Here is a 69,752-nt window from a genome sequence, read left to right on the forward strand (position 1 = left end):
TGATTTATATCATTTCATAAGCTTATTATGTGATATTTTATATGCTTTTGAGTTTTTTGAAATGAAAATGCTACATTTTCATATTGTAGAAACACAATATGTTGTGTTTCTACAAAAATGTTTGATTTTAAGTTGGGTTGACTTTTTTTTAATAAGACTTGAGAGAGAGAGAGAGCAGTGGTGGTTTTTAAAGGTAATGAAGTAGTACAAATTTGAAATGAAGTTCCTTTTTTGAAGTTTCTCCAACCATATACATGAATCACATCAGAGATGAAGTTTCATTAAGTAACACCAAGAAGCTTGACCATGGTGATTGAAGATAGTGAGATGAAAACACAGTGTTGAGGGTCTACGATAAATTTATGTCTTTATTTGATTCAATAGCTTGAAAGCAATTTGACTACGATGGGAAAGTTTCTTACTTCCCCATGCTAAATGTCACCACTGGCAATGGCATAATAAAGTTAAAATTCTCACTTCCTATATTTTTTTTAATGATTCATAGAACGAAAACGTTTTGTTATATATATAGATATAGATATAGATATAGAGAGGGGAGAGAGATAATCAAGTCAACTCATAAACCAAATCTGTTAAATTATAGTATGTAGCTTAAGTTTAACTCAATTCAATTAATTAACGAAATTAATTTTTAGCTCAAGTTCAGCTTGTTTGGTTCATGAATCAAGTTCAACGAATCAATCATTGAGTCAAATTTCAAACTTTATTCGAGTTGGTTTGGTTGATTGTCAGCCCTATTATTACGTGCATTTAATGTTTTACTATATTTGATTATTAATCTCGGAAATGATCAAGGACTTTGTATGTTCTCATCTGGCTACTTGCACAACCCTATGTATAAGTAAATGATGAGATGTTAACACTTGAATAGGAGATCGAAGTTGAAGAAGATGAGAGATCAACATGCTACTAGCACAATAAATTTAGATTTAATTTATGTTGTTAATAAGTTAGTAATTGCTTATACGAATAAAAATTTTGTTTATATTTAGAGTCATCTCTATACAATGTGACAAACTATTGGGGTTGTACTCTTTGATTTTTAATTAACAATATGTTTGCAAGTTGATTTATATCATTTCATAAGCTTATTATGTGATATTTTATATGCTTTTGAGTTTTTTGAAATGAAAATGCTACATTTTCATATTGTAGAAACACAATATGTTGTGTTTCTAAAAAATGTTTGATTTTAAGTTGGGTTGACTTTTTTTTAATAAGACTTGAGAGAGAGAGAGAGAGAGAGAGAGAGGAGAGAGAGAGAGAGAGAGAGAGAGAGAGAGAGAGAGAGAGAGAGAGAGAGAGAGAGAGGAGAGAGAGAGAGAGAGAGAGGAGAGAGAGAGAGAGAGAGAGGAGAGAGAGAGAGAGAGAGAGAGAGAGAGAGAGAGAGAGAGAGAGAGAGAGAGAGAGAGAGAGAGAGAGAGAGAGAGAGAGAGAGAGAGAGAGAGAGAGAGAGAGAGAGAGAGAGAGGAGAGAGAGAGAGAGAGAGAGAGAGAGAGAGAGAGAGAGAGAGAGGAGAGAGAGAGAGAGAGAGAGAGAGAGAGAGAGAGAAGAGAGAGAGAGAGAGAGAGAGAGAGAGAGAGAGAGAGAGAGAGAGAGAGAGAGAGCAGTGGTGGTTTTTAAAGGTAATGAAGTAGTACAAATTTGAAATGAAGTTCCTTTTTTGAAATTTCTCCAACCATATACTTGAATCACATCAGAGATGAAGTTTCATTAAGTAACACCAAGAAGCTTGACCATGGTGATTGAAGATAGTGAGATGAAAACACAGTGTTGAGGGTCTACGATAAATTTATGTCTTTATTTGATTCAATAGCTTGAAAGCAATTTGACTACGATGGGAAAGTTTCTTACTTCCCCATGCTAAATGTCACCACTGGCAATGGCATAATAAAGTTAAAATTCTCACTTCCTATATTTTTTTTAATGATTCATAGAACGAAAACGTTTTGTTATATATATAGATATAGATATAGATATAGAGAGGGGAGAGAGATAATCAAGTCAACTCATAAACCAAATCTGTTAAATTATAGTATGTAGCTCAAGTTTAACTCAATTCAATTAATTAACGAAATTAATTTTTAGCTCAAGTTCAGCTTGTTTGGTTCATGAATCAAGTTCAACGAATCAATCATTGAGTCAAATTTCAAACTTTATTCGAGTTGGTTTGGTTGATTGTCAGCCCTATTATTACGTGCATTTAATGTTTTACTATATTTGATTATTAATCTCGGGAATGATCAAGGACTTTGTATGTTCTCATCTGGCTACTTGCACAACCCTATGTATAAGTAAATGATGAGATGTTAACACTTGAATAGGAGATCGAAGTTGAAGAAGATGAGAGATCAACATGCTACTAGCACAATAAATTTAGATTTACTTTATGTTGTTAATAAGTTAGTAATTGCTTATACGAATAAAATTTTTGTTTATATTTAGAGTCATCTCTATACAATGTGACAAACTATTGGGGTTGTACTCTTTGATTTTTAATTAACAATATGTTTGCAAGTTGATTTATATCATTTCATAAGCTATTATGTGATATTTTATATGCTTTTGAGTTTTTTGAAATGAAAATGCTACATTTTCATATTGTAGAAACACAATATGTTGTGTTTCTACAAAAATGTTTGATTTTAAGTTGGGTTGACTTTTTTTTAATAAGACTTGAGAGAGAGAGCAGTGGTGGTTTTTAAAGGTAATGAAGTAGTACAAATTTGAAATGAAGTTCCTTTTTTGAAGTTTCTCCAACCATATACTTGAATCACATCAGAGATGAAGTTTCATTAAGTAACACCAAGAAGCTTGACCATGGTGATTGAAGATAGTGAGATGAAAACACAGTGTTGAGGGTCTACGATAAATTTATGTCTTTATTTGATTTAATAGCTTGAAAGCAATTTGACTACGATGGGAAAGTTTCTTACTTCCCCATGCTAAATGTCACCACTGGCAATGGCATAATAAAGTTAAAATTCCCACTTCCTATTTTTTTTTTACTGATTCATAGAACGAAAACGTTTTGTTATATATATAGATATAGATATAGATATAGAGAGGGGAGAGAGATAATCAAGTCAACTCATAAACCAAATCAGTTAAATTATAGTATGTAGCTCAAGTTTAACTCAATTCAATTAATTAACGAATTTAATTTTTAGCTCAAGTTCAGCTTGTTTGGTTCATGAATCAAGTTCAACGAATCAATCATTGAGTCAAATTTCAAACTTTATTCGAGTTGGTTTGATTGATTGTCAGCCCTATTATTACGTGCATTTAATGTTTTACTATATTTGATTATTAATCTCGGAAATGATCAAGGACTTTGTATGCTCTCATCTGGCTAGTTGCACAACCCTATGTATAGGTAGATGATGAGATGTGAACACTTGAATAGGAGATCGAAGTTGAAGAAGATGAGAGATCCACATGCTACTAGCACAATAAATTTAGATTTACTTTATGTTGTTAATAAGTTAGTAATTGCTTATGCGAATGAAATTTTTGTTTATATTTAGAGTCATCTCTATACAATGTGACAAACTATTGGGGTTGTACTCTTTGATTTTTAATTAACAATATGTTTGCAAGTTGATTTATATCATTTCATAAGCTTATTATGTGATATTTTATATGCTTTTGAGTTTTTTGAAATGAAAATGATACATTTAAACACTTTCAATGTAGAGGATGTCACAAGACGTATATACTTTAGGGTATTTTATTTCCTTAAAAAATTAACCAAATTAACCTAGTGATGAAGAACAGATTGTTTGGTGATGTCGTAAATCCGCAAGTGCACGGTTTACCGAAGTAGTAATAAAAATATATTGATCCGACAGGGAGTTATTAAACTTCACATTTTGGTCCTTCTATTAATACTTGTTATTCTATTAGAAAAACGGTGAATTAGATTAGAAAATAGATTTACATAAGATTAGGGTTCGAGGCTTGGATTGATAGGGATTAGGTCATTAGACTCATCCAACAATCCCAAGACAAAGAAGTCTACTCACTCATATTCATCGTAGATATAGAGAAGAAGAAGAAGAAGAAGATGAAAAAAGATGAACTTTTATTCAAAGAAACAATTGCACTTATAATTTCCAAGAACAAAAGATGAGAATATATGTTTGTTAGCTGCTCTATTTATAGCCTAAAACTAACTTAAGCCCCAAGAAATACATCAATAGAATGTTCCACAAGAAACCATGGGCTTTTAGGTCAAAATTACACTAAAAAGACAGTTGGATCAGGAAGCAAAAGGAAAGCTGCCAGTCGCGCACCGCCGTGTGGCTGGAGGCACGGGTCGTGTGCTCCTTTCTGGTTGTTGTCCTTCTTTGAAACTTTACAGGCACAGGTTGTGTCACTACAGGCACAGTTGTGCCTGATATTTTTACACAAGATCTTCATATTTTTGGCCTCAATCAGCTCCAAATCTCCTTTTTTTTTTTTTTTTTTTTGCTCTAAGACTCAATCTTTCATATATTTGTTCCTGAAATTAAGAAACAAGCAATTGTAGTAAAATAGGTCTAGAAAGTAAATAAAAACACATAAAATTCAAATAAAATAAACTCAAATAGCCACTTAAAAACACTAATTATTGACTCATCATTTGGTCATTATGCACGGATTTTGGAGGATTTGGATTTGTCAAAGGATATTTTTTATGAAGTTCTTATTGAACGGGAGGGCTTTGCATTCCCAATTGCAATAGAATATGAGGGGCTACAAAATTTTTGAACACACTGTCAGAGCATTTGACACAATGTCATGTCTTGTCGTTGGCTTCATCCGAGGATAGCTGAGAATAATGAGCATCAGACTGACAAAGGGAAAAAACCGGTTAACTTACAGAGACCTAAGCAAGGGTGGAAACCATAGGACAATCCGGAGGGTATTGGCTCCTCCAAGGCATTTGAAATTCCGGCACTCATTCCACAATCATATGCACGTGCAGAAACACTACAGGTGGCCACATCTCAGCAGGAGAATGTGGAGGACATTCCCACTCCGGTTATGCATACAGTAGCACTAGAACTTGCTGTTCCGATTGATAATGATGAGGCATAATTAGATAGGTAGCCACCAGTTACGCATATAGTAGCACAAGAAATTGATGTTCCGCTTGATAATGTTGAGGAACATTTAGATAGGCAGCCAGGTGTGACGTCCCCTATCAGGTCTAGCGCCACTTTTAGTATGTCGTTGCAAAACGTGACTGATGAAATAGTTCGACCACAGATTATTGTTAATGAGGTTCAGCCCCTTCTCACTCTGGTCTCTGATTTACCAAACATTCAAAAGATTATTGCTGATCTGGATGCTCTGGTGGATCCGGTTTTACAAAAGGAAATGGATTCGATGAAAGATTTATTACTAAACGGTGCCACAACGTCTATCCATGATGATACGGAGGTGCGGATTGGTGAAGGACCAACATATTGAGGCAGTTCAGATTAGTTCAACACTTCATCAGCATCAAGAGGTTCACAGTAACAAGAACATGATTTGGATTTATGGGCAAGAATTCGAGAATATGATCAAAGAACTGCATACGAGGGATTTGCACAAGTCTTAACCAAGAAACATAAGTAAACGATGAAAAAACCTGTCTTGGAAAAGTCGCCTTGTAAAACCTGTGAAAGGGGTGATCCTCCTCCATCTGCCCAATGAATTTATAATATTGGAATGTTATAGGTATTGGCAATTCGGATACAAGAATTGCATTGAAAAAATTATTTTTGTCACATAAGTCGTTGTTAGTTTTTATAAGTTCGCCTAATTGCAGATTTCCTTAGTCTGTTGTTGTTTGCTATCGCATTTTTTCTGTTTGTTTTTTTCATTGAGGGTTTTGGTCTAATGTCCCCTCTTCTTGTATATATTTTCCCCTTTTTTTGATAAAATTTTAGAGTTTGACGGCATAGGATGGAGGTTTCACAGGATGCCAACCTAGTTGGGATGTCGGTATTTTCTCCTGATGTTTGTCCTTAAAAAAAATATGACAATATATTTGTGAGACATACTCCCTCTGTCTTTAAATATAAGCAAAATTGATTTTTTAGGTTCATTCATTTAATGATATATGTGATTCATAATATAAATCACATACATCATTAAATGAATGAAACCTAAAAAGCCAATTTTGCTTATATTTAAAAACGGAGGGAGTAGTAGTATGTAGATAAAGTCAACTTCTTAAATGAAGATTAATTATGTCGACAATTAATATCTGCACTTACACTTACAATTACACGTTTACCTCACCTTTTTTGTATGAAAAAAACACCCCATTTCAACGATTTAGTTTCAGTTCAATGAACCCTTTCGTTTTCATACTTTGAGCCTAGCCATTTTTAAGAGTCGTCAACTCTTACAAGTTGAATAAAGAACTAAAGTCAAAATCCAAAATTAAAAGTTTGATTTTGATGCACAGCGTGTGTGATACGAGATTCCACTAGACACATTTGTTTTTTTATTAGATATTGGAAACAAAAGAATAAAAGCATAATCGCTTAAATTGGAACACGTAAGAGAAAACTAAAATAAAAACAAGACCATGTTGCTTGAAGGAATATATAGTGGTAGACAAAAAACAATGCTTTTTAGAGTCATATTTTTTCAAATAGTGCTTCATCCACATCAAATTGAAAAAGGAAAACATAAATTTCTTGATCTTGGAAGAATTTTTATTCGAATATGTTATTTCATTTTGAAATTGAAAAGATGCTTATGCACTGATGACTTGCTCTATCATTTGCCAACCAGAATTGCAGAAAGTGGTGTAGGTTGCTAGTGCTTGTGGCACAATGAAAAGATTTTTAAGGAATGGGTTTTTTTATTACAAAATCACAATTTTTGTGAGTTATAATAATAAACAAAATCAAGGGTTTACAACTTTACAATCCTCACTATCCACTGATTTACATAATTACTCCTCCTAATTTAAATATAAACAAAAAGTTACATGTATTTAGCTCGAATTTATATCAAATACATGCATATTTTTGCTTATATTTAAGTTCGGTTTGAGTAATTTACTCGACACTCGTGAATAGTGAGGGGGTAAGAACAAAAAGGATGCGCGACCCTTCGGCAGCATATATCTCATATCTTCTTTTTTATATATACTATGATGATGATATAAATATAAGGTTGGTTTTTTCATTATACTTAAACACATGATCTCCATATCCTTCCTTCCAAAGAAATAACAATGATGGAAACATCGTCGTGGTAACGCCGCCTATCACCTTGTGGAATTTCGAGCAATTCGTGAAAGTCCAAACCTGATTAAGAAGAATAAAAAGAAAGTTAAGTAAAATCATTAGAGTAATCAATTTCTAAGATGCAATTGTGAAAGTTTAAAATGGAATTGTTAGTACCAGCTTTCTTTGCAGCGCGAAACAAGACTTCTTCGACCAAATGTTGAGCAGGGTCTCCTTCAGGTTGTAATGTGATGAAAAGCTCAACTTCAGCTACTGCTTCTTCGTTTGATAAGTATTGATAGAGTCCGTCGGAGCATAGAATCAAAAATTTGTCTTTTTGGCCTAATCTGTGGTGTTTAAGATATGGTTGGCAAGTGATGTATGGAGAATTGCCTACGTAGTCTATTCTAAACATCTCCAGAAGTGCATTGTTCCACTTCGGCTGCAAACATTGACATTTGTATTTAGAGTTAGGATTAGGATTTAAAGGGAGCAAGCAAGATATACGAATGAAAAACGAAATAAGAGACATTGCCAAGTATGAAACATTCAGCCTTCTCTGGTTTCTTTTCTTAGCAAGAAACTTGATTAAAAATGTTGTATTTAGAAAACAATGCTTAGCATTAATATGACATTTTTTTTAAATCCGTTAAAAGAGTAAGGTGTCAATGATCCATTTTTTGTGAAAGGAAAGAACTTAATAAGATACTAATTTGTGATTATTATGCGCGACCCTTTGTGACAAGAGAAACAAATGTGGAATAGAGAAATCTTGTTATAGCATGTGTAAATCATTCAATTATTCTATATATATCCTATCCTTTCGGATTTGGACTCGCTGCAGTCACAATTTCATGCATTCACAAAGTCAGCCTCGTGTTAACTGTGTGGGATTGTGACCGCAAGCAATCTAAATCCATCCTACCGTTGAGTTTCTTAAAATTAATGGTAAAGATGACTGTAAAGTTACTGATTAGTACATTTAGATACGAACCTGTTTGAGAAATCCGGCACCAAATGCTCGAGTAACCTTGAGAGATCCCTTAACACGATCATTGACCACGGCACAAGGATCATCCGGGTGCTCTTTTATAATTCTGATTACTTCCTGAAATTATAATCAAACACGTTTCAATCAAGATGAACAGATAAACAAAAGACCAAAACAGAAGTCTAAAAGAGGCAAAGATTTACCTCTTCAACATTAGTACTATGATCCTTGGTGAGCTGAAAAGCACTTAAACTAGGAACAACATTTGATTTATCAGCATCATCCCATGATTCAAGATCATGCATTGTCTCTTCATTAATCCTCTCCAAATCCTGTCTAATTTTCCCGATCCAATAATCAGGTTCAGCTTTTTGTGCCAAAACAGCTCTACTATCACCCACATTCATCACATAAACATCTTCCCCTTTCATCAACATTACAAGAACACAAGAACCCATTAAAGCAAGTTCCGGATTCTCCATCACCATTTTATCCGCGACATCAAGATAAGACTCCTCGGTTTTCCTCAAAGCTCGCGAAAGAGCTTCCAAAACATCTGAATGATTAACAGAATTATCGTCACCACCACTTAATTGCTCCTTCAATCTTCTATCAAGCTCTAATCTCTCCCTATCCCATTCACACTTCCACCTCCTTTGATTCTCTTCATGTTTCTTTGCGGCATCTTTGTACTTGTTCTTAGAATTCTTACCTCTCTTTTTTTTCTTCGAAATCGATTCCCCTTTCTCTTGATCAACACATTGAGAACAATCATCAAACAACATATCCTCTTTCACAACAACATCATCATCAACCGAATCACGCGGTTTCAAATTCGAATTATCCGATGAAACCCCATCATCCCAAAGCAATCCTTTAAGCTCCTTATGAACAAAACTATAAAGATTTGATAACAAATAATCAGGTGCATCAGGACCATTAAAACCATCATAAATCCCAACAAAAACCCAACCATGTTCCTCAGAAACAACAACATGAACACGATCTTCCCCTGCTTTCCCTTGAGCCCATTGAAGATTCTGACTTCCCAACGAATCATCATCTTCCAAACTACCTTCACTACTCAAATTCAAACTACTCACAGTCAAATTCTCATTATGCTTCTCACCGGCAAGAATCCACTCCGGTGGCTCCTTCAACGGTACACCTTTGATCGGAGTAACAATAGAACCCTGTCCACGTGACAGAGTCTTCGAAATCGCTCGTTGAAGAACACGAATCCATTTTTCTTTCCTCGATCTTGGTCGAACAGAAAACCCTAATCCACTATGAGAGAAGCTTCTCTGAAACTGATCAACACCGGTGCCGGAGCTATCTTTATCAATCGGACCGGAAAATAAACCACGATCAATTGGACCAGACATAAACCCACGCTCAATCGGACCGGACATAAACCCACGCTCTAACGGACCGGAACTCAGAAACCCACCACCAACACCACCGAAGTTACCGGAAAAAGCCTTCGGAATCGGTTGCAACGGAAGAGAAGCAAAAGAAGTTGAACTTTCAAAAGCTGCAGCTCTATCAAAACAACCGTAGGAGTATAAATCCATGAACGCCGTCGATAACGGCGTTGAAGTGTTGGCGCTGACGGAGGCGCCGGAGATTGTTCGGAAAGTTGTGGTTTCTTCAGAATGAACTTTAGAAGAAGATAAACGGGTCGGGTCGGGTCTAACGTAACAGAAAGAGTGACCAAGTCCTTCATCTAAAGGATCCGTTATTAATATGGATATGTCGTGTTTACGGTTACTGTTGTTGTTTCCGGTGAAACATACCGTTAATTTTCCTATTTTGTTTCCCATAACAAAAACACAACAAATGAAAAAACAAAAGAATCAAATGAATAGAAACCAAGTACTAGGAACAAGAACTATGAAACAAGTTTTAAGGTTGTTAATTGCTATAATAACTCGTTTTTCATGTTCTGGTTTTGTGTTGAAAAATTAGTGGGAACTAGGAAGAAACTATGAGAGAGAGATTGTGAAGTGAATGGTGAAGAAGAACAAGTTGAAGTTGATAAGAGAAGATTATGTGAGAGAGAGAGAGAAAGAGAGTTGACTTTTTGCAATAAAGGTTTATTACAAAATAAGAAAACGCACTCATTTTTTCTCTTTCAATAGTTTATGGAAAAAATAAAAGTTTGAGTTTTATTTTTTTGTTTGAGTGGGGCGTTGACTATGATGAAGATAAAGTTTTGTGTTTGGTTTTAATGTAAGGTTCGATATTCAACCACGCTTTTTGAAAGAGAGTGAGGTGCACGCGTTGGAATAAACGATGAGAGATCTTTTGTGTGAATGGAATGAATGATGTTGAGATTGAGAGAGTTGTTGTGTTTGTTTGTGAGAAAAAAGAAAAAGAAGGTGAAATTTTGAATAAGGTCGTACATATATACATAAATTCTGGTTAAGAAAATAAAAAGTCAACATAGAGGAAAAAGAGGAAAAAAATGAATTTAAAGGAGTAAAAATATTGCATGTTGAAAAGTGTGCCATTGTCACCGTTGGATCAAGAGAAGGGTGTAGAAGAAATCATGTTGACTTACACATGGCAATGTTTGATTGGTTTGTATGATAATTTGTCAACTAGAGGTTTTCCAAACTGAGCTCAACTTGAAGTAAAATAACGAAAATAATTGTCAATAATTTCGGCTTTTAAAATGAAAAAAATGAAATAGGAAGAGAAGATGAGAGAGAAGGTGAGGTTGGCTAAACCTAATATTGAATGTGTTGCTGGTGGGGTAGTTCGAAATTAGTAATGCTGCTGCCATCACTGCACAGCCTGAACATTTAGGTAATTTGACTAACATGTAGCCCCATTAATCCATTGACTTTCTTTTATAGTAGATTCAATTGAATGTTGACATTTCAAGTTTTGCTTGATGATGCTTGGGATGAAAGCCATTCAATTGTTTGTTTAATAAATCAATTTGGTTTATAAATCAATGATGGTTATGCAACATGTGAAGGATACCATTATTTTGAATCGATAAACAATTGTAAATTTTGATTAGATTTAAATATGTAAAAGACCTTGTAAGTTTGCGCGTTTTCTGTTTTTGTCCATTTATCTTTTTTTTCTAAAACAAATCTCGTAAGTTGTTAATTTTTTGGTTTTTGTCTTTTATTATATAAAGCAGATTCATAAAAATGGTGGTGATTTTCTCTTGCGAATGTTTATGTGTCGTGTTATGCTCATGGCAGACAAGATTTATGGGTTCGATTGGGTTCCATTCTTGGTAACAAGAGAGAGCTGAATTGGTGTGTGTGGTGATTTTTATGTTGTTAGGTCTTACACTAAGCGGAAGAGTAGTGTTATTGGCCCAAGTTATGAAGAGGAGATTGTTCTTCTGTGAGCTTTACTTGGTTTAGAGGAGATTGTTCTTCTATGAGTCGTCTTGACAGATTTCTTCTCTCAAAGGAATGGTGTGTTCGGTGGCCTCACATGATTCAACAAGCTTTATTTCGCGGCCTTTCATATCACTTTCCTATTTTATTATTAATTGATGAAGAAAATTGGGTTCCTCGCCTGCATCGTATGTTGAAAGATTGGGCAGATTTACCATGTTACCACCAGTTTGTCAAGGATCAGTGGCAGATGTTTCAAGTCTCAGGTTGGGGCGGGTGTGTATTAAAAGAAAAACTAAAGTTAACTAAAGGGAGTCGGTATGCCAGAGAATCACACTCAAAACCTTGATGGTTGTATCACTAACCTTCTAGAACGCATCTTTTCCCTTGATACAAAAGGGAGGAATGTGATCTTGATTTGGAAGAAGTTGAGGAATTACATTCTCTTTCTCATAGTCTACATTCTTTATCTCTCATCAACACCAACATTCTTTGGCAGAACTCAAGATTACTTTGGTTGAAAGAATGGGATGTAAAGTTCAAATTTTTCCACGGTATCATGTCTTCCAGGCGACGAGCTAATACTGTTGTCACTTTTTCTGTTAATGGTTTTACTGTTGAAGGTGTGGATAGGATTCGGGGTGCGGTTTTATAACCATTTTGCTACGCATTTTTTATCAACTGGTTCATAAAGGCCTAGCATCGAAAATCTCACTTTTCCAACTTAAGTGTGGGTCAGTGTGGGGATTTAACAAAACCTTTTACCGTGGAGGAAGTGAAGCAGACGGTTTGGGATTGTGATAGCTACAAAAGTCCATGATCGGATGGCATCAATTTTGGTTTCATCAAAGAATTTTGGCCGGAAATGAGGGATGATTTCATGCGATTTGTAACGCCCTCTTTGAATTATTTGTTTTATTTGATTATTTTATTGAGTTTAGGGTCTTTTTGAATAATTTATTTGATTTATTTAATTATTTAATTATTTAATTGAGTCTAGAATTTATTAAGAAGAGTTTAGAATATATTTATATGATTATGTGATTTATTAAGTGGCTTATGTTGTTATTTAATAGAATAAAATTTAAAAATAAAATAATATTGAGTTTAGGGGTTGTTTTGAGATTTGAGAGAGTTTTGGGGGAGAAAGAGAAATAAGATAAAATAGAAAAAAGGTTATAAATAGGAGAGACCTAGTTTAGAAAAACAGTACGTACGATCAGTTTTTGGAGAAAAGGAAGAAAAAGCCAAGAGAAGGGAGAAAAACCTAGAGTGCTGCGATTTTGATCCATAAGGTAAGGGTGAGACTAACATTCAATCTTCTTAAGCCTATGATTCTGATAATTAGATTTAACATGTTGGAGGTTTAGTTTGAGAATTGGGAATTAGGTTTTCCATTGTTGAGTTTGATTAGAAAAGTGTAGAAACCATGGTAATTGTGTTAAGAATTGATGTTCAGGTTGTAGAATAATCATAGGTTAAGTTTCCTAACAAATTTGAGAGTTTGTGTTTGAGTCTAGTGAATTAAGAGTGATTCTTAAGTGAAAAACACATTGTTAAACTGATTTTTGAACTGCTGTGAAGCTCAAAATCGGCCACCGAGTTTCCAAAATCGGCCACTGATTTTTGAGCTGATTTTCTAGCTTTGGTTCGACGAAAATCGGCCCCCGATTTTCTGGCAGACAAATCTGGAAAATATTCGTAATTTTCACCCTTTTCTGTTTTGAATTTGCTTTCGATGTAAACATGAAAGTTGTAGATAATTGAGTTAGCTTTCCAATGGCTTTGGTTTCACTTGAAAATGATTTTTAGTTTTTGAGATGTGATGAAAATAGTCCAAGGAGGTCTTAGTGAAACCTTATGAAAATTTAGCATAACCGTTTCTAAGTTAATCCAAAACTTATGGGATAATACCAACCCTCAAAACTAGAAGTACTATGAGTTCAATTAAGGTGTTTAAGAGTATTTAACCCATGTTATGAGTTGATCCTTGGGGTAGGAATGGGGGTTGAATATAATATTACTGATGATCTGTGAAGCTATTATAATATGATTTAATGTTGATAGTAATGTAATATATTTGTATATGCATTATGTGAATTATATAAGATGTTTAAGTTGATGTTGATTATGATTTTATGTTGTTATATTGTGATATAATTATATATGCATTACTTGAATTATATGTGAATAATTTAGACGTTGTTGATTTGCATTTGATATTATTATGTCATGCTGTTTTTGTATACTACTGTGTTGCTGTTGTTATTTAACTAAGCTGCATGAGTCGGTCTAAGTTGATTAAGATGATGAAGTTCCAAATTATTGAATTATACAAGAGTTGTCGATTTAAGATGTTTAAGAAGTCGAGTCCATGCATTAGCATTCTTTGTTGTGGGCTTGATGCTCTGGAGTATAATAATACTTAAATAGCGATTGGGGCTTGATGCCTTGGAGTATATTAATACTTAAATAGCGATAGGGGCTTGATGCTCTGGAGTATATTAATACTCAAATAGTGATAGGGGCTTAATGCTCCGTATTGGTACCACATGCATATAAGATGTCTAAGTTGCATAGTCGAGTTGGAGTCGCATTTGTCGAGTCAAGGATGTTTATGTTGATAAGTTGTGAAGTTGTGATTCTTTATATGAACTATTAAAGATGTGATATATGATATATTATTATCTATGATGAATATTATGATGATTTTAGGTTGTTAAATATAATTGTTGAATTATATGCTTAATATTATTGTTTTGTGAAATCTCACCCCTTCTGCTTGGAAATGTTACTCTTCGTATGAGTAACTTGCAGGTAACCAAGAATAGTTGATGTCGTGTGAGTTTTCTTTCTCGTGTGTCTTAGGTGCTCTGATACGTAACGGGATGGGAACTTCGTTATTGCTTTTCTATTCCTTACGTATTGTTTTTGAAGATTTATGACTATGTTTTTAGATTGGATTTTTATGAGACATTTATGAAGAGGTCTTCGTGCCAAAGACTGTTTTAGTTATTGAATAAATTCCGCTGCGAAGTATTAAAGATCTTGTTATTGAATTTTAAAGGATAAATAGTTATTTATTCAGTTTATGATTTTAAGAAAAGAATGTGACATTCCGTTTATGTGAATACTCTGATTAATTAAATGAAATTTTTATGTTGGAAAAACGGCATGTTACAGGATTTGTCTCTAAATTTCACCTGAATGTAAAGTTGTCAAAAGGTATTAATAGCAATTTCATCGCTCTCATCCCAAAAATTGATAGTCATCAACATCTAAATGATTTTAGAGCTTTTATTCATGGTTGACAAATTTTTTATGGTATTTTGATCGCCAATGAGCTAGTGGAATACGCTAAACGAGTGAAGACATGCTTTTTTTAAGGTGGATTTTGAGAAGACTTTTGATTTAGTCGACTGGAGCTATCTTGAAACGGTCATGAAGAAGATGAATTTTCCTACACTGTGGCGAAAATGGATCATGGAATGTACTGGTACGACTTCAGCTTCAATACTAGTCAATGGCTGCCCTACTGCAGAAGTGTCATTTTTTATTTTTTATTTTTAATTGTTGTTGAAGGCCTAAATGTCATGATGTATGTTTTAATAGAGGCTGGTCTTTTTACTGGTTATAAGGTGGGAACCTCTGATTTCGCTTCTGTTACTCACCTTCAATTTGTTGATGATGCTCTGTAAGTCGGAGTTAGAAGTTGGGCCAATATCAGAGCTCTAAAAGCATTGCTCATCCTTTTTGAAGCATCATTTGGCCTCGAGGTGAACTTCCATAATAGTATGTTGTTTGGTATCAACATTCATGATTCTTGGTTTACTGAGGCACCTTCCGTTCTCCGTTGTAAAATGTTTGTATGCCATTCATTTATTTGGGCTTACCTACTGGTGGAGATCCCCGTAAAATGGTCTTTCTGACGTCCTTTGTTAGATCAGATTAAGTCAAGATTAACTGGTTGGAAGAGTAGAAACCTTTCTTTGGGTGGTCGATTGATTCTCATGAAGTTTGTCTTGTCCTCTTTTCCGGTCTATTTTCTTTCCTTCTTCAAGGCTTCCACATGTATCATTTCTTCTATTGAATCTATTTTTAATAGTTTTTTCTTGGGGGGGGGGGGGGGGGGGGGGGGGGGGGAGTTGAAGAAATTAGGAAAATATCTTGGATTAATTAGAAAACTATTTGTACTAAAAAGGAGAATGAAGGTTTAGGGGTGAGGCTGATTAAGGAATTTAATATGGCGTTACTTGAAAAATGGTGGTGGAGGATGAAGGTAAAGGTTAATTAAGAGTTTATGGTATAGACTATTAGTGGCGAGATATGGGGAAGTTGGTGGTTGTTTAGCGGAGGGGGCATAATGAATTCTGTTTGGTTGAATAATTTGATTGATATTAAATGTGGGGTTGGTGCGGGAGTTGGCCGGTGGTTTGATGATATTTTAGGGAGGGAGGTAGGTAATGGTACTCAAACTTTATTTTGGTGGGATATGTGGATTGATGGTATGATATTGAAGAGTAATTTTAGTCGCCTTTTTCAACTTATTGGTAATAAGATGGAAACAGTGGCTGATATGTATTCTCTTGGGTAGGGGTAGGGTGGTGAAGCTTGGAAATGGCAACGTCGATTATTTGCATGGGAGGAAGAACAAGTTAAGGAATACTGTTAGATTTTATCTAATATTGTTTTGCAGTCCAACATTCCTGATAGGTGGTTTTGACACTTACATTCTTCCAACAATTACAATGTCACTAGTGCTTATAATTATATTTTATCGTCGGTCAACATTGTGGCAGCTGATCATTCAACTGCAATTTGGAATAAGGATGTTCCTCTAAAGATTAATCTCTTTGCCCAACCCCTTCTGCGTGATCTTTTTTAAATTTATAATGTTATTATCATTTGTATTGTGATAGAAACTTTTTTTTGCTAATAAACAACAATTTTCATTATTAGTGATATCAAGGTTGTTTCTGAGATTTTGATGGTCTAGGTTGAACCTACAATTTGGGTCATAACCTAACTAATAAATATATATAAACATCAAGAGAATTGCTCTTCTACTATTTAGAATTGTCAATTCCCATAAAAAAAGTCGAACGTGAGTTAACTCACGTAGGTGTATTTTCAACGTGAGTTAGCATTTTTCAGCGTGAATTAACTCACGTATCACAATAACGAGCAAAAACAAATGGGAAAAAAACAATTCTCAAACATCAATTAAATTATATTTTAGAGCTTAGGATGGTCGCCCTCTTCGCCCTGCCTCAGATACGGTCTCGAGTGATATCGATTAACTTATATTTTTTTATCCCGTAAAAAACTTATATATTTTTTTATAACAAAGCAACGTAAGAAGTCACTTTTTTTACGTGGTGCGTAAAAAAGAATAATAATCACTACACAGTCACATTCATATAATAAACACGAAATCAAACTAATTCTAATATTATCAAATTGAATTTTATTGTTGAACTGATTAAAAGTCAATATAAACTATATAGGATATGCTAGACAAAATGTAAAGAGATGGCTAGAAAACCAAACCAAAATGTTAAAAATGAGATGAAGGAGAAGACGAGGTGAAAAGTCATAATATAATGACATATATATTTTATTATTGAATATTGAATAGAATGCAAGCCATTGAGCATACACACAATCCATGAGATTTGACTATTATAAGTGAATTTATAGGCAGAAGTCACCACCATTGTCATAGTCATTAAGCCTTAAAAGCATGCATGAACATCACATTCGCAGTCTCACGCGTTTTGTCTCATATTTCACTATATGTCATCAAGTATACTTTGACAATAGCATTTGCACCGTGATAGTGTATAAAGTTGAAATATTCAAGTTTAGTTTTCTCGTTGGAATTCAAATTCAGTCAAACATTTATATAAAGTATAAATAAAAATCAAATCAAACAAAACAAATATGATTTCTACTTATTCAATTATCAATTTCACATCATTCAAAATTGATCATTCAAACTACAAACCAAATAATTATATTATATTAAAAAAAATGCTAACAAAAACTTAAAAATCGTGTAGTTATGACTTTGACATGTGTTTGACGTGTCTTTTCAAGATACATTTTGTGTGTGAATTCTTTCAATAATATTCTTAGGGCTTTTGTTAGCAAAGCTTTATATTAACTTATTATTTTTATTTAGCATTATACTTTTTTTAGAAGATTATTTGACATTATACTAGTAGCTTAATATTAAAAATTATGATGTATTTATACGTTTTATTAATTAATATTTATTATTTTACCCATTATAGTTTATATATTTGTTTTGATAGGACAATAAATTTAGAGTATATTGATGACAAATTAAATATTTTTCAAGTTTTTAAAAATAAGTTTCTATATTTTTGTTGAAAAAATCATACTCAATTATTAAAACGTGATGGTGGGATATGACCTATTGAAGTAGGAACTATTTGAAGGTAAGTTGTATTCAACATTGTTATAGAAGGAGTCGGTAAAGATGTGACTAAATATCCCGATGATTTTCAGTTTGGTGTCAGGGGTATCGGATGGGGCAAATGTCATTTTGCATAGTGCCAACAAAGTGTTGAGCCAGCGACATGAAGATGGTTATTTTCTTTGGTTATGCTCACAATAGGTTTCTTGAATGTTTCAACTTGGTAAGCCGGTTAACACTACTGCGTGAGGCGAGAGTGAGATCAATGGCGGATCTTGAATTTTTTTCTTGGGGGTGCCAAAATTTATGGAATATATATTTAGCTGTTTCAAACTATTGTTGAAATTATTAACTGGTCTAGAGGTCAGATTTTGTTTGAATCCAGTGTAGGGCTTTGATTCCCCCTCAAGAATGTTTTTTTTTTTTTTAATAAAATTTAAAATATAATATAATAGAAATATAAAAAGGAGACAAATTAGGACTCGAACACACGACATTCAGTAGAAAATCATACTACCTATCCACTATGATAGAGCGAAACTTGTGTAACTATTATGCAAGATATATATAGAAAAAAAGTTGGGGGATATCATGGGTCTTAGAGAAGATCCGCCACTGAGTGAGATGCCCATATACTTCTTTATGGGTTGTGTTTCTTTATGGTCAGACAACAATAATTAACTCTAGGGACGGACATATCATGTCATCCACTTGAGTGTAACAAGACGACTCGTTGGGGTTGCTCCTTTTTGCTCTTGTGTTACACTCTCTTATTCATTATACTGAAGATAGTTGTGAGCTTCTTCTTCATGTTGGTATCTTGATGATGCGACTATTATAGGGGATTCAAAGGAAGTGGTCATATCGCTTGACATCATTCGGGAGTCCGAGCTAGGATTTGGCTTGAATTGAATATTATTAAGATTGGTATCTTTTGGCCTTCACGTGATGGTAATAAGCATCGTGGGGAGTTGTTCCCTTCAGATATTGGAAGGTTGGCGTTGGGGGTGAATTTGCTTAGAGGGGCTGTTAGTGGATATAGAGGTTTTGTCGAGTGGTTGGCTATGAAGAGAGTTTTTCAAGTTGTTGAGTTAATACATCTTCTTCCACAGTTAAGGGGTCCTCAACGTGAGCTTATTCTACTTCGACCATGCATGAGTATCATCAAACCTTTCTTTGGCCAAAAGACATGCCAACTGATTCACATGGATGATGCTTCTATGTTGTTTGATAAAGAGTTACAAGGGGGCGGCTGGAGACATTCTGGTTGTTAGAGGCTCTTTCTTTGGGGACCATCAATGGAAGGTTGCTTATTTACCTATTAGCGATGGAGGTTCGGGTCTGTACTTGAAAGTAGAAGTTTCCTTGTATGCTTTTGTAGCTTGTAGGGCCCAATCTTGGGTGATAAAGATCATATATTGAGAGACAGTGGAATAAGTGATATGGACTCCGATTTTCACATTGCTTTGGATGGTCTTCGTGGTATGATTTTAAATTTTGACTTTAGTAGTTTTACTAGTAAGGACACCGTCCCTCATAAAGCACAACATATTTTGGTGATTGGTTTTTTTAGTAAAAATGTTCAAGATATGGAAGTGAAATTTGACATGACCATAAGGCAGAAATCAATTTTTGGGTGATGCTTGGGTGTTGCAAGCATCAAATGCTCATGATTTTCTTCTAGTTATCCACAATGATGATTTAGGCAACATATGTCAATAGTAGAGTATTGTACTATCCTCATATATAGCTTCATGATTGAATTGTTTCCTATTGATGAGGTGTGCCATTTTCCCATAAGGCATGGGGAGCATGCAATTCATTACAAGGAGCTTCCTAACTTTAAATATAGGCATGACTTTGTTAGGGATGTCCTTTTGATATAATTAGACAGGTTGGAGTATTTTTTTAAGGCTCTTGTGAACATCTTGTCTGATCCATAAGATGGAAATTCGACACTTAGACCAACAAATGTGTTGGTGTACAGGTGGGTAGGAGAGAAACGTGCATGTGTGGACTTGATTGAGGTTTTTGCACTTGTGGGATTGGGAACTGAGACTTTTATTGAGGGAAAGACCCCTCAAATTTGCTTCAAACAAAGAGGTCAAATATGAGAAATCGTTCCAACAATCAATATTTTTTTATACCATTTTTTATTTGACACTTCTGGCTTCATAGAACTGTAGGTTGTTGACCTTCTACAAAAAATTCAAATAATCACATATATAAATATTGTGTCTCCTGGATCCGTAGATGTTATGTTTAAAATGATTGATTTTGTTATAAAAAACAAAAAAAAGAATCATAATGAATTAGATCATACTTTTCACCACTTCAATTATATTAAGTTCCATAAGTCCTCGTGAGCTTAGCTCAGTTGGTATGGACAAAGCATAATATATGCAAGGTTCAGGGTTCAAACCCCGGCCACCACAGAAAAAAATATTCGAGTTCCATAAAAAAAATATTGTAAGAATTAAATTAAATCAATTTTTTTTATAATGAATCAAATCAAATTGACGACTTTTTTGGTTCAATTTTTTTTCTCTCTTGGAAATCAATCTAAACCGTCCCAATACTAGTTTAGGTCCACTTCTAGTTTAAGTGGGTTTGGATTTTATTTCATTAATGCCCCCCCCCCCCCCCCCCCCGTCAATTCTCAACTCAATGTTATTTGTAATCAAGTAAATTTTTTAGATATAAGTTTGATCCTAAAACCTATGATAAATTTAAATCAAATCGACCTAAAATGTAATCTAAAGGAAATTACATATTGAGAAATACTCATAACCACCCCCCCCCCCCCCCCCCCCCCGCATCCCAAAAGAAGAAAGAAGAAGGTTGTCTCATAAAGTCCAAATTCTTATTCATTGGCATCCTCCCACGACATATTGGGTTAAATTAAATACAGACGACACTAGTTGGAAAGGTTTAGTTACTGGTTCTGGCATGTTGGTTCGGGGATGCGATAGTAATTAGATTTATGGTTTTGCTACATGCATTGGTTCTTGTAATGCTTATGTCTCCGTAGAATGGGGTTGAGTGTTAGAAGGGTTGCATTTGACATACAATAAGGGATACAAGAAAGTTGAGCTAGGTGTTAATTCTTAGATGGTTGTCAAAAGTTTGACCAGTAAAACTATTGGATGTGTTGTGGGGTTGGCGTGTAATTTAGCATATTATTCAGCTATTTGAGTTGATTGAAAGTGAAGATTTTCCATTCGTATTGAAAAACTAACTCTTATGTAGATATTTTCGTAAACATGGGATGCCATCTTAGCGACACTAGTAGTAATATGGGATGCAATTTTCGCTGAGTTCTTTCTTTGGGATGTGTCAATTCAACTATTCTGACCGGAAATTGCTCTTTAGCACCAACACAATTGCTCTTTAATGCAAGTGTCATTAGTTGAGCGGAATTTAAGTATCATTCGTCTATCCGACAACAGTTAAATGTCGTTCAACACTTTTTAGATCGACCCAAATCGTCTGGTTTAACCACTTTAAAAAGTACCACAAACTGAAGTTAACTATCGTTGAAGGTTAATGTGTGATTACGGGATGCCCGAGAACAATTTTAGAAGTATGAATAGAAATCCTCACATGTATGTATCAAGTTTCACGTTGGGCTTGTTTTTAAACAAAAAGTTTTCTATTGGGTTGGGTCTGCTTTTGGAAAATTGCTCATTAGGCCCTCCAATCTGCGCAACTTAACTCACATCGGAAATTAACACTTGTGTGAGTTAACTCACGCTGTAATTAAACTTGCGTGAGTTAACTCACGCTGGAATTAACACTTGCGTGAGTTATCTCACGCAGCGTGAATTAATTTACGCAGGAGTATAATTGTCAATTCAGTTGGACAAGAGCGTTTTGTGTTGGGAGAATAGCAGAATTCTTATGCTTCGATCTATTCGTGGCTTGTACTTTGATCCAATTTTGTGGGTAGGGCTCTAGTGGATAACAAAAAAAACATAAGTTATTTTAATAGTAAAATAGTTCAACAGTTACTATTATAAATGCAGTGGTAACAAAATAAATTTGAAGGATAAGTGCTAACGGTAATAATTTGAAAAGGTAATTGACATTTTGTTTCAAAAAGTGTTTGTGAAACAATAAAAAATAACCAAAGCTATTATGGTTTAGTTTGACATCGATGCAAAAGAAGGATGCCAATTGTTCAGCAAATATTCATGTTTCTCCGACTTACAGTGTGACTGACATGTGGATCAAAAAAGGCAAAAGACGCCATGGATAATTATGTTCTTAGACATCTACTTTCAAACCATTTTAAATACTCTCGCGTTGAGCTTATGCGAAGAGAAATCATTTTAAACATTTTTTATTTGTTTTGTTAATTTCATTTTAAAAAAAAAAAAACCAAGACAAATGACACGTGTATGTTTTAAGTAGCGGCTGGTAGCAGTAGTGTGACCTAGTATATATATCATCTTCTTCCACACTTGAGCTAGGGTTTATCTTTACGGCAGAAAAAAACCCAATCTCAAACCCCTAAATCACTGCGTTTAATCGTTCGATTCAAAATGGACAAAAGCATGATTGCTGATATGGAAAATCTTCCAGAGGCAGATAAACAAAGAATGGCTACCATGATCGATCAGCTCCAAATCCGTGACAGGTGAGGTTCCCAAAATCATTGATTTTTTTTTTTTGTTTTAATTAAAAATAATTAATTTTTCTATTACTTATGTTACCCCCCTCAAAGGAGGTACATTTATTTGATTTCCACATTGTAAAGCTTAGGGTTTTTTGTTTACCAAAAAAAATTAGTTTTTTTTTCCCTGTTGGTTTGTATTAGCATAATGTGTTGAGTTTATTTTGGAATTTGGGGCTTCATGGTAATTTGTAAATAATTAGCAGCACAATAGTTGCAATTTTTTTGTTTGCTTTTTCTGTGAAGCAGAGTGATGTTCTCCTTAAAACCAGTGTGACTATTGAATGTTGCTTCTGGACGTTTTGGGAACTACATTTTTTAACAAGTTTATTTGTCTGTAATTGTTGTTGTGTGAATTACTTGTAGCTGTCATGTTTTTTGGAGAATAGGTTACTTGTAGCTGTTCATGCTGTCTTTTAGTACCTTTGGGATCTGTTTAATGGAAGATTGTTATGACTTAAAGTTCATGAGCCGAGTCTAGCCCATAAACTAGTTCGTTAGATGGGAGATTCTTAATTACTGCATCGACTAGTTAATGGAATATTGTTATGACATAAGTTCATGAGCCGAGTCTAGCCCATAAACTAGTTCGTTAGATGGGAGATTCTTAATTACTACATTGATTTTTCTTGTCTATATCATGGAAGATTTAATGTGGAACTCATAACATTGCCACCTCTATTAGAGCCGATGTCTATAACGGCTTTCCCCGGCGTTATCCCTTTCCCGTTGGTGGCTTCTTTCATCGATCAGTATTCGGTGGTGTAGCTTCATCCAGCCTATAGACAGCGCTTCATCCAGCCTACAGGCAGCCCTTTCTGTATCCTAACTCACAATGATAACTTCAATTGTTATGACTTAGGGTATGTATGGATGGAGGGTTTTGGAGGAGAGGACTTACTTTTCATTGTTAAATTACGGACACTATAAAATGTTTTTGAAAATTAAATAAAGTGTTATTGAAGTACTATATGATCATTTATCGTGTTATTTTTATTTTTTGGAAAATATCATATATTTCAAGATATAGGCTTAGCCATCCAGAACCCTTCAAAAACCTCCTCCAGAAAACACCCTTAAGCTCACCAGGAGAAACCAAATACGAGCCTTATGCCTTAAGTACCGCATTGAGTTTTCTTGTCTACTCGATGTTGGTCTCATAAAATATTAGTGGTGTGTTTGGGTTTCAATTCAAAAAGGTGACTCAAAAGTTATAGATATTACAAAATGAAATCCAAACACACTCTAGACTGTTACCAATAAAGTCTAATAAATTAGGATTTAAACGTGGTAATTAAAAAAGAATAATCTTTCTGTTGCTTAAGTTACACTATGTCTCAAAGTTAGTAAATTTATTTATTTTCCACCTTGCAAATTTTTGAATCTGTTTTCGAATTGAGGGCTTCATGCTAATTTATAAGTTATGGGCAGCACAGTAGTTGCTAATTTTGTGCTTGCTTGTTATGTGAAGCCATAGTTATGTTCTCCTTAAAACCAGTGTGACTTTTCAGTGTTGCTTATGGACGTTTTGGGAACTACAGTTTTAACAAGTTGTGTATTTCTATGTAATCTGTTGTTGTGTGAATTACTTGTTTTTTCTCTAAACACTTGTAGCTGTCATTTTTTTTTTTTTGGATAATAGGCTAGTTTTTAGTTGTGTGCCGTCATTCGGTTCGGTCTCTCAAGATTTTTATGGTGGCTTGAGCTCATGAACTAAGTTTAGCCCAGAGACTAGTTCGTTAAATCGGGAGAGCCTCATGGTTTAATTACCACTTTAATTTTTCTTATCCGTTTAATGATCTATTCAATGTGGAATTCATAAAGTTGTCAACTCTTCAAGAACAGGCATCTACAACGCCTCTCACCCGGTGTTATCCCTTTCCCCTTTGGTGGCTTCATTCGTCTATCACTATTTGGCTGTGTACCTTAATTCAGTCTATAGGTAGAACTTTCTGTAGTCCAACTCAATGAAAACACTAATTGTTATAAGTTATGACTTAAGCCAACGCTTAGCTAACTGCCGGACAAGGATGCAAATCAACTCCTTATGCAAATCAACTCCTTATATAGAATAAGATCGACACATTCAATGAAGCAGCCAGTCCGGCAGACAAGCTACTTTCCGATTCTAGGACTGGCGGATCCTCTATCTATTAGCATACCCGTACCGGCAGTTAGACTAGCACTCTCTCCCCAATCAATCGCAGTAACCAGCCAATATGGAGAGTCTAACCCTAGAGACTTGTTCGTTAGGTGGAAGAGCCTCACGACTTAAGTACCACATTGAGCTTTATTATTTACTCAATTTGGATCTCATAACACACGAGTTAAGTACTACATTGAGCTCTATTTTCTTCCCCAGATTTACGCCTCGAAGTTCGTACATTTATTTGTTTTCCACCGTGCAAATTTTAGGGGTTACTTTTTTCTTTCTTTCTTTTATTGGTTTGTATTAGCATTACAGGTTGAATCTTTTTTAAAATTTGAGGCTTCATGGTATATAAGTCGTTGGCAGCACATTTTGATGTCCTCCTTAATAGTGGCAAATTATGTGCTTGCTTGTTCTGTGAAGCCATATTGATGTTCTCCTTAAAACCAGTGCAACTTTTGAATGTTTCTTCTGGACGTTTTGGGAACTACATTTTCAACAAGTGGTTTATTTCTCTGTAATTTGTTGCTGTGTTTGAATTACTTGTTTTGATACTCACTAGTTCACTAGATGGAGGCTTAATTAGGACATTAATTTGTCTTATCTACTCAAAGTGAGACTTATGATCCTTTAAGACTTTAAGAGCCAACCTATACTACGGCTTTCACCTGCTGGTGGTATTCCTTTCCCCTTTGGCAGGTTCACTCATTTGTCAGTATTCACTATTCAGTTGCGTACCTTATTCTATTCCTTTCTGTAGCCTAACACTCAATGAAAGCACAAACTGTTATGACTTAAGCCCACAAGGAGAGTCCAATACAAAAGACTATTTCATCAAGTCTAAGAACCTCATGTCTTAAAGACCTTGTTTGGATAAACAACTTCATTATCAGTTTATAGCATAAATGCTAATGTTTAAGTTATTTCTATAACAAAAGATAAAATAATGTCAAACTGTTTTCATCTATTTTCGTTATCCTGGACAACTTATGGAAATAAGATGAATACAAATTATCAACATGTCATAAGGTGTTATCCTTAGTTCTCCCAAACTGTCTCACGGGTGTTTCTGCCAATAGATAAGCTCAAATTATTCAATCGCAAAAGACCCTAAGTAAAGTACTTTATTGAGCTTTTTTATCTACTCAATGTGGGTCTCATGATGGATTAGTGGTATGGTAGAATTTCAGTTTTTAAATGTGACTCAAGTTTTAGCTCTTACAAAATGAAATCCAAACACACACTAGTCCGTTATAAGTTCTAATAAATTAATATCCCTCTGTAACTCTTCATTTTGGCTGTTTATTTTACATATGACTGTTAGGGTGATTGGTTATTGCTTCACTACATTAAGGGGTTCTTGTATTTTTGGCGCTGCTCAATTATAATGATTGCTTGCTTAGTTGACATATTGCCAGACACGGTTATCTGATTATGATTTAAATTGCATTGCAGCCTGAGAATGTATAATAACCTGGTGGAGAGATGCTTTCATGATTGTGTGGATACGTTTAAGCATAAATCCCTGCAAAAGCAAGAAGAAACCTGTGTTCGAAGATGTGCAGAGAAATTTCTGAAGCACTCTATGCGTGTTGGCATGAGGTTTGCTGAGCTGAACCAAGGTGCTGCAACTCAAGATTGAAGTCTATTAACATTGGAAAACTGTTTTTTTTTGTTAATCTTGAATACAGTTTTGTTTAATTGTACTTTTGCTATTTTAAAGCGAGGCACTGTAGAACATGTATTTCTTTAGTTGCTAAGATTGCACAAAATTGATGCAGAAATCTAAATAAGTTCGTAAAGATGTGCTGTATTCATTATGCTATAGAACCGTCATTCTTGATTGCCATTATTTAGTAATATTAGTATCACTACTCAATTTCGTTCCTTCTTTGTGAAGATCAGCACTTAGTAATTTTACCCTTATTGGTAAGTCCATCTCAGACAAAATAGCTTCTTTCTGTTTGCAGAAAAGTGCTGAACTGCGGTGCTTGTCGGTTCACCGCCCTTTTTCCATGTCGACCATAGGTCAAATATCTGTTGAGTGTAATTGCCGGCCGACCTTTCCTTCCTAGGATTGTTTGGTTAATAAACAAATGACATTTGTTCTGCATTGGGTGTAAATTGTGATTATGTTGACGTTTTTGCTGGAAGGTCATTGAAATTGAGTGGCAACCTGTGAGAAAAATATACTAGTAATGTAAACCCACTTGTAAGAGCAAAGATCTTTAATACTTTTTTATTCAAAGATTCAAGTTTAGCTCTTATTAAAAGAAAAGGTACTTACCACTTGGACCAACAAGCTGAATTTTTTGTTTATTCAAATTCGAATGTGTATAATTTACTCCAAAGACTGGATAGACATGAAATAAAAATACCATTTTCTATCAATTTTCTTGAAGCATATAATATTACCATGAGAGGTTCATAATTATTTGCTACAATTTAGCAAATATTCAAACGCCACTAGTAAATGATAGAATTGGGAGGCCAGTGGATGCCATGAGGTTCATAATATAATATGGAAGCATACCACTTGCTGGTGGGCCCCGGATTCTTGCACCACATAATTATATGAGATAATCAATCTTGACCGTTTTTGAAATGAAAAGGTTTAGATTACACCGTCAGTCAATTATTTTTAAACAATCTCAACGGTTAATTTGAGATCAGACAGCTGAAATACCTAGCCGCAATCTCTTTATCTTGATAGAGCCTATTTACTACTAGTCCTTGTCTATGCTATAGTAGGACTAAGAGAAGCTAGCTGAAAACAAATGTGGCGATGTCAACAACAAAATTCATGTTTGTTGCAAACCATGGATTTTGTAAAAAGGGGTTTCCATTCCACTTTGCAGCTGCAGAATGGCAAGATTCAATTCCAAACAAAACAAACAAAACGGGGTCCATTACAGTTACACCATGCTTCTATTCCCATAACAAGTCATAAATGAATGTGATGTTATGTTACAACAAATAATCACCATACTCACCTTCCTTCGTCCCATTCACCTTTCCCATATGTCTTTACTGTTGGGTCACTGGGGGAGCCTGGGAACCGTCCACATCGAGGCTAGAACAACCACACTAGCAAGAGAGCTCCCCCTCAAGCGGAAGCTCTTTACTTGTTTGTATCGTTGTTGCTGGTTTCTCCAGAAACAGACCGACACTACTTGTACCGTCGTTGCTGCTTTCTGCGCAAACAGACCGGCTGCCTCGATCGTACCCTTCGTCGAATGGGGCTATGATACCACTGTTGGATCATCGAGGGGAGCTATGGGGGACCGTCCACATCGAGGCTAGAACAACCACACTAGCAAGAGAGACACCACACTCTTACCCAAAACCTTAAGGCAATGAGTTTATGAATCCTCTTACTTATAACATATAACTCACACTTGCACACAACAACATTTACTAATCCATCCAAACTTTTTTAGCTTAACTTTTTAGTCAAGTAGCTCAACCTTTTGAAAACAACTATACTCTTCTTTTGATACAGTCTTGCTCTATGCTGCGACACTAAGGTGTGTAAGGTGTTCGATACATATTGATATACAATGCCAATACAAAACGACACATGTTATTATATTCAATCACTTTCATTTTCTTAAATTATTGTGTGTACACGTGTTAATTCTAATTTCTAATTTCGTGTCTGATGTCCATATCAGTGCTTCATAAATCTTTCTTACGTGGACCACCACACTATGTCCATACAAGTTCCCTACATATAAACATAGTTCTTCACCTCTCCTCCTTGCTTTTTAATCTTTCCTTGAACTTCATTACAAACAGGTTCTTCATATCATTTTCCTTCCTCCATTTTTTTTTAAAACTCCTTTCTTTCTTTCTTTCTTCATAATCATGAATATTTTTTGCAGGACTTGACCTTCCCTTCTATTTTGTTGTGATCTATAGGAAACAAGGCTATGGGAATTAATATTGTTTCTGCCATGGGAGTTTGTTTGGGCAACCAAATCAAAGCCGAAGGCCCGATTAATTCCGGTATTCATATTCTTAAACATCAAGATCACCTTGTTAATTACATATGTATACTAGTAATATGTAATATGCAGTTGATGTAATTTTAGTTTTATTTATCATATACCATTTCAGTTTCAGGGTTGAGTTCAAAGAGTGTAAATGATGATACAGAAAATGTTGGTAGCCCATGTTGCAAGGTTTCTGATGAACTCATTAGCTCAAGTAATGCGGGAGTGATCTTGCAATCGTCCAATTTGAAGAACTTTGCTTTGACAGAAATTCAGGCTGCTACGAGAAATTTCCGTGTAGACAGTGTGTTAGGAGATGGTGATTTTGGATCAGTTTTTAAGGGTTGGATTGATGAACGTTCATCTTCTGCTGCCAAACCTGGCACAGGCATTACTGTTGCTGTCAAAAGACTTAACCAGGATGGCCTCAAAGGTCACAATGAGTTGTTGGTTAGTTTAACTCATCTAATTAAGAAGCAAACAATGCCTTGTTGCATATTTAATTATTATTATTATGGCATCTTTGAGAATATTTTTACATGTTTCATCTTATCCATCTATGATAAGTTAATCATATTAAGAAACTATCTCTATTTGGATATACAGATTAATTTAGCATTTATCATACAAGTGTTTATGTATAAGTTATTTCCATAACAAATATAAAATGTAGTCAAACTGTTTTCATATAAGTTATAACATGTTTTCATAAGCTATCTTGAAGAGCTTATAGAAATAAGATGAAAACAACTTATGGACATGTCATAAGCTGTTTTCTTAAACTCTTCCAAACAGTCTCACAAATTCTGATGTCCCTCAATCAACTCGAACAAGTCAAACATGCTTTAAGAGGGATTTGTTCTGAGTGTTGCATCTAATAGTGTTTTCCATTTCTATTTTAGGCTGATGTGAACTATCTAGGCCAGCTTTCCCATCCTCATCTAGTGAAATTGATTGGTTATTGCCTAGAAGAGGAAAACAAAATTCTGGTCTATGAATTTATGCCTCGTGGCACCTTGGAGAATCACTTGTTCATCAGTGAGTATTCCTGGTTCATCTACTCACAGTCACATTGTTGTACTTGAGAAAGGCATGCCTAATAATATTACCAATAATAATGTAACAGGAGGCTCATATTTTCAACCTCTTTCTTGGAGCCTCCGGTTGAAGGTTGCTGTTGGTGCTGCCAAAGGCCTTGCATTTCTTCACGGTGCTCAAACAAAAGCGATGTACCGTGATTTCAAGACTTCAAATGTCTTGCTAGATTCCGTATGTGTCTTTTTGTACACACACATAAATACATTATGTTTATTTATGCATTGTATCTGAAAATTTCCTTTTTGACTTGATCACAGAATTATAATGCAAAACTTTCTAATTTTGGCCTGGCAAAGGACTTGTCCACGGTTGATAAAAGTCATGTCACCACCAAGCTAACCTACGGATATGCGGCTCCAGAATACTTAGCCACCGGTAATTTAATCAATAACACTATACAAAATCAAATTATCAACAAAATGAAATCACTATCAAATTTTGGTGTCGATAATTCTTAACAACAGATTTACAAACTAATTTCATGTTTTTCTGTCTAAATTACTTTCGGTTGTTTATTTAACCTTTTCTAGTATGTTTCGTCTGTTGAGTTCATTAACTTAATCAATAATCAACTACTAAACATCATTTGGGTTAGTGAGTAATACAAAATGATTTGTTAATGAAGGTAATCACACTGCTAAAAGTGTTGTGTATAGTTTTGGAGTTGTGCTATTGGAAATGTTATCGGGGAGGAGAGTTGTCGACAAGAACAGGCCACAAAGACAACACAATTTGGTGGAATGGGCTAAGCCATATCTATCCAACAAGCGTAAGATTTTGCGCGTGTTGGATAGCCGTCTTGAGGGCCAATATGAATTAGAAGATATTTATAAGGTTGCTACACTCTCCCTAAGGTGCCTTTCTGTAGAAGCCAAGTTGAGACCAAACATGGATGAGGTTGTTACAAATTTGGAGCAGTTGCAGGTTCCTCATGTAAATGAAAGCAACAAGAATCGTTTGCGTAGAAGAAGTGCTGGTGATGTTACCCATGTTAGAACAGCCGCATCAGCTTTTCCCCAACGTTCTTCTTCTATGTTATGTACATGATGACATTGCACATTGCAAATACACTATCCTTGAAAATTAACAAAAGTGAATGTCTCCACATGAGGTCATTCCATGCCATAAACATTTGTTACTCAATAGATTGTACATATCTTACTATAGCTAATGTTTGAGAACTAAACTTCTCTTGGAAATTCTGTTTGATGAGAGTGCCTAAGTCTATGAATAGTTGGAATTTTTTGGTATTTGTAAATTGTAACAGCTAAATAACTGCATTGCTAGTGCTTTTGTATGTTTATCTTGCTAGCTCAGTTTTGTTATGCTGTTTCCTAATACAATATACAACAATGATAGATAAACATACTTTATTTTTCTACGCTCATTCAACATCTCATTTTCTCTCTATCTCTCTTATTCTATCACATCATCAAACTATCGCATCACTCGTGGACTAGTAACACCTGTAGTACCTACAATCAAAACATGACTAAGCTGAGGAGCACAATGGAGTGGCGAAGAGTGTGAGAAAAGTATACTAGTACCAGTAAAATAAACCCACTTAAAAAGTGTTTCTGTTAATACTTTTATTCAAAAACCCAAACTTAGAACTTCATTGAAGGAAATTGAGGTATTCATCACTTGTATTTTTGTTATTCAAATGTGTATGCCAAAACATGTTGGTAAAGATTCAGATCAGATTCCACAATGATCCAAAGCTTGAATCTCGCCATTATTGATGTAAAGACCGCGTTTGTGTCATATTTAAATACATTTGTTAACGTTATCAAGAGATTTGATGTTTTTCGTGACCCAAGTGAGTTTCTGAGGCCAACTTGTCTGTTTTTTTTTTTTTTTTTGCACTAAAATCTAGATAGACATCGTGCCTATGTTAACTTGTTATACATTGTTGGTCCCAGACTAGAGTAAAAGAAGAGGGTTGTATTGTATTAGACCTTGATAACCAACATAAACTTTATCTAATCCCTATGAATAAAATCTAAATAGACATTAAATAAAGATGATAATTTTTTGTCAATTTTCTTGAAGCAAGTTGTATTGCCATGAAGTTTATGATATTTAAGAGTTTAGCAAATAGTACAAGTGAGGATAAAAAAAGTCCAATTATGATTGACCTATACAGACAAGTCATGGAAGCTTCCACTTGCTAGAGCCTTTACTTACAAGTTACAACTAAATCCAATGGACGAGAAAACTTTACAAAACTATTTAGGATTTTGTAGGAAAAGTCATCGAAGCAAGATTCATGAGCCGTGGTGGGTCACTCCAATGACATTGCTGCTATTCCCATAATATGGCGGCATACAGTATACAGTATGTAGCGACACTTTTCACGTTGAAGGTGGGTCACCTATTGAAACGTGTTGACATTTGAAACCAAGACTACATCGACAACGTACGAGATTATATTCCTTTACTTCTTTTTTCTTTAAAGAAATGATATATTGACAACCTTTTGGTTGTACGTATATCTATATCGTATAGATACTATGTCACTTTTTAATTAGTTGTTTCTCTCTCTTATAGTCACATCAATAGTTATAATTGATGTATTTTTATACTAGTTGTTCAAAAGTTGTTGAATTTTAAATGTTCATATAACATTACTCATTTTTAAAAGAGGGGTGTTATTTGAACAACCAATTTGGTGACAACTTATTTGACAACCATATTTTATAAGAAAAAAGTGATATTGGCACGGAAACCAAAACAATAGAGATAAAGTAAAAAATAATATGAATATGAGGGAGAAAGTTGTTGCAAAAGTTGTCATTAAATGAATGTTCAAATATCATTTCTCTTTTTCGAATTAATATGAAACGTCTACACGTCTTATACTTAACACAACAATTTTCCCTTAAATGTGAGTCATCAATTCATTATGGCCACCCTCAAACAGAAACCTTTTCATTGACATACACTTGTACCACCGTTGACCCTCACCGCATCAATGGGTCTGCCTTGAAACTTTTGTCACAAGAAATCAGTCAAATCTTTATCAAACCATCGGCTCTCATACTTAGCACAACAATCTCCATTGGAATGAGTCATCAATCATTATGTCCCCAACTAAAGACTTTTTTATCGACATACACCTGTACAACTATTTTGTTATAAATTTTCTTGACAAATGGTAAATTGCTATGCTAAGTATGTTATTCATGTTCAAATGTGTCTCTAATAAAGTCCAGGTAGACATGAAATATTCAAGATAATAACTGCTACCGGTTTTCGTGAAGCATATTATATTACCATGAGGTTCATAATATATTATTAGATAATTTAGCAAATATTTAAAGAGAAATGATATTTATACAATTATTCTGAGACAACAATCATTTATTTCTTATTATTTTGGGATAAAAACAATAGACAAAAAAAATAAAGAAAGAGAGTAAATGAAAGTATTAGAAAGTTATTCTAAAAATTAATGGTTGTACAAATATCACGAAGTTAATTAATAGTATATTATTAGATAATTTAGCAAATATTGAAATAAGATCGGTGATTATAGGATTGGGAGACCAATGGATAAGAACAAAGGTCCTGTTTTACTCAACTTGCAGACAAGTAATAGAAACTTAAATTACACAATAAATTAATTATTGTTAGGGAATACGTACCTCTAGAACACTCTATAAGTTAGTAACAATTTGGTAGTTAAGACATTAACGACTTAGTAGTCAAGACTCTTGTTGCATGTATACATGTTCATTTCATCTTTTATCCTATGTGACTTTTAAAGACATCAATACTAAACTAACATATGTGATTATTCCATTACTCATTCTTAAATTATTTTCCTTGTTTCATGGCGGTGCTTCATAGATCTTGCACTTGAGGGCTACCAGTACACTCACCCATGTTAGATATCAACAACCTATATAAACTCTCCTTGTTTTTTTTCCCTTTTCTATATCCTTCCTTGAACTTCATCACAAACAGGTTCTTCATGTCACTTTCCTTCCAACATCTTTCTTTTTTCCTTTCTCAGTTTCCATTTGTAATCATGGTTCATTTCTGTTGGATATGACCTTCTCTACTTTGTTGTTGTGATCTATAGGCAACAAAGCTATGGGAATTAGTATTGTTTCAGCTATGGGAGTTTGTTTAGGTGGCCAAGTCAAAGCTGAAGGCCCAAAGAATTCAGGTATTCATATGTGTAGTACTGGTATACTAATATGTAATATGTAGTTTATGTAAGTTTTGTTTTATTGGATCATATGATTTAAGTTTCAGGGTTAAGTTCAAAGAGTGTGATAGTCAATACAGAAGATCATAATATCCTATGTTACAAGGGTTCTGATGATCTCATTAGCTCAAGTAGTGAGGTATCAGCAACTTCGGTGCCACGGACACTCCCATGTGAGGGGGAGATCTTGCAATCATCCAATTTGAAGAGTTTTACTTTGACAGAACTTCAGGCTGCAACTAGAAATTTTCGTGTAGACATTGTGTTAGGAGATGGCGATTTTGGATCAGTTTTTAAGGGCCGGATTGATGAACACTCACTTTCTGCTGCCAAACCTGGCACAGGCATTGCCGTTGCTGTCAAAAGACTTAATCAAGATGGTGTCAAAAGCCACATTGAGTTGATGGTAAGTTCGACTCATAATTAATAAGCAAACAATGTCACTATTGTGATATTGTCAAATAGCGGCTATAGTGGCGCTATAGCTTAGCTGAATTTGAACAAATTGCTATTATTCTACAATACGATATTTAGTATTAAGTGGCACTATAATATTTAGCGTAGCAAAACTTGACCGAACCACTATTTTCTGTGGTTCACAACATTGCTATGTTGCATGTTTAATGACTTGTACTTTTTAGAGAATATTGTTACCAATTTAAAACTTACCTGTGTTTCTTTACTAAGCTAATTTTACCAATGGTTGGGAAACTAAGCCTGTGTTTGGATCCGCATTGGTCAGAAAATTTAACGTCCCAATGTAAGTTAACATGAATCTCATGAAGCTGCAAAGTGAAGCTTTTAGTCAGTCTCGCTGGGTAACCACGATTTCATTAAAATCCAAACACAAGCTAATTAAGAGGGATTCGTTTTGAGTGATGCATTTAATAGTGTTTGTCATTTCTATCTTAGGCTGAAGTCAATTATCTGGGCCAGCTTACACATCCTCATCTAGTGAAATTGATTGGTTATTGTCTTGAAGATGAAAATAGCCTTTTGGTCTATGAATTTATGCCACGTGGCAGCTTGGAGAATCACTTGTTCATGAGTAAGTTCTTCCAAGTTCATCATTTCACATTGTTGTTCTTGAGAAGGCATGCCTAACATTACCAATAATAATGTTGTAACGCAGGAGGCTCATATTTTCAACCTCTTTCTTGGAGCCTACGTTTGAAGGTTGCTCTTGGTGCTGCCAAATGTCTTGCATTCCTTCACAGTGCCGAAACAAAATCGATTTACCAAAATTTGAAGACTTCAAATATCTTGCTGGATTCGGTATGTGTCCATTTGTACAGCCACATGAGTAAATTATGTTTATTTAAGTAACATGTTTGAAAGTTTCCGCTGATTTGATGACAGAATTATAATGCGAAACTCTTTAATTTTGGGCTGGCAAAGGATGGGTCCACAGGTGATCGAAGCCGTGTCTACACCGGGCAAATCTACGGATATGCAGCTCCAGAATACCTGGCCACCGGTACTATAACCATTAGACAAAATCAAATAATCGTCTAAAGTAGAGAGGGAAAAATGAGTTTCTTATCCAATTTTGACGTATATAATATTTAACGACAGAATTATAATCAAATTTCATGTATTTTGGTTATAACTTTGCTCATTTATTCAATTTCGTAGTATGTTTTGGTTGTGACTAAAATAAAATACTTTGTTGATGAAGGTAATCACACTTCTAAGAGTGATGTCTATAGTTTCGGAGTTGTCATGTTGGAAATACTATCAGGTAGGAGAATTGTTGACAAGAATAGGCCACTAAGACAACATAATTTGGTGGAATGGGCTAAGCCTTGTCTATCCAACAAGCGTAAGATTTTGCACGTGTTTGATAATCGCCTTGAAGGCCAATATGAAATAGAAGACGCCTATAAGGTTGCTATACTTTCCCTACGGTGCCTTTCAATAGAAGCCAAGTTGAGACCAAACATGGATGAGGTTGTTACAAATTTGGAGCAGTTGCAAATTCCTCAAGTAAACGGATGCAACCATAATCATTTGCGTAGAAGAAGTGCTGATGATGTTACCCATGTTAGAACAGTCACAGTAAATCCACAACGTTCTGCTTCTGTGTTCTGTACATGACATTGCTCATTGCAAATACAATGTAATGAGCAATGTCCCCACATGAGGTGCTTTCATGCCATAAACATTTGTGTTACTGAGAATATTGTATATCTTACTATAGCTAATCTTTGAGAAATAATTGGATTATTTGGTGTTTGTAACAGCCAAATAACTTGCTTTTATTGGTTTATCTGGTTAACTCAATTATTTGATAATGTATATGTTGTGTAGTTTCCTAATTTAACATACATGAAAAGAAGATAATATTTGTTACAAATTTTCTTGAAGCATATTATATTGCCACGAGGTTTATGTTATTCAGATGAGTATAATTTTATCTAAATTCCAGATAGGATAAGACAAACGGGGACCTTGACCATCTCTTGCGTAAATGGTCATCTTGTTAAAGACTAGTGGTCTAGTGGATAAGGCCAAAAATGTCCAATTATATGGTCAAAATGCATACATGTCACGGAAGCTTCCCACTTGTTGAATTTTAGATTAGATGCAATCATTGTTGCATACACTCACCACATTTAAATCAACTTGTTAAGATTGGACGGTTCAAATTTAAAGAAATTTTGTATTTTGTTTAAGAATGTTATCAGATAGATTAAATGGTCACAAACTTGTTTAATGTATTCATTGATTCGTGACTGCACTCAAACCTGATCCGACTTGCTAGAGGGACATGTATTTCCAAAAATTATCACACGGTTTCAAACATTAATAAATATCAGTAATTGATTTAAGATTGGACGATTCAAATTACATAGTTAGGAAATTAAATGTACAAATTTTGACCGTTGATTTAAGATCGGAAAGCCTACTTAGTACTTACTACCGTCCGATGTCTCTAGTGAGAGCAACTAGCTAAAAACAAATGTAGGATGCAACAAGAAAATCCAGTGGACTAGAAAGTTTTGCAAACCATATTAAGGAGTTTGTAGAAAAAAGTTTCCCTTTCCAAACAAAACAAAAAAAGGGGTCCCTTACAGTTACACCATGCTTCTGTTCCCATAACATGCACTACAATACAATGAATGTGATGTTACATGCATGAATCACCATACTCACTTTCCTTCGTTCTCAGCATCTTTCTCATATGTCTTTACTAATCCATCCAAACTTTTATAGCTTAAGCTTTTAGTCTAGTTGCTCAACTTTTTTCGTACTGTTATACTTTTCTTATGACACTCTATCTTGCTATATATAGCGACACTTTTCGCAATAATGGCATGTCAAGTGTTTGAACGTGTTAATGTCTAAACCAATACTACACTGACATACGTAATTACATTCGATTCAATCACTTGCATTTTATTAAATTGTTGTGTATACACGCATTAGTGCTATTTCGTGTCTGTGTTAGTGCTTCATCGATCTTGCTTTTGTGGGCCACCACAGTATATTCACCCATATTAGTTCCCTACATATAAACCACCTTTTTCAGCTCTCCTCCTTGCTTTTTCTCTTGTCTATATCCTTCCTTGAACTTCATTACTAACAGGTTCTTCATGTCATTTTCCTTCCTCCATCTTTCCTTTTCTTAATTCCTTCTTTCTTTCTTTTTTTCTTCTCTGAGTTTCAATTCACAATCATGAGTCATTTCTTTTGGAGTTGACCTTCTCTGCTTTGTTGTTGTGATCTACAGGCAACAAAGTTATGGGAATTAGTATTGTTTCAGCCATGGGAGTGTGTTTAGGCGGCAAGGTCAAAGCTGAAAGCCCAATTAATTCAGGTATTCATATTCTTAAACATTAAGATCAACTTGTTAGTTAATTACCATGGTCAATGTTAATTGTATATGTTTAGTACTAGTATACTAATACATAATATGTAGTTTGTATAAGCTTTGTTTTGTTGATCATATCATGTCAATTTCAGGGTTAAGTTCGAAGGGTGTGATTGTCAATACAGAAGATCACAGTATCCCATGTTGCAAGATTTCTCATGATATCATTAGCTCAAGTAGTGAGGTATCAGCCGCTTCGGTATCGGTGCCACAGACTCTTCCGCGTGTGGGGGAGATGTTGCAATCATCCAATTTGAAGAGCTTCACTTTGACAGAACTTCAGAATGCAACTAGAAATTTTCGTGTGGACAGTGTGTTAGGAGATGGTGATTTTGGATCAGTTTTTAAGGGTTGGATTGATGAACATTCATCTTCTGCTGCAAAACCTGGCACAGGCATTGCTGTTGCTGTCAAAAGACTTCATCAAGATTGTTTCAAAGGTCACAACAAGTTCATGGTAAGTTTAACTCTTATAACTAAGAAGAAAATAGTGTAACTGTTGCGCTGTTGTCAAATAGATGCTATAGCGGCGCAATAGCATAGCTGAATTTGAATAAATCGCTATTATTATGTGATACACTATTTAGTACAAAGTGGTGCTATAACATTTAGTGTAACAAAATTTGACTAAACCGCTATTTTCCGCAGTATGCAATTATTATTACACATTAAGCGTTTATAGCATAAACACTTACGCTTCATGTTTGAGAATATTTTTACTAGTTTAATCTTATCAATGTTTCTCAACTAAGCTAATTTCATTAGTGGTTGGGAAACAAGCCTGTGTTTGGATCCACATTGGGTTAGCAAATCTCGCGTCCCAATGTAAGTTGACCGTGAGTCGGCTCATGAAGCTGCAAAGCAAAGCTTTTACGCAGCCTCGCGGTGTAACAGCAATTTCATTAAATTCCAAACGCATACTAATTACCATGGTCAATCTAATAGTGTTTGCCATTTCTATCTTAGGCTGAAGTCAATTATCTGGGCCAGCTTTCACATCCTCATCTAGTGAAATTGATTGGTTATTGTCTTGAAGATGAAAACAGCCTTCTGATTTATGAATTTATGCCACGTGGCAGCTTGGAGAATCACTTGTTCATCAGTGAGTGCTTCCCAGTTCATCTTTTCTCACTTGTACTTGTACTGGAGAAGGCATGCCTAATAACATTACCATTAATGATGTAACAGGAGGCTCATATTTTCAACCTCTTTCTTGGAGCCTACGTTTGAAGGTTGCTCTTGGTGCTGCTAAAGGCCTTACATTTCTTCGCAACGCTGAAACAAAAGGAAAATACCGCGATTTCAATACCTCAAATGTCTTGCTAGATTCAGTATGTGTCCTTTTCTACACACAAAAACACATTAATATATTATATTTATTTATGTATCATATCTGAAAATTTCCTTGCTGGTTTGATCGCAGAATTATAATGCAAAACTTTCTAATTTTGGGCATTCAAAGGGCGGGTCCATGGTTGATAAAAGTCATGTCTCCACCAAGCTAACATACGGATATGCAGCTCCAGAATACCTCGCCTCCGGTATAATAACTACTAGACAGATTTTATGTCTTTCTGTATATGAATTTCCGTTGTTTAATCAACTTTTTTAGTATCTTTTGTCTGTTGAGTTCATTAACTTGCTCAAGGATCAATTGTATCATTTTGATTAGTGACTAGTATAAACTGATTTGTTGATAAAGGTAATCACACTGCTAAAAGTGATGTATATAGTTTTGGAGTTGTGCTATTGGAAATATTATCAGGGAGGAGAGTTGTTGACAAGAATAGACCACCAAGTCAACACAATTTGGTGGAATGGGCTAAGCCTTATCTAACCAACAAGCGTAAAATTTTGCGCGTGTTGGATAGCCGTCTTGAAGGCCAATATGAGTTAGAAGATGCCTATAAAGTTGCTACACTATCCCTAAGGTGCCTTTCAATAGAAGCCAAGTTGAGACCAAACATGGATGAGGTTGTTACGGATTTGGAGAAGTTGCAGGTTCAAGATGTAAATGGCTGCAATCAGAATCGTTCGCGTAGAAGAAGTGCTGATTATGTTACCCATTCCAGAACAACCGCAGCTTATCCACAACGCTCGGCTTCTATGTTCTGTACATGACACTGCACACTGCAAATACACTATCCTTGGAAGTTGACAAAACTGAATGTCCCCACATGAGGTGATTCCACGTCGTAAACATTTGTGTTACTTAATAAATTGTAGATATCTTACTATAGTTAATGTATGAGAACTAAATTTTTCTTGGACATTCTGCTTGTTGATAGTGCATATGTCAAAGAATAATTGGATTTTTTGGTGTTTTAACAGCACAAATAACTAGCATTGCTAGTGCTTTTGCATGTTTATCTTGTTAACTCAATTATTATAGTTAATTTTGATACATTGTTTCCTAATGTTGGAACCCTTACCATAACTGTCAAGCTTTATCTTTTAGTTGCTAACTTTTTTTCATGAGAATGAAAACAAAATAAACAAGAACAACAAAGAAAAGCAAACTGCATTCGCGGATGAGCAACGCCTATAGCATCAACAGTCAAAACACGACTAAGCTGACGAGCACAACAGAGTGGTGAAGTGTCTGAGAAAAATATACTAGTACTAGTAAAATGAACCCACTTAAAAGAGACAACTCTATTAACAATTTTATTCGAAGACCTACATTTTGAACTTTATTGAAGGAAATTAAGATATTTATCACTTGGACTAACAAGTTAGTTTAGTATTTTTTTTATATTCAAATGCGTACGTAAATTCAAGTTGGTTCAGTTGATAAAGATTTAACTCATGACCCATGTTTGAATTCTACTGCTGATGTGAGAACATTGTTGGTAGATAATATATAAGTACCTTACTACTTTCTCAACCTTGGTGACTTTTCTTGACCCTAGCGAGCTCCCGAGGCCCAACTAGCTTTTCTTTGTCTAAAAATAAATAAATTCATGTGCATGATTTCTACTAAAGTCAAGATAGATATTAAATTTAGATAATATCTTAGCCAATAGTAGAATTGGGAGTGAGGATAAAAAAAGAGGGACCGGTGTTCACCCATCACTTGCATAAGTCATCATGTTAAAGGCCAAAAAAGGTTCAATTATGCTCCACTTGCTTACAAGTCATGGAAGCTTACCACTTGCTAGAGCCAACTTATAGTACGAGAAGCTATCTGAAACCAAATGTCGGGATGTTAACAGTAAAATCTAATGGACTAGAAAACTTTGCAAAAAAATATTAAGGATTTTGTCCAATCAAAACAAAACAAAAGGGGGTCCATTACAGTTAAACCAGTTCCCACAACATGTCATACAATGAATGTCATGCATGAATCACCATACTCACCTTCCTTCGTCCCCTTTACCTTTCATACACGTCTTTACTAATACATCCAAACTTATAGTCAAGTTGCTCAACTCTTTTAACACTGTTATACTCTTCTGACATAATATCTTGCTTCATGTAGTGACACTTTACATTGAAGACGTGTCAGGTGTCCAACACATGTTGATGTTCGATATGGATACATGTGATTATATTCCATGTCTTCAATTTTCTTAAATTATTATTAGTGTGTAGGTGTTAGTCCCAATTTTGTGTCTGTGTCAGCGCTTCATAGATATCGCCCCTCTGGGCCACCACAGAAGACTCATCCATATTAGTTCTCTACATATCAACACTCTTCTTCACCTCTCCTCCTTCCTGTTTTTCTTCTTTATATTCTTCCTTGAACTTCATTACAAACAGGTTTGTCGTGTCGTTTTTCTTAAACTCCTCTTTCTTTCTTTTTTCCTCTCACAGTTTAAATTCACAATCATGGTTAATTTATGTTGGACTTGACCTTATCTTCTTTTTTTGTTATCTATTTGAAACAAAGCTATGGGAATTAATATTGTCTCTGCCATGGGAGTTTGTTTGGGCGGCCAAATCAAAGCTGAAGGTCCAACTAATTCAGGTATTCATATTCTTAAACATTAAGATCAGCTTGTTAATTATCTTGGTCAATGTTAATTACATATGTATACTAATATGTAATATCTAGTTTATATTAGTTTTATTGATCATATCATTTCAGTTTCAGGGTTAAGTTCAAAGAGTGTGAATGTCAACACAGAAGATCTTAGTATTCCATGTAGCAAGGTTTCTGGCGATCTCAGTAGCTCAAGTAATACTGAGGTACCAACAGTATCGGTGCCTCAGACTGCTCGGGGTGTGGAGGAGATCTTACAATCAACCAATTTGAAGAGCTTTACTTCTACTGAACTTCAGGTTGCAACAAGAAATTTCCGTGTAGACAGTGTCTTGGGACATAGTGTTTTCAAGGGTTGGATTGATGAACACTCATCTTCTGCTGCCAAACCCGGCAAAGGCATTGCTGCTGCTGTCAAAAGACTTTATCAGGATGGCTTCAAAGGTCACAAGGAGTTGTTTGTAAGTTTAACTTATCTTATTAACAAGCAAGCACTGACTATGTTGCAGTGTTTTCAAATAGCGGAGCTATAGCATAGCATAAATTGAGCAAATCACCGTTATTCCGTGATAAGCTATTTAGTATAGACTTTTGTCAAATAGCAGCTATAGTGGCGTTATAGTGTTGTAACGTAGCAGAATTTCACCAAACCGTTATTTTCCGTGATCTGCAATTGACAACACTATTGTGTTACATGTTCGAGAATGTTTTTACATGTTTAATCTTATTTATATTTCTCTGTAAAGCTAATTTTATTAGTGGTTGGGAAACTAGGGGTTTCTTTTGAGTGTTACATCAATTAATGTTTTCCATTTCTATTTTAGGCTGAAGTGAACTCTTTAGGCCAGCTTTCTCATCCTCATCTAATCAAATTGATTGGTTATTGCCTTGAAGATGACAACAGTCTTCTTGTCTTTGAATTCATGCCTCGTGGCAACTTGGAGAATCACTTGTTCATCAGTGAGTTTTCCTGGTTCATCTACTCACATAGTCACATTATAGCACTTGAGAAACGCGTCCCTAATAATATTATCAATTATGATTTAACAGGAGGCTCATATTTTCAACCTCTTTCTTGGAGCCTACGTTTGAAGGTTGCTCTTGGTGCTGCCAAAGGCCTTGCATTTCTTCACAGTACTCAAACAAAAGCAATGTACCGCGATTTCCAGACTTCAAATGTCTTGCTAGATTCCGTATGTCTTTTTGTACACACATGAATATATTACGTTTATTTATGTATTGTATCTGAAAATTTCCTTGTTGACTTGATCACAGAATTATAATGCAAAACTTTCAAATTTTGGCCTGGCAAAGAACTTGTCCCTGGTTGATAAAAGTCATGTACCTACCAAGCTAACCTCTGGATATACGGCTCCGGAATACCTAGCCACAGGTATTATATGACCACTAGAAAAAGAAAAAAAAATAAATTGATGTTTTATTCTATTTTTTCTAGTATGTTTTGTCTTTTGAATGCATTAACTTACTCAAGAATAGGCTACTAAATATCATTTTTGTTAGTAACTAAAGTAAAATAACTATTTTTGATGAAGGTAACCACACTGCTAAGAGTGATGTCTATAGTTTTGGAGTTGTACTACTAGAAATATTATCTGGGAGGAGAGTTGTTGACAAGAACAGACCAACAAGACAACACAATTTGGTGGAATGGGCAAAGCCTTATCTATCCAACAAGCATAAGATTTTGCGCGTGTTGGATAGTCGCCTTGAAGGCCAATACGAATTAGAAGATGTTTTTAAGGTTGCTATACTCTCCCTACGGTGCCTTTCAGTAGAAGCCAAGTTGAGACCAAACATGGATGAGGTTGTTACAAATTTGGAGCAGTTGCAGGTTCCTCATGTAAATGGATGCAACCAGAATCGTTTGCGTAGAAGAAGTGCTGATGATGTTGCCCGCGTTAGAACATCCACAACTTATCCCCAACGCTCTGCGTCTATACCCTGTACATGACATTGCACATTGCAGAATGCAAGATACAGCACCCTTGAAAGTTAACAAAGCTGAATTTCTCAAATGCAGTGATCTTAAACCATGACTACATATTACCGAATAATTTGTACATATCTTAATCTTAATATAGCTAATGTTTCAGAACCAAACTTCTCTTGGACATTCTGCTTGTTGAGACTCGAGAGCGCCGATGTCTACAGATAATTGGATCTTTTTAGTCTTTTGTATGTTTATCTGGTTAGTTAATTTTTATTGTAATCTATGGATGGAGTATATAGTTTCCTAATTTATGAAACTATAGTTTACTTTGATGCATGTATATTTGTTGAATGAACCTTAATTGTATGTTAGCTCCCTATCATCCAAGTTTGACTCCGTCCTTGATTGGCTGCTATTGTTGATATCTAGCAAAGTAGGCGGTTGGTAATTGTTAAACAAACCACGTAATCATAGAAGACTTGAAAATTGGAATATAACTCAATTGCATAGAACTGAAGTCAGAGTCTTACAATTCAAGTCTTTCAATGAATTGTAGTTCTATATATACACATAATTCATTCAATATCTAAACCTTGCTTTCATGACTAAATTTGTAGTTAGCAACTTAGTATCAAGAAGGTCAAATTACTGAATATTATATAGCTTTGCTAAAAAAATCATCCTGTACACGGAATTATTATTAATTGATACAAAATTTACCATGATCGGTATGTTAACCAAGTGCCTAACAATGCCGATCTCTCTGACTGAAACTAAGTGATCACCAAACATATCGATGAGTAGGCAATTGCAGACGAAGATTTTGATTTCCAAGATATGAATGAAGATCACTTATCACCATGTTCTTACAAGCCCAGGAGCCCAACTTTTCCAATCAAATCTTCCAATGGATTTATTTCTTAAACTCACCTTGTCTCTGAATTCAAAAACCTTCTTCAGATAATTATTCCCCTGTTTAGCTGGTTCAGGTTCAGCATTCTCTACAGATAAATTTACTTCATTTGCTTCTCCTGTTTCTGCAACGGCTTCGGAAATGCATTCATCCATAGGAACGGACTCGTCAATAATGTTCCCAAGAATCTCAACCACCTCACTCATTTTTGGGCGAGACTTTGGCTGCTTCATGAGACACTTGTTTGCTAGGACTGCAAGTTTATGAGCTGATTTGATGCAATCTTGTGCCTCAAGTCGAGGATCGACAATATGATGGAACTTCTTTGGATCAGATACATAAGGTCTTACCCAATCCAGAAGTTTTTGTTCGTTTTTTGGTAGGTTTCTTTCTACGGCTCTCCTCCCAGTGATAAGCTCATAAAGAACTACACCAAAGCTCCACACATCACTCTTAGCAGTCAGCTTTCCGGTATGAACATATTCTGGTGCAGCATATCCTATGGTGCCAACAACCTTCGTGAAGAGGAAATAAGTCATTCATTTCGCATGTCAGTAGAATATCTGGATTACAGTTTAAGGTTTAGAGTTCAAAGTTTAGACCAACATTATGAACTCATGAAATAGTTTCCTTTAGATATGAATAAGGTTCAAAATATATATAATCTATTCCAGATAAGCTTCCCAAATCCCAATATGTTATCGTAATCATCTAATGTTACCATGCAATAATGTCAAATTTCTACCATTATGGTATGTTATAATGAATTTTCTACAAAATTTAGACATTTTCTTACCGCTGTAGAAACATAGCCAAAGCCTTCTGCAGGTCCTTGCCTAGCGAGTCCAAAATCAGAAAGCTTTGCATTGAAGTCCTCATCCAGCAAGATGTTGGATGTTTTGAAATCTCGAAATATTAGCTGCACCAGATAGAATGGGAATCATAAATGTATTACTAAAAAAGTTAAAACCATGCATAAACAAGACATCCAAAGAAGAAACCATACATAAACATTAAAAAGAATTAAGTTATGGTGAAAGCACCCAGATTCGCACGTAGACGCATTGAATGTTTGCTTCACTTACAAAAAGTTCACAGATAGTGTTTAAAATTCCTTTAAATGCAAGTCCTGATCAGTGATTTTCAGCATGATTAGGTGTGCATTTGGCAGTACACCTAAAAACAACTTAACCCTTTTAAAAGGGATTTTGCTCTAGACTCTAATGTCATTTGGCTTCACCTTAAAACCAATTTCAAAATCTGATTCTCTGCCCAAACCTATATTTGGTCTACAGCAAGTTAACCTTCAGTTTGATAATTCTTACCTAAAAATTCTGCACTAACTATCATCTTTCATGAAAACTTTGAAAGTTAAATCAGCTCACTTTATATTCACTTTTAGCTTACAAATAACATCGCACAATCAAAGATCATCATTCATCACGCAAACATTCACTGAAACATCCACTTTATCAACACATAAAGTAAAGATCAATGTCATTATCAAAAACATAAATGAACATAAACATAAAAAAACTAAATCAATTGCTTGCATGATCATGGTATCTAACAATACAAATGCACAGTCTTGTTCTACTATACCTGAAAATCCATTTCCTCGTGAAGATAAGCCAACCCACGAGCAGCATCTTGAGCAATTCTTAATCTAGTAATCCAAGGAAGAACCGACGAAGGAACACGAACCAAAAGATGATCTTCCAAACTCTTATTAGACATAAACTCATAAACCAAAAGCCTCTGAATCCCTCTTTCATCATCTTCAGCACAATAACCCACTAACCTCACCAAATTTGGATGCTTAATCACCCCTAATAAATTCACTTCATTAATCCACTCCTTATGCCCCTGAATACTAGAAATTCAACACAAACACAAAAAACCCTTTACAACAACACATAAAAATTCAATTTTTACATTAAAAAAGCTCAATTTTGTGAAAAAATTAAACATGCCTGATGACCATTACGATTCAACTGTTTGATGGCAACATCGATTTGAGACCGGTGATGATTATGATGAATTAGGGTTCCTCTATAAACCGAACCAAATCCACCTTCACCGATTAACAAAGCTCTATTGAATCCACGAGTTGCGATTTTGAGGTCAGAGAATGAAAACAGATGAAGATGATTAGCACGGCGTTGAGAGAGAAACTCATGGAAGCCGAGAGTGTCGGAGAAGTCTCTAGAATCGGAATCGTATTCGGAGCGGCGCGTGTCCATTAAGCTTAAGGAACGCGCCCATGAGACGCGTGAGCCTCTTGAGCTTGATGCTGAAGCTGAACCTGAACCTTCATCGTTTTCTTCTGTGGTTCGTTTTTCGGATGATCCGTTTGAGAAATGGAAGCACTTCATTGGTGAAGAAGGAAGAAGAGATGAGGGAGTAGTCAAGGGAGGACAATGGAAGATTGGAATCACATCGGTTTCTTTCTACTATTTCAATGATAACGGCTTATTCTTCAATAATGTTTTTTATATTTTTGACATGTAGTATAATGTTTTTTTCAATAGATGTCAATTAACATATTTTATTTTTTGAGCAATGATATTTAAACAATCATTTGGTACAACTTATTTGATAATTTTCTTTTTCTCTCTTTTAATTAGTCAAAAACAATGGAGAGAAAAAAAAGAAGAGAGAGATTAAAAATAAAATGTGAGTATGGGAGATAAAGTTGTCTAAAAATTATCACAAATGATCATACAAATATCATTACTCTTATTTTTTTAAAAATAGTCAAGGAAAGACTATTTGTAATGAAGTTTCATAGCAGACATTGTTAAACATCAATGAAAACTTTATATGTCTATTCTCTAATAGTAAAAAAATAAAATAAAATATATCAAAAGAGCAAGGAAAACATCAAGGAAAAGTTAGACATATCAACTAGGTTGGTATCTCGTAGTTACTTCTATCCTCTATCACCTACTCTAAAATTTTATTAAAAAAGGAAAATTGTATAAGAGGGGGATGAGGGACTAGGTCAAAACCCTAAAAAATAACACAAAAGTGGGAACTAAGGGAATCCAAAATTCGATAATCTTGCTTAAAAAAATAGGTAAAGAATCTCACTAGACAACATATGTAATAACACGACCATGACTAGCCAAAATGTCTGTACAAGCATTGATGGTATGTTATCTTCATTCTAATCACTTTGGATATTGTTTCATTTATGTTCTTTTTTCTACACAACTGTTGTAACACCCCGTTTTCCCAACATAAAAATTTCTAAACATTTATCAGAGTAAACATTATAAACAACGGGATATCACATTTAATATAATCCAAAACAGTTAAATAACAATTTAACCAAAATCTTAAACATTGCAGCGAAAATTATATTATAATCCATAAAACGTTTTGGCACGCAGGCCCCATCAACATAATCTCAAAAGAGTTAGTTCAATATCACAAATAGCATATTATTCACGTAATAGAACGAAGCATGCATAACATATAGCCCCATCTCGTTACGTATCAGAGCGACCTAGACGACACAGTGAAGGCAAGGCCACTCACGACGGCAACTGCACACTAAGCACGATCACCTGCAAGTTACCCATACGAAGGGCAACATTTTCAAGCAGAAGGGGTGAGATTTCATAACAAAACAATATTAATCAAAGTAATTTGAATCATAATTAACATCATCTCAATCTTAAACAACTTTGCATATTTGATAAACAATTATCACGTAATCACTTATTCAATCATCATCAACAACATAGCATCTTAGACACGACAATGCGACAATGCTCTTAGACTCCTTATATGCATGTGGTACCAATCGTCATCATAAGTATTAATATACTTTAATCGTGCGGAGGACAAAGCTCCTAAATATCGTGCGGAGGACAAAGCTCCTATCATGGTGAGGACTAAGTTCAATGAATGCTAATGCATGGACTCTATCAACAAAACGTCGTAATCATCATATCAATATGCATCCAATAATTTGGAGCTAAACGTCATCTTATTCATCATATATAGACATTATGCACTTAGTTAAATAACAGCAGTAGCATAGTCGAGTCACAATAACGGATGATATCAATATATCAATTGCAATTCAATAGCATCATAATTATTCATTCATATCTTACATAATGCATAATACATTAACTCATACTCAATTAATAACAACATATATTAAACGGCCTTACAGATTGCATTAAATGTCATCATTAGGTTTCATTACCAATTAGGGGTTCACTCTTGATCAAAACGTGCGACACAGATCGCACAAACACTCAAAGCACTCCAATCTGGAAGTGCTCGCGAGGCGAGAGTATCTACTCGCCATGGCGAGTACAAGCCAACTTCCCAACTAATGTTGTTCTAGGTTCAATCTTGTCCTACATTCATTCCTAATCATTACTAGGTATGTTCAGGCACTCAAAGGCACTCAAGGTCCAACTAAAAAGTCGAAATTGCAAAATCTTACATGCTCTCTGCCCTAACTCGCTATGGCGAGTAAGGTTGCTCGTTGTGGCGAGCTGCATTGCACAACTCGCGAGGCGAGGGAAAAGGGTTCGCGAGGCGAGCGATGAATGTTCATCACTCGCGAGGCGAGACTCATAGCTCGCCGTGGCGAGCGATGAATGTCGCTACGGCCAGACTTGCTATTTTCACAAAAATTCAACGATTCACATGGTTCTAAGCCTAACCTTGATTCCAAAGTTCGTCCTAAACATTATCTAAGGTCTAGGAGCACTTTCTACATCAATTAAACCAATTCCTACCGTTCGATCATCAATTCTAGGGATTTAACCTAGTTTTCGTTTTCTCCAATTCAATCCTAAAGCTTGCTAACTAATCATCAAAATTACAATCAATTAACATTACTGAGTTATTAGTCTCACCCTTACCTGGTTATGAAGAAATCACAACTCTCTCTTTGATCTTCTCCCTTCTAAGCTTTTTCTCCCTTTTCCAAAAGTTTTCACGTACAATAGTTTTTTTTCTAACAATTAGGTCTTCCCCTATTTATATCTCCTCTTAATAACTTATCTTATCTCACTTTCTCCCCCAAAACTATCTAAAATCTCAAAACAACCCTTAACTAAATATTTTATATTATTTTCAAATCTTTATTTTATTTAACAATAAAATAAGTCTCATATCCTTATCAAAACCTTCAACTCATAACTTATCACATTATCAATCAAATCATCTAAATCATCGCAATTCATCAAAACATACCAAAATCATGCATATATTATATAAATATAATATAATCGCCTAAACTCAATTAATTAAACAATTAAACGAAAGTGGGCGTTAAACTGTTAATGATGGATAGTATTTGGAGTGTTCTCCTTTTGGCGGGGGGGCCTCAATCCAACTCATCATTACCGCCGATAGAACAATTTGTTCTGGAAGATCTCATCACTGAAGTCCTATCTTGCCTTAACGTGAAAACCATCTTGCGATTCAAATGTGTGAGCAAGTCATGGAACACTCTCATCTCCGATCCAGCCTATGTCAAAAAATACCTTAACAAGTCGTCAAATAACCCACACCTCATACTCAAACCACCAACTTTTAAATACCTTATGAGTTGTGTCAATACCATACATGTGCACCGTTTCCTCAAAAATCGTTGTATCATTTTTTCAAGGGACAATTGTCGCGGTGGTTTGAATTCCAATAATTGTGAAGTGGTTGGTTCATGCAATGGATTATTGTGCTTTCTTCTTAGTTCTCGTAATATGGAGTGTTATAAGTATTCGTTTCGTTTATGGAACCCTGACACGGGTACAAGGTATGCCGAATTTGGGACTTGTTATGAATATGACCTTTGTGGGATCTCTTTAATGTTCACTTTTGGCTGTGACATTTTAACTGGAACTTACAATGTGTTGGAGTTTCACAAAGAACAAGATAAAGACAACCATGGTCTATTGAAAAGTCAGGTCAGAGTTCCCAATTTGGATGATGATTGTTGGAGAAATATCAACATTTTCCCTATGATTATTTGGAATAGTGTTGTGCATTTATGTGGTGAAGTTTACTGGTTGGCTATGCAAAACTATTTTATCCTTTTTATGATAAGGCATGTATTACTCATGTTGATCAACTCATGATTCTTTCCCTTGATCTTTCGACCGAGACATACATCCAATTTTCGAAACCTTTTGATTTTCATGCCATACTAACAGCCAACTCTTCAGGTTCTTTTGGACCGCCTTTGCTTTTCGCATGATTTCAAGAAAACTGAATTTGTTATATGACAAAGGAAATAGTTTGGGGTTCAGGAGTCTTGGACTCAATTATTTAGAATTGACTACTTTAATCTTGCAATGAACGACCTTAGATTCTCATATGGTCCATTGTTGTTGCCATTGTACCTTTCTACTAAAGGAGATACTTTGATATTGGCTTGTTATGAAGATGACAAAGCAATTATCTATAACAAGAGAGTAAATATAGTAGAGAGAATTAAAATTTTTAAAAATTTATGTCAGTTCTCTTATGTTGAAAGTTTAGTTTCAAGTTCAACTCATTCGAAGTAAGTACTCTTGTACTATTTTCAATTGTTTGAATATATGGTAATTCTGAATGTTGTTTTAAGATATTTGTTGTAACACCCCGAAAATTACATGTAATGATTTAACGAAGTTAATTAGAAGAATTCTTGATTTTTTTTTATATAATAATGGTGTTGTGATGCTAGAATATTATGTTAGCTACAAAGAAATAGACATATGATGATTAATGACGTTCTATGAGGATTATTATGATGAAAGGGAAAAATAAATAAAGTAATATAGAGGCGGGAGGTGTAGAATAGAAGTTTTAATTAAGTGGGGGAGGGAGAAGTAAAAAATAATATAAAATAGAATGACATGAATAATATTATGAGGTTAGCCCATATATAAATAGAGAATTAACAATCAAGGTTGCCACTTTTGCTGAAATGTAGAAGCAAGAGAAGAAGAGAGAAGAGGAGGAGAAAACCCTAGTTTCGGATAAGAGAGCCGGAAAGCTGTGGCTTCGAAGATTCGAGGTAAGGGGGAGATTCCTACCACTTTAGGGTGTTTAATCTATGATGGCGGTAACTTTATTTAGTATGATATGTTATTGTGATGTGAATTATGATGAAATTATGATGATGAATAAAGGTAATGATATTGTTGAACAAATGGAATTTGTGGAGATTAATTTAGGGTTTATAAACTGAAAAGAATAGGTAATCCGGTAAGATAATGGAAAAATTTGTGTTTAGATGATAGGGTAACCATAGGTAATGTCTCCTATCAATTTAGGATCAAACGAGGTCAAAAACAGAGATTTCTAGCCAAGTTAGGAGCAAATTCGAGGGTAAAAATGCTATTTTCTGGGTTCTGAAACTGTCCCAATCGTGCCACGATTGAAGTCCAACATGCCATGATTTTTTCAGGAACGAAAATCATTTTTAAGCTGTCAGAAACGTGCCACGATTGGAACCCAACGTGCCACGATGCAATGTGGACTTAAACTAATTTTTGAGCCACTTTTATGCCTCCAAAGGGTTCCTTAGATGTATAGTAAGGTCCCAAATCAATAAACTTATATGAGAGGAGTTTAAATAAGGGTTATGAGAGTAGTTTCAGAAGACATAATGAATTTAAAACAATACGAGTATCAAAAGTATTAAAGGAGAACTAAAGTAAGGATATGGGTTATTCGATGACTGTAGTGATAGGAAATATTTGATGAGCCTTAAACATAATTTGGTGAGAGGGAGATATGACTATTATACGAGAGAATACAGAAGGATAATTGTGGTAGTCGTCAATGACAAATGAATTCCCAATGTAAAGGTAAGAGTCGTAAACTATTAAATCTAAATGAGAGAGTATGCTTAAGTGTCATTAGGATTGATTATCTCAAAAATCAAAAGAGATTAGGTAGTGAAACGATGAAGGACTTAGAAGCAAAGTAGAGAGAGTTGTGAGAGGGTAATTCAAGAACTAATGAAGATGAAAATAGTAGTAAATTAGAGTAAAGGATAGATGCAACGATGAGACTATATGAAGAGTAAGAACTAGGGTAAATTAAAGAGACATGATGGTAAAGGAATAAGGTAATAAATGACGTTAATGATGTGGCAAAGTATGAAGTAAGGTGCAAAATATGAATGGGTTAAAGAAGTGAAAATACGATGATAAGAGGGAATAATAGAGTAGATGGCTAAAGGTAATTGATGAGGTTAAACATAATTGTAACACCCTGTTTTCCCAACATAAAAATTTCTTAACAATTATCAGAGTAAACATCATAAAACGGGATATCACATTTAAACATAAACGTAAATAGTCAAATAACAATTTAACTTTCAACGAAATAGCAGCGGAATTATGTCATCAACCATAAATAAGTTTGGCACGCAGGCCTCGTCATAATATCTCAGTTAAACAACTTAAGCATAAATATCATAGTCAAATACGTAAAGGAAATGAAGCATGCAATCAAGAACCCTATCCCGTTACGTATCAGAGCAACCTAAACGACTCAGTGAGGAACACGTCACTCACGACAGCAACACACCACTCTAAGCTCGATCACCTGCAAGTTACTCATACGAATAGCAACATTTTCAAGCAGAAGGGGTGAGATTTCACAAAACAATAATATTAATCAATATAATTCAACAATCAACAACATAAAACTTCAACATAAGCATCTTAAATATCATAGCATCATAGATAATAATATATCAAGTAATCACTTCATTTAAACATCATAAATCTCATAGCAGTTTAACATCTTTCATCATTGACTCGACTATGCGACTATGCAACTTAGACCTCTTATATGCATGTGGTACCAATTCAGGGCATGAGCCCCCATCGTTATTTGAGTATTAATATACTTCCAGGGCATAAGCCCCCATCGTTAATTTGAGCCAATGCTCCATCGTGTTGAGTACTAAGCTCCAGGGCATGAGCCCCCAACATATGTATGCTAATGCATGGACTCGATCTCTTAAAACATCTTAATCATCATCTCTTATGTATCCAATAATTTGGAGGTTCAACATCATTTTGATCATCTTATATCGACTCATGCAACATAGTTAAATAACAATAGCAGCATAGACAGATTGAAACAACAGTATGACATCACATAACGATATCAAATAAAAGCAACATCTCAATCACTCATTCATAACTCAAGTAATACAATTAATCATTAAAACACATTATAATCAACATTAACATTTCATAACAGCTTCACAGTTTGCAGTTAACATCTTATATAGGTCACATTACCACCCAAGGGTCCATCTCTAATCAAATTATGCGACACAGATCGCAACATCCTCACTTGCACTCAGTTCTGGAAGTGCTCGCGAGGCGAGAGCATCTGCTCGCCATGGCGAGTACAAGCCAGATTTTCAACTAATGTTGTTCTAAGCTAAACCAGGTTCAAATCTCATTCCAAGTTATCATTTAATCATTAATGAACATCTTTAGGCACTCAAAAACATCTAAGGTTCAACTCAAAAGTCAAAAGTACAGAATTCTACATGCTCTCTGGTCATGCTCGCTATGGCGAGTAACATTGTTCGATGTGGCGAGCTGCGACGTGCAACTCGCGAGGCGAGGGAAAATGGCTCGCATGGCGAGCGATGAACTTCATCACTTGCGAGGCGAGGATCATCGTTCGCGAGGGCGAGCGATGAATACAGGCTCGGGCAGAAGTGCAGTTTTTACAAAAATCCATCATCTCACGAGGTTTTAAGCTTAATTTCAGTTCCAGAATTCATCCTATTCATAATCTAAGGTCAAAGGACGGTTTATGCATCAATCTAACAGTTTAACACCATTGGATCATCAATTTCACCTATTAACCCTAATTTCATAAATTTCTTAATTCAATCCTAACTTGTTAATTTGATTATCAGAATTACATAGATTAATAAAACTGAATCGTTAGTCTCACCCTTACCTTGTTTGAAGAAAATCGCAGCTTTCCTAGGTGTTCTCCCTTCTCTTGGCTTTATCTCCCTTTTCTCCAAAAACAGTCGTACGTACTAACTTTTCTAAAAACCTAGGTCTTTCCTTTTTATATCTCCTCCTAATATCTTATCTTATCTCTCTTTCTCCCCCAAAACTCTCTAAAATCTCAAAACAGCCCCTAACTAAATATTTTATTTTATTTTCAAATCTTATTTTATTAAACAACAGAATAAGTCTCATCTCCTCATAAAAATCATCATATCACATAAATCATCTCAAATCATCGTAAATCACACATATATTATATAAATATAATATAACTCGTCTAGACTCAATTAAATAATTAATTAATTAAAAGTGGGCGTTACAATAATCGCCTTAAATAATAATGAACTTAGAAAGGTTGTTAGGTTGTAGGGAATAAGAGTTAATATAAGCGGTAATGCTAAAGAGTTGATGAGGTGCATATAAACGAGGAGAAGGATAGGTGGGTTAAATGAACGGATAAGATGAAGGATGAAGTGTGTCAGTGGGAGTAAAAGATGTAGAGAATGAAAATTAAACTAATGGTGGGTGTAAGATTTAGATATGATGTGAATATGACAAAATTATGAGTTAGACATAGGTAGACGAATATATGGTGTAAAATAATTATGAGTTGCTAATGACGTAAGATGATGATGTTATGATTATTAAAGTCGAATGATGTAAAATGATGTATGACGAATGACATACTTGTTTTCTAATAACAAGCAATATGACGAGTAACTATGACGTAAAGATGATGTGTTGTTTATGTGTCTTCTAAATTATGTTTTGGTGGGTCCACATGCATCATATCATACTGCATAATGACGGATTTAAGTTCAGTAACACACCTCACACTTACATTATTATGACGATAGGATCCGGTACCGGCATGCATGTAGGTCTAGGAATGAAGTATGTTGCATATAGGTCATGTTAGGTGAACTGTGATATGTGCTAATGATGTGAATATGATATTTGTGTTAAAGGTGTGCATAAGATGTATGCGTTAATGATGTTTATGAAATGAGTTGTGTGAATATTATGATGGATGATTGATGATGGTATGATGAATGATTGATGATGATGAGATGAATGACCGATGAAGATATGATTATCTACTTTATTATTCATGTATCCCAATATATTTTATGATGTGAATTCTCACCCCTTTGTTGTTGTTTGTGTATTTTGGTGTCTGTACCCTTAGGGTACAAATATTCAAGACGAGGAGCTTTAGATTTGCGAGATTCTTAGAAGGTGGCGATGGGGACATACCACCATAGCTATTATTTGGGATATTAAGTAGTCGAATAGATACGTGCTCTGATCTGTAACACTGAGGTTCGGTTAAGCGTTGAATGTCCTTAAATTATAAAGTTAATTTAAGCACTATGATGTTTTAAGCTATTTTTCCTAAATAATGTTAAAGACAAGACATTTATAATTATGAAAATTTATGAAGTATCTTCCGATGTTGTATCTGATTCTCTATTATTTTATTAAGTGGAAGATGAATGAATATGTGTGGCATCCTTTTTCGTTAAAACCATGATTATTATTATTATTATTATTATTATTATTATTATTATTATTATATAAAATTACTGTCGGGAATTAGGGTGTTACATTTGTCATGTTATAATAACATATGTGAATAATTATCTATTGGTCATTGTTAATTGTAAGCTAGCTAGATTAGAATAAAACCAATTGATTCCTTCTTGTATATTACAAAAAATGTTAAATACAATTGAAACCTTAATAATGTATTAGTTTCATTTGCTTCAAAATAGTATTATGTATAACCGTAGTGATTGTAATCTATTCAAAACTTAATTGTCTATTTGTCATTTATGTTAAATAGATGTGCACATATTATTCTTTAAGTTAATATATCATATATGAACTTTAATATAAAAAAAGATCCAAGTCATAAAGTAAAGTTAGAAAAATGTGGTTGGTTTTAAGCAATTCAAGTTCCTATCCTCATAAGAAAAATATAATCAAGAAGATGGCAAAAAAATATTACTATTTCAAGTTCAAGTTCTTACCCTCATAACTAAAATATAATCAAGAAGATGGCAGAAGAAAAAAAAATTATTGTTTCATAGTTTCTATAAGTTGATCAAGTTCTCAAGTGTTTCTCTATATGTATGGAGGCTTTTGAACAACAATATTTCCAAAAGAAAAACTTGACAAATATTATGTGCACATCTATTTAACATAAATGACAAATAGACAGTTGAGTTATGAACAGGTTAAAATCACTATGGTTATGTGATGTATATGTAGTACAATTTTGAAGCAAATCGAACTAATACGGAATTAAGGTTTCAGTTGTATTTAACATTTTTTAGTAATATTCAAGAAGGAATCAATTTGGTTTTATTTTAGTCTGTCTTAAATTAACAATGACCAATAGATAATCATTCACACATGTTATTATAATATGACACAGATCTTAAAACAACATTCAGAATTACCATATATCCAAACAATTGAAAATAATATAAGAGTACTTACTTCGAATTAGTTGAAGTTGAAATCAAACTTTCAATATAAGAGAACCGACGTAGATTTTTGAAAATTATAATTCTCTCTAATTTATTTACTCTCTTGTTATAGATAATTGCTTTGTCATCTTCATAACAAGCCAATATCAAAGTATCTCCATTAGTAGAAAGGTACAATGGCAACAACAATGGACCAGATGAGAATCCAAGGTCGTGCATTGCAAGATTAAAGTAGTCAATTCTAAATAACTGAGTCTAAGACTCTTGAACCCTAAACTCTTTCATTTGCCATGTAACAAATTCTAATTTCTTGAAATCATGCGAAAAGCAAAGGCGGTCCAAAAGAACCGGAAGAGTTGACTGTTCGTATGGCATGAAAATCAGAAGACTTCAAAAATTGGATGTATGTCTCGGTCGAAAGATCAAGGGAAAGAATCACGAGTTGATCAACATGAGTAATACATCCCTCATCATAAAAAGGATAAAAAATAGTTTTGCATAGCCAACCAATAAAAGTGCACCACTCAAATGCACAACACTATTCCGAAGAATCATAGGGAAAGTGTTTGTATTTCTCCAGCAATCATCATCTAAATTGAGAACTCTGACCTGACTTTTCAATAGACCATGGTTGTCTTTATCTTTCTCTTCACGAAACTCCACCACCTTGTAAGTTCCAGTTAAAATGTCACAACCAAAAGTGAACACTAAAGAGATCGCACAAGGGTCATAGTCATAACAAGTCCCAAATTCAACAAACCTTGTACTTGTGGCATGGTTCCATAGACAAAACCAATACTTATAACACTCCATATTACGAGAACTAAGAAGAAAGCACAACGATCCATTGCATGAACCAACCACTTCACATTTATTGGAATTTAAACCACTGCGGAAATTGTCACGGGAATAAATGATACGACAATTCTATAGGGAATGGTGCATAAGTATGGTATTAGACACTGTTCATAAGCTATTTAAAAGTTGGTGGTTTGATTATGAGGTGTGGGATTTTTTACGACTTGCTAATGTGTTTTTTGACAAAGGTTGGATCGGAGATGAGAGTGTTCCACGACTTGCTCACACAATTGAATCGCAGGATGGTTTTCATGTTAAGGCGAGATAGGACTTCGGTGATGAGATCTTCCAGAACAAATTGTTTCATCGGCAATGGTGAATTGGATTGACGGACCCCCACCAAAAGGAGAACACTCCTGATACTATCCATCATTAATAGTTGTGCAGAAACAAAAACATAAATGAAATAATATCCAAAGTAATTAGAAAGAAGATAACATATCTTGAGTGATGTTATTTTACTCTCATGATCTTATCCATCATAGCATCGCAGTGACATTGAAGTTGAAACACACAGACCCATTTGGTGCGACAATAACAATATAATTTGTGGTAGTGACGTTGAAGTATATCGCATAAACTCAATGAATGAAAATCAGTTGTAGCCAAAATGTAAAAACCCTAACATTGCAGTTGCAGTGAGTTTTTAGCGTGATGTTATAACTCTCTTGTAAATTGGCCAAATTGGAGGTATGCGGGCCCATGAGGTGACACCAAACACCAATTCTTTTTAGGCCTCCAATGTCTCTTAGGAACCTGGTGATTGCTTTTTAAGCCCCCCTAAAATCTCCAAAGCCCTCTAAAATATCAAATTTGCCCTTTTATACAACATTTGGTAGATATATACCAAACTAGTTAGGAAGATAACTACGGGATGCTCAATTACACAATCCGATAGATATAACCTGGATTCGTTAGGGAGATAACTTCAGAACGGCGTGTTACGGAAATTGCTATGTTTAACAACAATTATTATATAAGACACGACAATATATTATCTCTCTATCAGACTTCTGACAGATCACAAATAATGAAAAACAAAAGAGATTTTATCACCAAGTCGTAGGAAACCAATTTAAGCATCCCAGTCACAAAACCGTTAACAAATTGTATCTATTATTAATCTCAGAAGAATTGTTTGATTTCGTTATGATCAGAATAGTCAAATTAGAAACGACTTTCCACTTATACATAATATTTTTCATCTCTTCGTACAAAGCTAATGATGACAATGATAGAGATTATCAATGTAAAAGTTAAATGGATGGAGCAAATAAATGAAAGTAACAACATGAAAACAATAAAAGACAGAACGCATGGATGGAGCAAAAAAAGGAAAGTAACAACATGAAAACAAAGAAAGGCAGAATGTATGATTCAATTATTGTATAAAAATTAATTCAACCTTTGTGACAAGAACCAGAAAGCATAGAGTATAGAGAGGCTTTGCAAAGTAATTAGATGCTTGTCAAAAACCAAAATCAATTGAACGCATGAATTCAAAACTAATAACCCCTGCCCCAAGAAATATATTCCAAACAAAATATCTAAAATTATCATTGTAACAATAGACTCTTACTATCACTGCCACAGAGTTATTTTATGGTCATAGTTCCATTCTGTTTTATGTAACTATGTCTTTGTACGATTCACATATCTTTAACTTTACTGCTAATTAACATGATGTTTATGTCATGTTTAGCAAATGAATTGCTTTCCGAAAATATTTATATAAAAAGAAGTCTTGTTCTTATAATTAAGCATGTGTTCATATCAAAAGAATGAAAATTATGCAGACTTTCAATGTAATAGGAAGAAATATGATTTACCTGTTAATTGATTGCAATTGAGTGAAGTTAATATTGTTGGTATGATTCTTATGAAAAGTTGTAAAGTTTAGAATATAATTCAAGTGGAGTGCAAAAGAGCAATTAAGAGAACCAAAATTGTGTTATGTCTTATATAACCACTGTGTCTCGTAACATGCCGTTCTGAAGTTATCTCCCTAACGAATCTGGATTATATCTACCGGATCGTGTAATTGAGCATCCCGTAGTTATCTTCCTAACTGGTTCGGTATATATCTACCATATGTTGTATAAAAGGGCAAATTCGGTATATTAGGGGCCTTTGGAGATTTTAGGGGGGGCTTAAAAAGCAACCACCTAGGAGAAAACGCATTAAAATACCATTAGACATGCGTTAACTGGATTTAGATTCTCTCAAGTTTTCTCCATTTTCAATCTCTACCATTAAAATACCACAATCACTTTTCTTTATAATCTAACTCTCACTTTCTCTCTCATATTTGATTGAGAGAATCCAAATCCATGTAATTCCGGAGATAACTCTTGGAGGGATTTTTTTTATATATAATTTTAAGATCTTAAAAAAAAATAGATAACTTCCATAAAGTTTTTTCAACAAAAATAGATATTGAGGGATCTAAAAAGAAATCCTCAACACCGAGTTATTGGGTTATAATTTTTCTCTCTCATTACCTCCTAATTTGAAAAGATTTATCTTTTATCCGACATACGTACCTTCACCCCTACAAACTATTAAAAATACCAATTTTGTCCCTTTTGCCATTTAATTTTTTACACTTCGCTTTTCACCCTCACTTTCAAACTTTTCAGATACGACGTGAGTTCACCACCACAAGAAATTTCCGATAATTAAAGAAGTATGTAAGTTGATAGAGGTATAACGTTCAATTTTAGTCCAAGTTGTTAAACAAGTTTTCAATTGTGCTAATAATGGACAATACATGCAAAACTAATAAATTCAAATTGTTGCTCCTTGATATTGTAGGTACGACATCAACAAATTTGACATTTGTGGTGGCATTTGCTTATATAGAATCTACGCGGACGAAAAACTTTTTGTTGGATATTAGAGAAGTTGAATGATTGTTTTATTAAGGAAGGTTTGTTTCCTCAATTGATTTTGACTGATATAAATCTTGCTTTGATGAACACAATTGAAGTTGTATTTCCACAAACTAGTAATTAGCTTTGTTGGTGGTGACAGATTGTCCTCTCTGTTGCGGCATTAATGCACCTTCAATCGCATTTTCCGCCTCGTCACCTGGACATTTTCAATATCGGCTCACGTTCATTGTGTTGAGGATGTATCTGTTCGGTGACATTCTCCATTGTAGGATCAATAATTGCCTCAGTACCATCTATGTTTGCGCCAGCAACAGAAGTATCATCCTTTCTGTTAGTTACGATTTTAGGGTGTACATGTATTGTTGGCAATTTCCAAAATAGAATCTTTAGGTACTGTAGTCAAAGCTGGAGCTGAAAATGCTTTCGAGGAGCCGATACCATACGGGTTCTCCTTTTCCACAAATTTTTGAATTGTATGCTTCGGCGTCGGTGTCGACTTTTTACCACGATCAACTTTCTCCAAATCTTCCTTTCACATTATCCAGCGGTAAGCGGTCACATCATGACCGATAATTTGACAATGGGAACAAAAATCAGGCATCCATTCATATTCAACTACTAGCTTGAATGTACACCTCTTTCTTTCAACCATAATTTCACCAAATATATGGTTAGAAAAATCAACATCCACTAACACCCTCACATAGTGACCAAATATTTTATTTTGGGTTGTAGTGTCAATAATTAAAGGAGTGTCAATTGCTCCAGCAATTTCACGAAGAATTTCGATCACTCCAATACTCTTGAGGCAATTCCAACAATCAAATTCATACTTGTGCATGAGTTTACCTTTGGGAGTGCCTCTTAAAGTCCGTTGTCCATTTTGAGAGCCGAAGCAAACCTGGTTTCTTATTGATCGTGCCTTGTGACCAAATTGTCCTCAGATCCTCCATTGATCCAAATGTAAATTCAAAGAAACCCATACCAAGTGAGATAGGACACTAATGATGCTCTGTTTTCCAAATTTTTAACAACTTCACAGAGACTTCCTTAGGTGTATATGGTTTGTCTTATTTGCTAAGTATCAATCTTCCATGAAGTTTTAGTTGACAATCCTTCACATTATTTTCCTATTTCTGCTGAGTTATCTTGATACAAAGTGAATATCCTTTAACCTCCGAAAGAGGAAGTGGTTCGTTATGCACAACTTCAGAATTCGAGACAATTTGGGCAAAAGATTTTGTGGCCACAGAATCACAGTTTGTGAGTGCTGCGCTCCTGCTAGCCACCGCTTGAATATGAGGCAGTACACCAAAACAATTGAAAATGTATAATTGATGCAATCAGTGGAATAACTTGGAAGGTAATATAAATAACTGATTAATAGGTTAAACACTGTTGAGAATTGAGACCAACATGCAAGCCAAAACGTTCCCAGTAACAACATGTTGGGTGGGATAATAGAGCTTTCCAAAGTTTTTTCTGAAGAGGAGAGCTTTTCAAAGTTGTACCAATGTCGTGATGTAGAAGTGGATTCTCACAATTAACAATTAGATAAATTGCAACTTGAGAAGCCAATCAGCGGAAAGCACACAATGCAATTTGATTAACTTTGTGGAATTGAGAATTAGAAGTGGCGGTTGTGCTCTTTCTAGCAAACCCTAGCAGAGCATCTCCAAATCATTTGAAAATCTTATCATCTCCAAATCATATATTTTTCATGACGATAAACAAACACAAATAAATTCTGATTTTTATTTTTTTATAAATTATTTTTTAAAATAATTTAGTTTTTTTGTACAATACAACTATATAAAATATATTTTTTGTTACCAAATTACCTCAATATTTTGATATTTATTTTCTCTCTCCTCTTACAAATTTATTTTTTGAAAATCTACTCTTAATAAATTTATCTCTAAATTATTGAATGTCAAAATCATTTATATAAACATTTAGTAAAAAAAAAAATCACTTATATTAACATATATCCTTCATACATTAGTACTTCACACCCATGAAAATTATCCAAATAAAACAAGTTATACAATTAACATATTATAAAATCGTATAGGTCACAAAAACACTACCACAGCAAACAAAAACTTGTAAAACATATTTAAAGTTCAAATTATTTGGTCACATAATTACAATATGTCCCCATATCTTTTCTTCTCACTTTACAAACTCTAACATGGAGTTTAATAGACGGCAAATAGATATGGTAATTCATGCTCTTACAAGCGAGACCATTTTATCAGCTAGTCCTACCATTTATTTTGCTGTTCTCAATTGTATTAACTCTCTTATTATAAATGAAATGTTATAAGGATCATTTTCCTAAAAAAAAATTATAAAAAAATTGTAAAAAAAAATAATTTTTTGTTTTCAGAAATTATTTCAGAGTTTTCTCTTTGAATATTGAACCGTCAATATATTCCTAAGGGCTTGGAAGCCCTCCAAAAGGGTCCAGGAGCCCTCCATAAGTCACAGGACGCCCTCTCGGAAGGCTTAAATGCCCTAGACGCGCCCTTTTGTGGGCTCCGCCTCAATCAGCTTTTAGAAGTCTCTAGACTTAAAAGCCTACGTTGCTTGGGGCTTAAGTCACGAGAAATCAAGTCCATAATAGGCTATAAATACCTCCTTTAAAAGCCCTATGAAGGTATTACAAAAACAAACTAAATTCTAATTTCTAATATTATACTCACTGCAAGAACAAATATTAAACTTACTTTAAAATATTATATTTCAAACACAGAAATTAGCATTTATGTTTTTATTTTTTAACATTTTTTTCCCTTTCTAAATAGTCATTTTCACTGTGAATAAGCTTTTATTTAAAATCAAATTATTTAGATGGTATATCTTTATATCTTGATACTTAAATAGTTAAATAGAATCAAACTTTATTTACATCTTCTTTTGAAGAATGAAGTTGATTAAAAAATAATTTCAGCTTGCAATGGTACCACTAGGTCCCTCATGCTTTGGAGACTCAAAAATCGATGTGTATGGTCATGCATCATACTTTTTGTTTGAGAAATGATATTTGAACATTATTTTGGGCTAATTTTTGTGACAACTTTATCTTTTATATTTATATTACGTTTTACTTTATCTCTCTATTATTTTGGTTTTTGTTCAAATACATACTTTTTCTGTGTAAATTATAGTTTTCCCAAACATTGTTAATAAAATAGTTGTTCAAATAACATTTCTCTTTTTATTTGTACTTTTTATCCGAGAAAAGTATCCAAAGTTATTTGTGGAAGGGGATCAGGTAGGTATCCAAAGTTACTTGCTGCATCAATATATGAATATGAAATATCTTTGGATTAAGTTTTTTTTTTCTCCTACAAAATCATAAATATTTAAGAGGTGGATGGGGGCATTGATAATATATGCAGGGGTTGAGGTTTGAACTCCGAACATTCCGCTTCTTATATTTTAATGTATGAGCTCTAGTTACTCGACTACTAGAAAAAAAAAAAAAAAAAAAAAAGAAAGTAAAAGGTCCCTAGTAAAAGAGGTGGATGGCAGCAGTTGAAAGGCAACACACTAGGTCATTTTGGCGTACGTGGCTGTTGGATGTATTAACCATTAACCCCACCCATGTGCTTCATTGATTCAAGCTCAAATGCTATGATGTGACCTAATATTATAAACTACAGCAATTTTAATTGATTGGAATAAGAGTTTGAAATTGATCTCGGTTTTTTTTTTTATCAGCAATTTATGGTCAGGAGAAGTCTTAAAATAGGGATATTTTAGCTTCAAAACTAAACATTGTGGTTTAGTTTAGTTTATAAGGAGAAAATCAAATATAGTTGTCCATTTTCTCCCTAGGGTTGCAACATTTTGGTATACTTCTCGAGTTCTTCTTGTATTCTTATCAAGTTGTATTATAGACTCAATTTGAAATTATTTCGCTAAATGGCTACAAATATAGCAAGTTTTCACGATTTTATAAGTTTTTTTTTTCACATATTGTTTATCATTTTTTTTATTATTCTGTTAGTACTTCACAGATCACAGAAAATACTTAATTAGTTCAAAATTCAATTAAGAAGTAAGCAAACTCTAATAAAAATTATTTCACTCATTAATCAAACTCGAATATAACGATGAAACTCATTAATTCTTCAACCCGATTACTTGAATATTGTTTATTAGTGAAGGAGAGTGATTTTTTCTTGTAGAAATAGTTCTTAAACTTGTGCTAAAAAAATTGTTAATCTTTGTTTGGAAGTTCGGAAGGAGGTAATGGAAGGTTTTTTTTTTTCAAGGAGAAGGGTTTTTTTTTTTTTTTAGGGTTGATTAATATATATTTTAAATTTTGAGAGTATAATAGATATATTGAAATGATTTGAAAAAAAAATATTATTTAGACCCTCCAAAATTCTCCTTGAATACTTTTTTTTTTTTTTCAATATTAAAAAGATTTTGTATTACGAGTAAAGGCAAACCTCACTTTTAGGTTGAAAAATCCTTCCTTTTATCATTTCATAATTATTTTTCTCAAAGTTCTCACATATGCTCTTAAACTCGCAAACAAGAGTTGGGATTTCTTAATTTCTCAAAAGAAATGTTTGCTTCATTTAGAGAGAGAGAAAAAAATACAAAAATATGTAGTGCGTTAAATGATTTTCATCATTTATTATCATTATAATTTTTTTTTGTCTTTCTCTTTTCAAATGAAAGTCTCAATTTTTTTTATAAAAAAAAAAAAAAAAAAAAAAAAAAAAAAAAAAAAGAGAAATCAACAAATTATTGTAGTGCAAATATCAATTTTTTTTATTTCCATTGGGTTGCCTCAATAGGAGGTAATCATATTAGAGATGTACCATACACTAAACGTAGATACCTTTCACAAACGAAGTTTGAGCATTGTTTCACTATATTGTAGAAGTTCAGTTTGTTATGCTAAATTCAACTCTCGCCGGTAAACTATTCCCATTTAATTTTTTTTTTCAAAATACATTTTGTAATTATTAAGGACCTAACGAGTTCCTCTACGAAAGACTAAAATTGATGGGAATATAGAAAACATGTACATATAGTTGAATGAAACAAACGAATTACGTCAATGTAAATTGGTTTAGTTGATAACAAGTTGATTCATACTCTATAAAAGTGTGTGTTTAACTCCCATTATCAATATAAAAACTTCGTTGATGGATGATTTGTAAGTACATCTATCAATATTTTATGAATATTAAAGAATAACATGTTATGCTAAATCCAACTCTTATTAATAAATTATTCCCATTTAACTAATTTTTCAAAATATATTTTGTAATTATTGAGGACCCGCACATTCCCTAAGAAAAAGTTAAAATTAATGGGAATGTAGAAAACAACGTGTACATATAGTTGAATGAAACAAGAGAATTACGTCATTGCAAGTTTGTTTAGTTGATTCATATTTTACAAGAACGTGTGTTCAATTCCCAATATAAATGTAAAAATCTCATTAACGTGTGATTTGTAAATATATCTATCAACGTTTTATGAATCTTGAAGCATGACCTGGTCAACCGCGAGGGATCTAAATTGCTTCTTCAAGGTAGTATTTTTTCTATTTATTTATTTTCACCATAAAAACAATTTGAAAGTGACTAGAAATACAAGAGAGAATAAAATTGTCAATTTTGATTTTAACATAATTTCAAACAAGCCAAGTTAAAGAGAATACACTTGTGTGTGATTGATTAAGCCTTGAAAAAATGAATTATAAATCAATTGATTTTATAAAAAATTAAGTAGTAGATAATAGTTTATATTTGAATAATGTAAACATTAAAATGAGTCGAGTAATAAGTTTAAATTTAAAAATCATGTCATGACTCATGAGTCAAACAGAAAAAACTACAAATACCATCTTTGAAATTTGAATAGATTCTATGGAGTCAAAATTAATTCTTCTTAGTTCTTAAGCACACCGAAACAAATCATAATGATAAGCAAATGGTAATATTATATATATTACACCACCATCATCATTCTGTAAAAATACAAATTAGCTGCGGGCTACCATTTGTTTAGCCACTTTCAGCAATTCAAAGTACAACCTTCATTACATTAGTTATATATAATAATGTATCAATATCAAACCCTAACATCAATAACCAAGACAAATCAACACCTAGTCACAATTAACTTGTCATTTTCTCTCTATCCCCATCCATCATCTCATTCTCAATAAAGCATCAAGTCAAAAAACACCAACTAAAAACAGTAAGAAAAATTAACCTTTCTCAACCAACATTAAAAAATATATATTAGAATTAGCATATGATAATGTCATTGATATATTATATATTAAACCCTAAAATTCTTTCCAGTGAAAGTTTGACCAAATTGCCAACTAGGAGGAGCAATGTTCCAAGATGTTGAAGATCTACGGTCACTGCTTGAAACACGAAAGGACAAAGCCTGGCCCACTAAAACCGCGTTGGATTGCCAGTTCTGACCCCAGTTTCGGCTCAGTGGCATCCACCCGGTTCGAGTGCCTTTCACGTACGCGCGCACGATATCACCAGCACCTGCTACGTTGCTAATTAGCACCAGGTTAAAGTAACGGAATCCGTTCACGGTGAATCTTATTCCACCGCGCTTTCTGCATGGCACCCTGTGTAAATATCAACAAAATACGTCACCATTTTTGACTTTTCACTTATCTTTTTTATTTTTACACATGCTAGCTATACCCTACCATAATTAATTCCAATTTCTACTTTTTCCGTACAGTCTATATCACTACACTTTAATTATCCAATTTTCATATAGTTGAGTGAGTGGATATCTATATTAAATAGAAATCGACGTGGTTAAGAAAAATTAATTAATTAATTTGGGTGCATTGACGTAGGTAATTTCACTGTAGGTGACCAAAAAAGTAAAAGAAAAATGATTCCAAAAGTATAAAATATGAGACACTAACATGGAAAGAATGAAAAAGAAAGGAACATAATTTTTCAAGTATGTATATGACTAAGCTTAATGAATAAACAGCATTATCACTTGAGTTTGTACGAACAATTTTAGTACGAAAAACAAGGAAAAAGTGAATGTCCAATAGAAAAAAGATACGTGTGTAAGAGAATCCTTTACCCGAAGGAAGGAACACTACCCCACTTCATGAATCAGACACACACACACAGATCATGTGAGAAGTGCAGAAATTTACATAGCCAAAAAGTCGAAAACACCATCATATTGACTAGAGCCAACCATATACAGAAAGGAGTGAAGTAACTAGGGTCAATAATATAAGCTACTTTTCTTTTTTCATTAACTGTGATGAGACTCGACTCCTACCACAACTAATTTCTTAACTATAAACATCATTTTCCATAGAAAAAGTCAAATAATATAAGCTAGTACTTTTCTTTTTCATTAATTGAGGGAGTACTCTATACTACTAAAAAAATTAAGGTCGTTAAAATATATTCCTGGTAGTTTATATATTATTTAGATTTTATTTTGGTCCTCTAAAATATTTTCTTTTCATTTTAGTCATTTAAGTCACAGACAAAGTACTATACACTTTGTCTCTATAAATTGTTTTTTGTTCTAACAGCATTATAGACTTTATTTAAAAAGTTAAACCAAATGCTTTTCCTTGTATCACAAACTTAAGCACCAAAGTAAAAAATAAAATAAACTTAGAGACCTAAATAACTTAAAAGATAAAATGCATGTATAACTTAATTAATCTAAAATTAAAAATGAAGTTTATACCAAAATTTTTATAAAATGCAGTGGTAAAAGAGGAAAAGAAGGGTTTAGAATTCCTAGCTCAACTGACAAATGTTAAAATTGTAAGGCCGTAAGTTGTGATCCGGGTTCGAACTCAGGACCTCATAGTTGTGAGTGAACTAACCTGCGGTAAGCAACAGGGACAATACCAGCACGATACTCGGCAATCTTAAGAAACATAGGCATAGCAAGATCAAAATGAGGACGAGGAGGGTTACACCAACCACCATTATCACTTGCTTGAGCAAAATTAGGAGGACAAAAGTTAGTAGCAGTAATGAAAATTGAAGGACTCCCAGAATGACACCACTCTTTGTCATTTGCACACTTTATCTCAAAACAAGCACCACAGCTTAAACCATTGTTGAACAAAGCAGTGCTTAATGCTGCTGTGTTCACTCCGTAACCTTGACTGTACAAATTTCCGTACCCACATGCTCCTCCTAAAAACACCAACAGAAAAAATTAACATAAACATAGTAACATTTCACTGTTTTTTATGTTTAATTAGGTACATTGTAATTATTTGTAAGTAGTTTATGTACATGTTTGTATTACATACCCATGGTGCCAGAAGCATCAGATCCACCATAGAAAGTAGCATGAGCATCTTGCCATTGACCACCAGAGTAAACACCAGGAATTCTAGCTTGAACAATGTACATTGAAGTGATAATTATGAAAGCAATGTAGAGCATTTTGGCCACCATAGCTATTTCAAGTATTTTTGTTCTTCTTTTCCGAATGAGAAAATTATAAGTAACAAAGAACCTACCCTAGAGTAGAGATTGATTGGGAGGTGAGAGTTGATTGGGCAGTGAGAGTGTGGGAGA

At 34.2% G+C, this 69,752-nt stretch overlaps 9 protein-coding genes across 17 annotated transcripts; 6 read left to right on the forward strand and 3 right to left on the reverse strand.

Annotated features, from left to right (window-relative positions):
- Positions 1-6,800: 6,800 nt before the first annotated feature.
- On the reverse strand, positions 6,801-10,351 carry LOC25492519 (probable protein phosphatase 2C 4). The gene is made up of 4 exons (XM_013600672.3): positions 8,433-10,351; positions 8,233-8,346; positions 7,416-7,680; positions 6,801-7,319 (listed from the first exon to the last, which is right to left on the reverse strand). The coding sequence occupies exons 1-4, from the start codon at positions 10,050-10,052 to the stop codon at positions 7,204-7,206; spliced, it is 2,115 nt and encodes a 704-aa protein (XP_013456126.1). The 5' UTR covers positions 10,053-10,351; the 3' UTR covers positions 6,801-7,203.
- A 12,138-nt stretch (positions 10,352-22,489) lies between these two features.
- On the forward strand, positions 22,490-26,739 carry LOC25492521 (mitochondrial import inner membrane translocase subunit Tim9). Its single transcript, XM_013600674.3, has 2 exons — positions 22,490-22,675; positions 26,316-26,739. Exons 1-2 carry the CDS (start codon positions 22,581-22,583, stop codon positions 26,500-26,502), a joined length of 282 nt encoding a protein of 93 aa, XP_013456128.1. The 5' UTR covers positions 22,490-22,580; the 3' UTR covers positions 26,503-26,739.
- A 1,766-nt stretch (positions 26,740-28,505) lies between these two features.
- On the forward strand, positions 28,506-31,317 carry LOC25492522 (probable serine/threonine-protein kinase PBL9). 4 transcript variants are annotated; one of them, XM_024781826.2, is made up of 7 exons: positions 28,506-28,658; positions 28,782-28,868; positions 28,986-29,305; positions 29,758-29,893; positions 29,982-30,124; positions 30,211-30,328; positions 30,579-31,317. In XM_024781826.2, exons 2-7 carry the CDS (start codon positions 28,793-28,795, stop codon positions 30,998-31,000), a joined length of 1,215 nt encoding a protein of 404 aa, XP_024637594.1. In that variant the 5' UTR covers positions 28,506-28,658; positions 28,782-28,792; the 3' UTR covers positions 31,001-31,317. The 4 variants fall into 4 exon arrangements, with proteins under 4 accessions (XP_024637594.1, XP_024637593.1, XP_024637595.1 ...); XM_024781825.2 differs by having other exon boundaries at positions 28,507-28,658; positions 28,980-29,305; XM_024781827.2 differs by having other exon boundaries at positions 28,525-28,658; positions 28,745-28,868.
- Positions 31,318-33,634: 2,317 nt separating this feature from the next.
- Positions 33,635-36,437, forward strand: LOC25492523 (probable serine/threonine-protein kinase PBL10). 2 transcript variants are annotated; one of them, XM_024781820.2, is made up of 7 exons: positions 33,635-33,922; positions 34,041-34,127; positions 34,211-34,575; positions 35,082-35,217; positions 35,302-35,444; positions 35,529-35,646; positions 35,848-36,437. In XM_024781820.2, the coding sequence occupies exons 2-7, from the start codon at positions 34,052-34,054 to the stop codon at positions 36,264-36,266; spliced, it is 1,257 nt and encodes a 418-aa protein (XP_024637588.1). In that variant the 5' UTR covers positions 33,635-33,922; positions 34,041-34,051; the 3' UTR covers positions 36,267-36,437. The 2 variants fall into 2 exon arrangements, with proteins under 2 accessions (XP_024637588.1, XP_013456131.1); XM_013600677.3 differs by having other exon boundaries at positions 34,217-34,575.
- Positions 36,438-37,545: 1,108 nt separating this feature from the next.
- LOC25492524 (probable serine/threonine-protein kinase PBL10) lies at positions 37,546-40,447 on the forward strand. Its single transcript, XM_039833232.1, has 7 exons — positions 37,546-37,758; positions 37,903-37,989; positions 38,136-38,500; positions 39,010-39,145; positions 39,232-39,374; positions 39,467-39,584; positions 39,746-40,447. Exons 2-7 carry the CDS (start codon positions 37,914-37,916, stop codon positions 40,162-40,164), a joined length of 1,257 nt encoding a protein of 418 aa, XP_039689166.1. The 5' UTR covers positions 37,546-37,758; positions 37,903-37,913; the 3' UTR covers positions 40,165-40,447.
- A 989-nt stretch (positions 40,448-41,436) lies between these two features.
- LOC25492525 (probable serine/threonine-protein kinase PBL9) lies at positions 41,437-44,361 on the forward strand. 4 transcript variants are annotated; one of them, XM_039833235.1, is made up of 7 exons: positions 41,437-41,805; positions 41,927-42,013; positions 42,140-42,489; positions 42,853-42,988; positions 43,079-43,221; positions 43,304-43,421; positions 43,582-44,361. In XM_039833235.1, the coding sequence occupies exons 2-7, from the start codon at positions 41,938-41,940 to the stop codon at positions 43,998-44,000; spliced, it is 1,242 nt and encodes a 413-aa protein (XP_039689169.1). In that variant the 5' UTR covers positions 41,437-41,805; positions 41,927-41,937; the 3' UTR covers positions 44,001-44,361. The 4 variants fall into 4 exon arrangements, with proteins under 4 accessions (XP_039689169.1, XP_039689168.1, XP_039689167.1 ...); XM_039833234.1 differs by having other exon boundaries at positions 41,452-41,805; positions 42,134-42,489; XM_039833233.1 differs by having other exon boundaries at positions 41,453-42,013; positions 42,134-42,489.
- A 243-nt stretch (positions 44,362-44,604) lies between these two features.
- Positions 44,605-47,382, reverse strand: LOC25492526 (serine/threonine-protein kinase PCRK1). Of its 2 annotated transcripts, none has more exons than XM_024781818.2 (4): positions 46,866-47,382; positions 46,495-46,758; positions 45,689-45,811; positions 44,605-45,407 (listed from the first exon to the last, which is right to left on the reverse strand). In XM_024781818.2, the coding sequence occupies exons 1-4, from the start codon at positions 47,265-47,267 to the stop codon at positions 44,835-44,837; spliced, it is 1,362 nt and encodes a 453-aa protein (XP_024637586.1). In that variant the 5' UTR covers positions 47,268-47,382; the 3' UTR covers positions 44,605-44,834. The 2 variants fall into 2 exon arrangements, with proteins under 2 accessions (XP_024637586.1, XP_024637587.1); XM_024781819.1 differs by having other exon boundaries at positions 46,495-46,765; positions 46,866-47,272.
- A 2,828-nt stretch (positions 47,383-50,210) lies between these two features.
- LOC25492527 (F-box protein At3g07870) lies at positions 50,211-54,724 on the forward strand. The gene is made up of 4 exons (XM_039832748.1): positions 50,211-50,831; positions 51,842-51,925; positions 54,421-54,440; positions 54,688-54,724. Exons 1-4 carry the CDS (start codon positions 50,211-50,213, stop codon positions 54,722-54,724), a joined length of 762 nt encoding a protein of 253 aa, XP_039688682.1.
- A 12,383-nt stretch (positions 54,725-67,107) lies between these two features.
- LOC25492529 (expansin-A4) lies at positions 67,108-69,750 on the reverse strand. The gene is made up of 3 exons (XM_013600684.3): positions 69,482-69,750; positions 69,044-69,362; positions 67,108-67,789 (listed from the first exon to the last, which is right to left on the reverse strand). The coding sequence occupies exons 1-3, from the start codon at positions 69,627-69,629 to the stop codon at positions 67,480-67,482; spliced, it is 777 nt and encodes a 258-aa protein (XP_013456138.1). The 5' UTR covers positions 69,630-69,750; the 3' UTR covers positions 67,108-67,479.
- Positions 69,751-69,752: the final 2 nt, after the last annotated feature.

This window comes from Medicago truncatula, chromosome 4, assembly GCF_003473485.1.
Source record: "Medicago truncatula cultivar Jemalong A17 chromosome 4, MtrunA17r5.0-ANR, whole genome shotgun sequence".
NCBI lineage: Eukaryota > Viridiplantae > Streptophyta > Magnoliopsida > Fabales > Fabaceae > Medicago > Medicago truncatula.

Bases quoted from the DNA above. Each gene is read 5' to 3' on its own strand.
- LOC25492519 (XM_013600672.3), bottom strand. From the start codon at position 10,052: ATGGGAAACAAAATAGGAAAATTAACGGTATGTTTCACCGGAAACAAC. The intron at 8,347-8,432 runs GTAAATCTTTGC...TTATAATTTCAG, and splicing joins ATAGTACTAATGTTGAAGAG to GAAGTAATCAGAATTATAAA. The intron at 7,320-7,415 runs GTACTAACAATT...CTTCTTAATCAG, and splicing joins TCGCGCTGCAAAGAAAGCTG to GTTTGGACTTTCACGAATTG.
- LOC25492521 (XM_013600674.3), top strand. From the start codon at position 22,581: ATGGACAAAAGCATGATTGCTGATATGGAAAATCTTCCAGAGGCAGAT. The intron at 22,676-26,315 runs GTGAGGTTCCCA...ATTGCATTGCAG, and splicing joins CAGCTCCAAATCCGTGACAG to CCTGAGAATGTATAATAACC.
- LOC25492522 (XM_024781825.2), top strand. From the start codon at position 28,793: ATGGGAATTAATATTGTTTCTGCCATGGGAGTTTGTTTGGGCAACCAA. The intron at 29,894-29,981 runs GTGAGTATTCCT...ATAATGTAACAG, and splicing joins GGAGAATCACTTGTTCATCA to GAGGCTCATATTTTCAACCT. The intron at 30,125-30,210 runs GTATGTGTCTTT...ACTTGATCACAG, and splicing joins CAAATGTCTTGCTAGATTCC to AATTATAATGCAAAACTTTC.
- LOC25492523 (XM_024781820.2), top strand. From the start codon at position 34,052: ATGGGAATTAGTATTGTTTCAGCTATGGGAGTTTGTTTAGGTGGCCAA. The intron at 34,576-35,081 runs GTAAGTTCGACT...TTTCTATCTTAG, and splicing joins AAAGCCACATTGAGTTGATG to GCTGAAGTCAATTATCTGGG. The intron at 35,647-35,847 runs GTACTATAACCA...TTGTTGATGAAG, and splicing joins TCCAGAATACCTGGCCACCG to GTAATCACACTTCTAAGAGT.
- LOC25492524 (XM_039833232.1), top strand. From the start codon at position 37,914: ATGGGAATTAGTATTGTTTCAGCCATGGGAGTGTGTTTAGGCGGCAAG. The intron at 37,990-38,135 runs GTATTCATATTC...TGTCAATTTCAG, and splicing joins TGAAAGCCCAATTAATTCAG to GGTTAAGTTCGAAGGGTGTG. The intron at 38,501-39,009 runs GTAAGTTTAACT...TTTCTATCTTAG, and splicing joins AAGGTCACAACAAGTTCATG to GCTGAAGTCAATTATCTGGG.
- LOC25492525 (XM_039833234.1), top strand. From the start codon at position 41,938: ATGGGAATTAATATTGTCTCTGCCATGGGAGTTTGTTTGGGCGGCCAA. The intron at 42,014-42,133 runs GTATTCATATTC...ATATCATTTCAG, and splicing joins TGAAGGTCCAACTAATTCAG to TTTCAGGGTTAAGTTCAAAG. The intron at 43,222-43,303 runs GTATGTCTTTTT...ACTTGATCACAG, and splicing joins CAAATGTCTTGCTAGATTCC to AATTATAATGCAAAACTTTC.
- LOC25492526 (XM_024781818.2), bottom strand. From the start codon at position 47,267: ATGAAGTGCTTCCATTTCTCAAACGGATCATCCGAAAAACGAACCACA. The intron at 46,759-46,865 runs GCATGTTTAATT...TCTAGTATTCAG, and splicing joins TGAATCGTAATGGTCATCAG to GGGCATAAGGAGTGGATTAA. The intron at 45,812-46,494 runs GTATAGTAGAAC...TATCTGGTGCAG, and splicing joins ACGAGGAAATGGATTTTCAG to CTAATATTTCGAGATTTCAA.
- LOC25492527 (XM_039832748.1), top strand. From the start codon at position 50,211: ATGGATAGTATTTGGAGTGTTCTCCTTTTGGCGGGGGGGCCTCAATCC. The intron at 50,832-51,841 runs GTCAGAGTTCCC...GCTGAAATGTAG, and splicing joins ATGGTCTATTGAAAAGTCAG to AAGCAAGAGAAGAAGAGAGA. The intron at 54,441-54,687 runs GTCATGCTCGCT...TCATAATCTAAG, and splicing joins AGAATTCTACATGCTCTCTG to GTCAAAGGACGGTTTATGCA.
- LOC25492529 (XM_013600684.3), bottom strand. From the start codon at position 69,629: ATGGTGGCCAAAATGCTCTACATTGCTTTCATAATTATCACTTCAATG. The intron at 69,363-69,481 runs GTATGTAATACA...TGGTGTTTTTAG, and splicing joins TGATGCTTCTGGCACCATGG to GAGGAGCATGTGGGTACGGA. The intron at 67,790-69,043 runs GTTAGTTCACTC...ATATTTACACAG, and splicing joins GTCCCTGTTGCTTACCGCAG to GGTGCCATGCAGAAAGCGCG.